Source organism: Brassica napus, chromosome C8 (genome assembly GCF_020379485.1).
Source record: "Brassica napus cultivar Da-Ae chromosome C8, Da-Ae, whole genome shotgun sequence".
Lineage (NCBI taxonomy): Eukaryota > Viridiplantae > Streptophyta > Magnoliopsida > Brassicales > Brassicaceae > Brassica > Brassica napus.
Genome location: NC_063451.1, coordinates 11,878,514 through 11,939,842, shown reverse-complemented (window position 1 = coordinate 11,939,842; position 61,329 = coordinate 11,878,514). Strand labels below are relative to the sequence as shown.

Here is a 61,329-nt window from a genome sequence, read left to right as displayed (position 1 = left end):
TTGTATTATTTTTCTAATTTTATTACATGTGAATAAGTTTAGATTCCAGTCTTAAAACATTTATGAGAATATTTAGAAAATAAATTTATGAGAACGTTTTTAAATTTTATGACATGTGAATTTGCTTAGATTCCAGTCTTAATTTTTTTTAAAATATACATCATAATTTGAAATATTAATATAATTATATTTCAGATTTGAGAAAAGTAATTTTTAATACAATATTATTATAATTATTTTATTAACTAATTAATACGGTAATGCAACATCATTATCTAAAAATAATATTTTACTTTTCAAAAAGTATTCATCTAATATGTATTGTATTGATATCAAATATTTTTTTTAATATAATAACATATCTCATAAATATATTATAATATTTAATAATCAAATTTAAAATTTGTTTTAAAAACTATAGATTAATTAAAATAGAATAATTTCCTTATTAGTGTTTTCATATTTATTTTAGTTTATTTTAACAGATTAAAATTGAAATGAAGTAATACATTTTTAAACATGTCTCGAACTAATTAAATATTGTTTATAAAATAATATAAGTGATTTAGGGTGTCTATTAAAACTATCTCGTATTTAATTAGTATATTGCATACTTAATAAAATAATCTTAAAAATTTATAAAGCTACGACATCAAATTTTACACATTTTACTATTTTATAAAATAATGTACATAGGGGAATTTTAATGTTTACCAAATTGTTGGTACCATTATTCATATTTACCTTCACTAAAGAAATATTTTTAAAAATATCTTCTTCATTAAAAGCCAAAAGACTCTTATATCCTGTTCTATATACATAATAAATAATTATTTAAATAAATTAAAAATTAATTCTATATATATATATATATATTTTCAAAAGACTCTTATATCTTATAAGTGTAATTTCTCTCTTTTTAAAAATGAAGGTAAAAGTGGTTAAACTAAACATAAAAGGGTATACGAATGTGGTATGTTTGGCAATTTTTCTCTAAATATTAGTTAATTTTAAAATTATACTTCATTAAGTAAATATATATATTTTCTAATTTTAAATATCAAAATTCCATAATTATTTTATAAATTATAATTAACTAAAAATAATTTAATATGAAACCATATTTTAAAATATGGTAATTTTTTGTTATTTGTGTGTATATATATTTTAATGTACTTTTATGATTTAAAAATTAAATAATGTATAAATACTTTAACTTTGTTTATTACTTAATTCAATATTTAGTAATGATATAAATTTATATAAAGAATATATCAATTTTATGTTGTGTATATAATTTGAAATGAAATTAAGATTAATGTATAATAATATTTAATAATAAGTACAAAATTCTTTAATTATTTAGATATTTATGTCTTAATATTCTTTCAATAATTGTATATTTATATTTGTAAAAGATATAGTAAGATTTGTCTATATTGCAATCTTAGAAAAATATTGTATATCACATTTTAGTTAATTGGTTTTAGAAATATTTAAATATTTCTGTGAATTAGTTGAATAGATAATTTTTTTTTTTGTAAAAAAAACTTCATATTAAAATGCATAAGTAATACAAATATGAGATTTTACTCATAAGTTTAGAAAAGTTTTCAACAAAAAATGGTGAATACACAACCCCCCGTATCTACGTATGAATCCTAAAACACAAGAAATTAAGAAACTGAAAGATACGAACTGTTGAATGTGGTTCTCTCGGCCACTTCGGCCTTGTTTACCCCGTGCACCAATCTTTGTCCATTCCATATCTTGAAACTTTAGACCAGTATTAACGCTGAACCTTATTGGGGTTTTAGGGTTAATAAGTGATTTAAATTAAATGAAAAGAAAATAAAATCCAAGTTATCGATCCTTAATTAGCGTGTTCGGTTACCGATTTTAATGGGGGTTTTATAGACACGTGTCAGCAGGATAGGCAAAGTTTTTTTTTTCTTCAATTTTCCTTTCTTTCTTTCTTCTCCTCTCACTTCGTGTTCTCCGTCACGAAGAGAGACGAAACCGACGAGTGATTCAAACCCATCACCGATCCTCCACACCGATCCTCCACCACCGATACTCCGTCTGGCTTCGTTATCATCTTCTCGTCTTCTCCGTGACAGAGGGCGGATCGAAACCCACCACGAAGAACGACGATTCTCTTGCTCCTCACGGCGTCTCCTCCGTCTTCTCCGTGACAGAGGGAGGATCGAAACCCACCACCGATCCAAACCCACCACGAAGGACAACGTTTCTCTCGCTCCATCACAAGAAGGTTCCAATCCCACCATAGACGACGTCTCTCTCTCTCTCTCTCTCTCTCTCTCTCTCTCTCTCTCTCTCTCTCTCTCTCTCTGTACTGAAGGCGCATCCTCCGACGATGGAAAGCCACCACGGACGACGTCTGCTTCGATCCTCACGGCGTCTCCTCCGACGAGTGTCTCGGTCCTCACTGAGATCACTTCCCAAGTAATTAACTTTCTCATTTCATTCATATTTATTAGTGTTTTAAAGATTATTTAGCTAGCGTAAGGATCAAGACTTGTCTCTGTATTTTAGCTTAGGCTCTGTATTTAGCGTAGTGTGTTGAAGTTGGATCATGTCCTAAGTTCATTGCGTTGCTCGTTTTGACAGGGTTGAGGCGATGTGAACAGGTTTACACATCCAGTTCTTGCGAGAAGCAAACACAATTTCAGATTGTCTTTGAGGTTAGTGTTCAAAACTTGAAATCATTTTCTTGCCATTTTCTTAATTGCTAGGGCCGGTTAGTAGTTAGTTTAATCAATGGTTGTGATGAATGCTGGTTAGTGAATGCTTGTTGTGATGAATGTTTCTGATAGTAGTTAGCTTAATGAATGCTATTATTTTTAATGCTTGTGATAGTTGTTAGTTTTATGAATGCTTGTTAGAGTTAGGTAATAAATAAGTTAGATATGTGTCTACTCAGCTTTACTCTTCTCAAAGAGTAAAGACAGTGAAAAGAACCGTAACAACATCTTCTTCTCTTTTCATCTATAACAACATCTTCTTCTCTTTTCTTCTATAAAAACAGGAAAACATCTTCTCTTCCTTTTCTTCATCCAACAACCTTCTCTATACTTCTTCTTTCTCACTTGTTTGACATAGTAATATGGATTCTAGTAATCCATATAGTCACACGTCCAAGTTTGTGGACCTTTTGAACTGTCAACAAGATTGTAACCTTCCCAAACCCTTTCCTTATGAAAGCGGTTCACAACTCCCTGTGTTTAGTACTCAACCAACTGAAACTGCAAGCTTCTGTGGAGACTCACGTTCAGTGCGCAAAGAAAGAAGAAAATGGCCTCCCTCTGATGATCTAGTGCTCATTAGCGCCTGGTTAAACACCAGCAAGGATGCTGTAGTCAGCAATGAGCAAAAAGCAAGTACTTTCTGGGCCGCATTGCCGATTACTTTGAAGCTAGTCCGAAGGTGGCAGGAGGTGATAAGCCAGAACCTCTTCAGTGTAAGCAAAGGTGGCAGAATCTGAATGATCTTGTTTGCAAGTTCTGTGGATCATATGCGGTCGCAACAAGACAGAAAACTAGTGGTCAGAGCGAGAGTGATGTTGTGAAACTGGCACACGAAATATTTTTCAATGATCACAAGACTAAATTTAATCTCCACCATGCTTGGGAGGAGCTCCGCTATGACCAGAAATGGTCTGAGCATGCTACTAGTAAGCTTGGTGGAAACGGTCAGAAGAGAAAGTACGAGGATGGAGCAGAAACAGCAAGCTCTCAAGCAACCATCAATCTAGACGAGCAACCTACCAAACGGCCAGCTGGTGTTAAGGCTTCGAAAGCAGCTTCTACAAAGAAACCAATCGTAGATAATGAGGCTTCATTAAAGTGTCAGACCAAGTGCTCTATTAAAGAGAAAGACTTGGCCCTGCAAGAGAGAGTTTCGAAAATGGCTCTGCTTAACAGCCTCATTTCAAAAACAGACCCACTTTCTGAAATAGAACAAGCCGTAAAGACTAAGCTTCTTACAGAGATGCTGGATAACTAGGTGTATGTGTTTAAATCGAGTTCTGTCCCTGTTATTGTGTAATGTATGTGTCATCTTCTGTTCCTGTTATGATAAAATGTTTTCGAGTTTATGTGTATGTGTTTAAATCGAGTTCTGTTCCTATTCTTGAGTGAAATGTTTTATTTATATGTGATAAGTGAAACTTGAGTGAAATGTTTTATTTATATGTGATAAGTGAAAGTTGAGTGAAATGTGTTATGTATATGTATCTTATTGCCTTTCTTCCCGTGTGCAGACAGAAAGAAGTCAGGAGACAACGGAGCCAAAATGCAAGCTGTATGTGAGTTGAAGTCAAGAGACACGAGTTGAAGTCAAGACAAAATGCAAGCTGTATGTTTGTACGTCCGTGTCATGCATTTTGTATGTTTCTGTCACGAGTTTTGTAAGTTGAAGTGAGGAGTTTTGTATGTAAGTGTCACGAGTGTCTGGTTGTGTCACTCTTCTCTCTTGCTCTATATAAAACATTGTAATGCATTTCATTGTTTTCACTCTACTCTCATCATCTAAAGTCACTCTTCTCTCTTCCTCACGAGTGTAGGTTGTGTCATAATAAATTGTTTTCACTCTACTCTCTCTTGCAAAACAGAAGTTACAAAGTCTTCTCTTCCACCACAAAGTTTTCTTGTCTTCCCCTTGATAACAAAGCCATTCTCTTTCATTGATCACAAAAAAAACAAAGTTTCTTCTCTTCTCTTTCAAGTTACAAAGTCTTCTCTTCCACCACAAAATAAAATTCTATGGCTTCATCTTCTCATAACACTTTTGAGGGAGTAGATGATTTTGATCAATATTTTGATCAATATTTTGATCAAACGTTCAAGGATTTGTGCATAAATCATGATGATCAAGAAGATACAAGGAAGAAAAGAAAAAAACGAGTCCACATTGAAAGAAATCGTGAAGAAGGCAATGTGCGTTTATGGAATGATTATTTCAGCGAAACTCCAACATATCCTCAAAATCTATTCCGACGGCAATTTAGAATGAACAAACCATTGTTCATGCGTATTGTTGATCGACTCTCCAATGAAGTTGAATTCTTTCGACAAAAGAAAGATGCTCTCGGAAGGTCTAGTCTCTCTCCACTTCAAAAGTGTACAGCAGCCATTTGTGTCTTGGCATATGGTAGTGCGGTTGATGCTGTTGACGAATACCTCCGACTTGGTGAAACTACTACTCGGTCATGTGTGGAACATTTTGTGGAAGGAATAATTTATTTATTCGGCGATGAGTACCTAAGAAGACCAACACCCGCTGATTTTCAACGTCTACTTCAAGTTGGTGAGTTCCGTGGATTTCCCGGGATGATAGGAAGCATCGATTGTATGCATTGGGAGTGGAAGAATTGTCCCACCGCTTGGAAAGGGCAATATACACGGGGTTCAGGAAAACCCACAATTGTTTTAGAGGCGGTTGCTTCGTATGATTTATGGATATGGCATGCGTTTTTTGGACCTCCAGGTACCTTAAATGATATCAATGTTTTTGAACGCTCACCTGTTTTTGATGATATAATAAAAAGTCAAGCTCCGCAAGTCACTTTCTCTGTCAATGGAAGAGAGTATCATTTGGCTTACTATCTCACCGACGGTATTTATCCGAAATGGGCAACTTTTATCCAATCTATTTCAATGCCACAACTCCCGAAAGCGGTTTTATTTGCTCAACATCAAGAAGCTGTCAGAAAAGATGTCGAGCGTGCTTTTGGAGTCTTGCAAGCTCGATTTGCCATTGTTAAAAACCCCATGCTTTTTTGGGATAAAGCCAAAATTGGGAAGATTATGAGAGCATGTATCATACTCCATAATATGATAGTAGAAGACGAACGAGATGGATATACTATATTTAATGTTTCAGAGTTCCAACAAGGAGAAGAGACCGGAAGTTCACATGTCGATCTCGATTATTCTACGGATATGCCTACAAATATCGCCAATATGTTGGGTGTTCGAACAAGAATACGTTATAGACAAATGCATCAACAACTCAAAGCTGATTTGGTTGAACATTTATGGAGTAAATTTGGACGTGACGAAGACAACAACTGAGTTCGGAATGTTTATTTCAAATTATTCTCGTTTATTTTAGTAATCCTTGTTTTTTAAAAAAAAATTTAAAAGGTATGTTTAAAATGTTATATTTTATTATGTTTTATTTAATAAATAAATTTTATCTTTAAAAAAAAAATTATTAAGAACCCCTATTTAAGAAACTACCATTGGAGCACACATTTTTCATAGTTTCTTATCTAAAGTTTTTAAGTACAAAAAGGTACAATCAATTAATTAAAAAAGCATTAAGAAACTCATTTGGGGTAATAGGGTTAAAGTTGCTCTTAGGATTGATTTTACTGGCCTTCTTGTTTTAGTTAAGTTATAACTAGTACTTTCTCCAACTATTTCTAAATCAGTGTCTTTGCCATAAACAAGCGGAATTTCCTCATTCCGTGTGGAATTTTTGATGGTTGTGACTAACAAGAGCGTAAAGATCAATTGGTTGCTCATTTTTAAAGGGGCAAAAATCTTCCAAAATGATATTTTGTGTTGGAATTTCTTCCATATTCTGTGACAAAGAGAATGCAACATTTGGTGCTAATAACATAGATAAAGTGTAATCAATCTTTGAGCAAGGGATAAAATGTTCCTCATGCGAATGTGTGAACAGACTAGCAATTGCATCATCGCAAAATGTAGTGACAGAAGACTTTTTAGGAGTCTCACATTCTAGGTGGACAAAGGGTGAATGCAAATTTGGTTCCAAATGGTCCACATGTGTACTGGAAGTGTTTTGCAACAATTGAACTATGTTTACCATTGGGATCTCTTCATTAGTAACATCAGTTTGTTTTTGTAACAGGAGCAGATCTATGTGTATTAGGAGGTAGTAAACACATCTTCTCCTTATGGCCAAGTGCTCTGTATCTTTCACAAACCCTACGAATTCAAAAATACTACACATCTACCAAATAGATATTTCCTTACTTGTCATCAAACGAAATAAGCTTCGGGAACGGTTTATCTAATGGTTTATCTAACTTAACCTCAACTAAAATATTAGCTTCTCCCATATTTTTTGGATGTATTCGAAGCTTATGCATAATCAATGGCTCTCTCAAACTGATGTCTACTCTAGAGAAGCATGAATCCGAGATATTTTAAGATTTACCCACACCGGAAATGTAGACATCTCAAGTATGTTGTAAGAGCTTACAGGACTTCAAGGGGCAGTAAGGAGGAGATGATCATTCATATACCACACATTCTGTTGAATAACCCATTTGTAAATAAAAACAACAACTTTCCTAATTTCTTACAGTCTATCTTACATACGCATCCCCATAACCTATTCAACACAATATGAATAAGACCCCATGTAACTTGGAACATCTATGGAATTGTCCTACAATGTATTCTTTCTTATTCTCAGGTCCTAGACGCAGAACTTTAGAGGTGATTGTCACTTGAATAATTTCATCCAGTCAATATGGGTGTTTTGTGGCACGGAGAAGATTTCTCAAGGACTGGTCATGCGAGCAGCCCATAGAAACCAAAGACTACCATCATCCTTGAGTGCCAGAGCGGGGATTTTTGCCATCAGCAATTGAAATGTTACTTGCATATGATACGTCAACTACCATGACCATTTACAATAGCTACACCAATTAAAGGCCAGTAGGAGGCTATTTGGATTTTTACTGCCTCTGAGACACCGAGACTTGGATTAGCAGGTCTGGGAGTGGTAGGTGGATATGTGAAGCAGAGGAAAGAAGCCATTAATTTTTTTTTGAATAATTAAGTTGTTAACAATATATTAAGATGCGTAGTTAATATAATGATGGTACAAATTTATTAATATTACACGGTGGATTAAAGTTCGATTCAAATTGTGATTATGTTTCAATGGTACATATTCTTTTGTAATATTAGTATAATAAATGTGATTTAAATATTAAAATGTCTTCTAAAAAATATTTCAATATTTTGAGTGGATTTTCAAATAATAAATTATATGCCAAAAGTGAAATAAACTCAAGGACACCACCCATTTGGTTACATTAAAAGCTAATTATCAATGCTATTTTTTGTATATTAGTGTTAACTCTTTTGTAACTAAGATATGTAATATAATTTTGACCAAAAAAATATGTAATATAATCAGGTTTAAATCAATATGAATGTAAACAGTGATATGACTCAAATTACCCCAATGAGTGACTTTACTCTCTTAGATAAGAGGTTTAGTCATAGTACTTAGAGATCGAATTCACAAGGAGCTAAGACACACAATAGATCCTAACAAGTTTATGATTAAGCTAGGCACAAAATTAAACAACAAAAAGCAGATGTGAACAATGCAGTTGTTCGGTTGATTGATTGATTTGAGGTTGTAAACAATTATGAGAAATAGCTAGATTTAGGGTATCAGGTAATTGAAATTATAGTGATATAGATCCTAAGGTTTCAATCCTAAAACACGAATTCTAATTGCAATATATTCCACTTTCTGCGTGCGAACAAATCCTATTGAACTAAGTCTATATCTCAGCAGTCTTTTGCTGATATAGTTCGAATGTCGATCGTGTGACTAGTGCCGCTCGATGTTTACCTAGTCAAGCGTTGCCGAGCTGTTCAATTGGTTCACTAGTTTATAGCAATCCTAGCTCAGGGGAATTAATTCAGGTAATAGACCATGCTTCCGCTTGCACCTAATTATCGTAAGTTCAGGGTTCTAGTTAGCTACTATAGAACACAAGCATTAATAGTAATTCCTATGAAGGAAATCTTATCACCTTAGCGTATCTATATTTTGGGCTAATCTCTCATAACCTTACTTCTAACCCTAGATCTAACAAAAGTAACTACTCAGACATGATCAAGTAAGACATGACAATAATCTGAATAAACTGCATAAATAGAATAGAGTAGAAAAACTGGAATTCCAATACAAATATTAAAGGAGTATTGGATCTTCTCTCCAAACTACTAAAAACCCTAGATATTTTTTGTTGTGTAAAGTAGAAAGTATGAAAGCGTATGTTGCCCAAAACAATGGCAGAGCACATAAATATTAGGTTAAAATCGGCCACGGGTAATCTTGTAAATAATCTGGAACTTGGGCCATAAGTCGGCTGGGAACCAAGTCGGGTTTTGCGCGCTTCGCTGTCGATCGACGATAAGAGTTGTCCGTCGATCGACGGTTGACTCTGAATGTCGACTCTAGACTGGTTCGATGGGCAGCTACGAGTTTCTTCTAGCTTTTGCTCTAAAATGTCCCAAAATCACCATATATCTCCAAAACACTCCTGAACCTATAAATACTTTAAAAAGACTCCAAAACATAATAAATAGTTCATAAAACACTATATACAATGGCTAAAATAAGTAAAATCCATGGTATATCAACTCCCCTAGACTTATTCTTTTGTTTGTCCTCAAAGAAAAACAAGAGCAGTCCTGATGAAAGAGTTTTGAAAACAGCAGGGACTCACATAATTTAAAATCGCTACTCTCTTTGTGCAGATATTAAAGGGGAAAGTGAATCATTACTAACTTTGGATGATTCAATGTACTACACTCTAGCTTAGTCACATTACCATATATCACACAACTCCAATGATAGCACCTGGCATACCTCTCTGCTGACCTCATTTCTGCATAAATTAAATGTGTAGGCTACATCTTGGGAGTATCGATCAAGGGACACGTGGAATCAACTCAAGTAACTATCTGGAACTACAGGTGACTCCTTTTCTGGTTTTCCCTCTCTCTTTTATATCTTCTCTGAATCTGATTTTTTTTATAGTATATATATTATATTATTGGGAAATGTTGTAAGCGAATAGTGGGGTCATCGATAATGTATCTACCCTTCGCTTTCAAACAATGTGTGATCATTCTACTAGAGTAGAATAATGGGGACGTAGGAAACATTCCTACCCCTCTAAACCGCAAGAAATTATTTCAATCTTTTGTAAATATTGATGCCGAAGAGAGGTGGAAGGAGAACCAGGGACAATAAGTCTAATACCTTCCAGACTTGCAAGAGGACTCTGATTCAATGTATACCAAGCCTCAAAACAAGCAAGTATAGTAGATTAAGGTTGAAAGTTAGCTTTGGTTTCTTCAGACATTCTTAGTAATTGTGGATGTGAGTAACACGTGATACACTGCAGTGTTTCCATCTAATACATCATGCAGTCAATAAATCTAGATGGTGCTAGAGAGTGATTAGAGTAGTAATTAAGTTGTAATAAGATCATAATCTCTTTCTTGACTCGATAAAATATAGTGAAACATAAATAAACTAATATCAGTAAACCTCCCCCCAGACTTAAAAAACACTGTCCTCAGTATTTATTCAGTCAAAGTTTGGTGAAAACATAAATCAAAAGTACTAATGTAACAAGGAAAACAATATACATGTCGGCTGATGTCAGTGTCGATCGACACACTGAAGTGGTGATCGATCGGTGGCGGTGGTGAAATGTCGATCGATGTCGAATGTGTCTCATCGGTCGATGCCTAGAGCAATCGTCTCTTCAGATCTTTTTTATATATTTTCAATGGGTTGCCTCCCACTAAGCGCTTTGTTATAGTCATTTAGCTTGATTTTTTTGATGTGGTTTGACTAGTAAGGAGGTAGGTGACTACTTGTTGGGAAATAAGTGTCAACATCATCTTTGGACATCTTGAACCAGGTACCAACAAAGCTTTTGATTGCTTCTTCGCTCTTGGTTATGTGGTCTTGCTGCCTCTGAATAATCTATTCAGTGTAATCCAATTTCTGTTGCAGCTCCTCCATTGTCGTGCTTATCCAAGCAATGCTGTTGTGGAGAGGGTAGAATAGTTTGTCCATTGTTTGTTGCATCTTGTCATACATCTTATCTTGGTTAGACATTGCTTTCTTCATGATCTCCATGACTTCATCTCTAATGTATCTATCATCATCTGGTGTAGGTATGGTGTAGACTTCACGCATCTGAAAAACGTCCCTCATACTGTGGTAGACTCAAATACTTCCCTCCTGATTTATCAACCATCTCCGATATTGCTTCCATATCATCTATAGAAACATTGATGATCCTTCCATCCAATGCTTGTGTGTTGCCATCTTCATCTCTATATACTCCATAGTCATCTGGATGTATGATATGGATCTTCCTTTTTGATGGGGTAGCAGTATGAACCGTGAAGCTTGGTTGGTAGTAGTCATTCTCCCAACTATTGATAGATCCTTCTGGGAAGTCGTCTATCTCATTCGCATGGTCATTGTCGATCGGTGCTTTCAAAGCTTTGTTTATCGTTCCTTCAAACCTACCATCGAGTGACAGTTCAGGTTAGGTGTCGTTCGGTGCTCCATTGTCTGATTTAATTTCAGCTCTAGGATCAGAGTAACATACCGCAATGAATCCTGGATTATCTCCAATCTCCATGTAGGACGTCTGTGGCTTGTCAACTCTCACTGGATCATAGTAGATATTAGGGTCTATGAGTGTTAGGCACAACTCGTTGATCTGCATGTTTCAAACTGCTCCTACAGTAGCCATGAAGTCTCTACCAAGTAGCAGAGAAGAATTCCAGTTGAGCTTGATATCCAGGACATGGAAGTCTACTGGAACTAGGGCATTACAAATCTGCACCTCAAGGTTTCTGATGATTCCTCCTGAGTTCCCTGAGAACAGTCTACAAAAGTGAACGAATCCTTTGAAGGCTCTATCTCCGGACCTAGATGGCTGCCATCACCTTAGGTAGAATGCTGACTGAAGAACATGTGTCGCAAAGCGCACTAGGGTAGTCAATGCCTCCTATCAAGCATGGTACTACAAACTTTCCAAGATCACTCTTCTTCTTCAATGTAATCCTATGTCTCATCTTCTCTTTGACCTGATGGAACATCCTCTCAGTGTCCTTCTCAGTCTCATTGGTTTCTCTGAAGAACATCCACAATCTATGGGTAAAGTAAGCCTCATCGAATGGATTATCCAAGGGTATCCTGAAAACCCCTTTAGTGAAGTCATCCATCTTCTTTTCAGTAGCTCCTCTCTTCAGATGCTTGGGAACCTTTTCCTTCCTCTTTCTCAAGGTTTGTCCCTCAGTAGCCCGTTCAACCACCATAGGCTCTGGTGCATTTTCAGATTGCTCAATGTTGTTGTCTATTGATGTTTTTGAAGGTTTAGATGGATTTCTGAGTGCATTTAGTCTGGCTACATCGATGCTAAGTAACCGCACTCGGTAAGTGAAAGGTGGGTGTCGATCGACGCTGGAGGACTCTTGTTGATCATTGCCTAACGTCTGGTGTCGATCAGTGGCAGATTGTTGTTGCCGATCGATGTCTTCTGTGGTGACACGGTAGGGTTGGGGTGGATGAGGGTGTCGAGCTGCGAACTCCTTGTGAGTCATGATTCTCATTGTCTCGCACGATGCAACGGATTCCATAGAAGGTGTCGATCGATGCTTGACAGGATGTGTTGGTTGGTGCTCTGATGACTCCATCAGTCGCTGCTCGTCTCTTGGTGTCGATCGACACCAGTGTGAACTTTCAAAACTCATGGAGTTCTCAACTTCAAAGTCGCCCTCTTGAAGCTTTTCTTGCTTAACCACTTGCCAGAAATCATCATCTATGATGGCACCCACATGGTGTTTTAGTGCTTCTTCTCCTTTACCCTTAACTAAAGCTTCTTGCCTCTTAACAGCTTCTCATGTCTGAACCACCTACATCTCTAACTTTTTCACATGTGTGCTCAAAGTTTCAGACTTTGTGTTCAGGTTGGTGTAGACAGCATATATCTTCCCATTGAAATCCACTGTCAGCTGCTACTTGCCCTGAAGAACTTGATCAAGTTTTTCTTCAATCCTGCTCTCTTGGGTTTCTGGTGGTGGTTTCTAGTAAGAAGAGTTTCCGTAGGGTTTGTTACTGTTGTTGTAGTTGTTGATGTAGGGTTTGTGGTACTGTGAACTCTGGTTGTAGTTTCTCTTCTGTCCATTGCCATAGGAGTTTATGTATCCACTATGATTCCCAGACCTCTGATTCTGAAAACCAGTACCACTGATGAAGTTCACATCTTCCTCGTCGTTTCTATCACTATCGACGTCTACAGCTTTTATATCTTCTACAAAACTAACATGCTTTTTGACAAGCTTATGAACGCTATCTAGCTTGGCATTGACATCGTCCAACTCCTCATTCCCAAGAGTAGTGGCTGAAATCTTCCTCTCAAAATCAATGTTTTTCGTGCTGTTGTTGGATGTCAGGTTCTCAATGAGTCTCACAGCCTCTTCTGGATTTCTAGTGTTGAAGTTTCCTTCACTAGCAGTATCCAGAGCCATCTGATATGCCAGCGAGATGCCTCTGAAGAAAGTGTTGAGTAGCTGCACTTCATTGAATCCATGGTGTGGATAATCTTTCTGATAGGACTTGAATATCATCCAAGAGCTTATAAATGACTCCATAGGCCCTTGTGTGAATGTAGCAATCGTGCTTCTGAGCTCTTCAGCACGTCCCTAATCAAAGAAATTACGCAGGAATGTGTTCTTGACTTCAATCCAGGATGTAAGTGATTATGGGGGTAACTTCTTAACCCAGTGCGAAACGTCTCCAGCTAGTGAGTACTTGAAGAGCTTGCAGATGAGATAGTCCTCAGGGATTCCATTGGCTTTAATGGCAGAAACCAAATCTTCGAACCGCTCCAGATGGTCTATAGGATGCTTATGTGGGAGACCACAATAAGGTGTTTGTTCCACATGTGTAAAGTATTGAGGCTTCTGCTCGAAATCGTTCATCTGAACAGCTAGAGGACGAATAGCAGATTTGTTAGCGTAGTATTGATCTGGACGGTTGTAGTCAACCAATGTTCTGGGTCGAGCAGCCTGCGCATCATCACCTACAACCCGAGCATCGGCTGTAGTGGCATCAGCATCATGATCAGGAATTACAACCCTTTTATCATCTAACCTCTAACCTGCTGCATTACGCAAATGACTCTCCTGGTCATGCAGGTCTCCATTCTCATCTCACACTAAAACTAGAGTCACGACCATGTCACGCAGACAGATGTCGATCGATGTTCTGGTAGAAGTGTCGATCAGCGGTAGCTCACAACTATCGGTCGACGGATTTGTGTTGTTGTCGATCGATGCGGCTCGTCTCTCTTTGCGGATCGTGTGTTCCAAAAGTGTAGGAACTGAGAATAGTAGTGATTTTTCTTTGTTGCTTTTGGTATTGCTGAACATGCACCTAAAAGAAATCAAGAAAAAAATTTATGAGAATTTTCAGTAACAATCAAAATCTATACTAATTCTAACTAATAAAATCTAATGGCAATCGAAGCTCCTCGTAAACGGCGCCAAATTTGATATCATTCAAATTATCCTAAAGAATAACTTTACTCTCTCAAATAACAGTCGTAGTACTTAGGGATCAAATCCACAAAGAGATAAAAGTTTATGATTAAGCTAGGTTTTTTGTATCATTTTATATATATTGTTTGTTGTGTTTTTATTATTTTGTATATATTTATATAATTTGCTTACAATCTAATTAATAAAGTTAAGTTGTTAAAAAGGAATAATCATTAACAGTGCTTGAGATAAAAAAATTCTGAAGTCTGAACATTTAAAAGAATCGTTGTAAACATATCGATGCAGTTTTACATATATATTAATTATACTTGGATTAGTTCGTTTTTTGACCAAAAAAGGATTAGTTTGTTTATCCCATATATATTAATTTAGAATTATTTAGAAAATTATAACTTTAAATTTGTACTAATTAAAAAGAGATACTGCTTAGTTGTCATTTAATTATGATGACAATTTAGCTTATGTGTGGCAGTTTACAAATCAATTGAAAAAAAAATGTTGGCCCAAAATACAATTACTTGAAAACTATTATTAACCCAAAATATAAAAAACATGTATTATTTTCTTAAGTAAAAGTTACAGAATTACCTAATATGATTAACATATATATGATAATTAATGATTATGACAAATAAAGATTTGATAATAATTTTTGCATACTTCCTCATTTTTATTTAATTTTATATTGCTAAAAGAAATTAAACAATCACATTAATCATATAATAAAAAATCAGATTTTTTCTTATATGTTATATTTTAAAATTTTTAAAACGGTTTTAAATTACAAAAATGTTAAATATCCCTTTGAAAATTTGTGATCAATGGCTTAATTGTTTTTGTTATAACAAGATACAAATGATCATAAAATCATATTAATATGAATTTTTATTTAATAAATATTCATATTAAATAATATATATATATATATATATATTTTAATATCGTTTAAATTAAACTATGTACCATTTCAAAATACATAAATATGTTAATTTTGAAATTTGCCTTGAAAGAATATTGAGACTTTAATATTTTAATTTTGAAATTTGCCTAAAACCGATATGAACCATCATCATTTTATTAAACTGGTCTAGAACAATTTTTAGTGATTAACTAAATGGGCAACATACATAGTAAAATGTGTTTTAGCTTAAAAATGGTTGCATACCCAAAATCAGTATGAACCATCATCATTTTCGTTTAAAATTTTGTCATAATAAAAATATAGGGTTGTGCAAAAAATCTGAATCCATAAAAACCGAACCAAGGCTGATCCAAAGAATAGTACTAAACTTTAATCAAAATTGGTTAGATATCCGAATGAGTTCAAAATTTTGGTATCTAGAGAACCGGAACCGAACCCGATCCAAACCATAATATTTTTAGGTATCCGAATACATCTGAACAAGATTTATATACTTAAATATATTAATTATTTTTAAATTTAATATCTAAAAGAATATTCACAATATATAAAACATTTTTAAGTTGTTCAAAATACTTGGAAATATATACAAATAGTGATAAGTGAATGTTTAAAATAACTAAACGATACTTATAATACCTAAAATACTTACAATATCTATTGATTTCCTATCCAAATATTTAAGATAAACCAATTTTTATGTTAAGTTTAAGTATTTTGAATACATTATTCAAATTTATATGTTATATTTAATTTTTATTTTTAGATTTTGAAAAATTTAAAGTATATATGAACTTTAGTTTTTGAAAAAAATTAAATAGGTTATTCGAATTTAAACCCGAACCAAACCCCCAAAAATACAAACCGAACTAAACCTTCAAAGATCTGAATTGAACAAAATGGTACTGGAATATCCACCTCTAATCAAATGTAAAAACGGTTATTGATAATAAAATGTATATTGTTTATAATATTTTAGCATAATATATATTTTTTTAAAATTACTATGCACGAGTTATCGTCTTGTTTACTTGATATAAAGGAATTCGACTCGTCGATAAAAAAAAAGAAGGAATTTGATTATTTTAAATCTGTAAGTCAACGCAGTAAATGCAAAATTTCTTGGCTTTTATTCATTTTGTCCAGTTTAGTTAGGAACCCCTCTCGCTCCCACCCTCCCGACGCACTTAAATTTACATAACTCAGTTTGTGTCTACTCTCTCTCTCTCTCTCTCTCACTCTCTCTCACTCTCTCTCTCTCCACCATTAGAAACGCCGTCATTCAACTCTCTCTCATTCAAAAATGATGGCAGTGGGCAGATCCGGAGGCACCGTCCTATTGCTCTGCTTCTCATTCTTCGCCTTGGTCACTGCCGAGAGTCCTTACCGATTCTTCGACTGGAATGTAACATACGGTGACATTTATCCTCTCGGTGTTCGTCAACAGGTCTTCTACATCATTAGCTCTTCTGTTAAAACGAGCAGAGTACAATATTACTTTATTTTTTAAAAGAGTATTTTCCTACTATTTCTTGTGTAAAACAACGTTATGGCTCCGTGGATCGTTTTATTGGTTGGTTGACGAAAAGTAACTTTTTTTTGTTACCCTGAAGGTTAGATCTAGTGAACTGAATCAGTCAAGAATACTAATTTTTTTTTTTAATTTTATGAAAATAGGGAATATTGATTAATGGACAATTTCCGGGACCCGACATTCACAGTGTGACAAACGACAATCTCATCATTAACGTACACAACAGCTTAGACGAGCCTTTCTTAATATCCTGGTAACGACCACACTTCATTTTTTCCGAATTACAACCTTATACTCTTCACATCCAGAAAAGGAAAAAGAAAGTTGTAGGTTATACATGTACTATATTGAACAACAGATTATACATGGAATTTACGATACAGTAATAATCCGTGAGAGCAGTTTTGCTCCACGTTTTCTTCATTTTTTTTGAGTAGCCACTTCATCTTTTTGTCATCTAAAAATTCGAGTTTTTCAACAACGTAAATAAACTGGTAGTCGCGATTTGTTAGACTTTACCCCCTCTCACTCTGTTTCGATAAGTAGTTTTAGTTAAAGTACTAACATTAAAAAAATTGTTACTTTTGAAAAAAATTACAAAGTTGCATTGATTCAATGTGAAAACTACTTATATTTTAACACAAATACAAACTACTATTTTACAGTACATCATAATTTTGTTATCAGGAAAAATCATACTATGAATGTGATTCGATAGAATTAGGATAAAGAAAAAATGGAAATAAGAGAAAAAATAAAAATTAACAGAAAAAGGAAAAAAAACGTTAGTGTAAATGTTATTATTCTAGTAAATTACTGAATAAAATTAAGTAAGTGTTTTTCTCATTAGATAGTAAATAAACTAAAAATAAAACATTAGTTTCACTTAATTAGTATGTTTTTAGTGGAATTTGAAGTAAATTAAAAATTAGAGTAAAAATAACTCTAAAAATGTTATCCAATCACATTCTATTCTATGACTACATTTATCACATTTTTTGACAAGACAAAAACAAAACAAAATTCCCTCTCATTAATGGCAGTTATCTTTGATTAATACCCGTAATAGATTTTTCGTTATCTTACAGATTGATGCCATTATGGATGGACCGTTTCCATTTAAACCCATGTCTACATTTATCGCACTCGCATGCTTTCCTATCGTAATAGCACGCTTTTCCACATATATTTATTCTAAAAATTCTATGAAAAGCACAATTTCAAAGTCAGCCTTTATTTTTTTCGCCAATTTCGAAAATTTCATGGATATCTAAAAGTAAAAATAATATATATATAGCATATATATTTGAAGAATATATATCAAAATATTTAAATTTAACATAAATATTAGTTTGGTTGAAATATAGTAACAGAATAATATTATCTTCCACATTTTGCCACCTGTCTCCCTAATTCATTAGCTGTTTAACACCCGAACATGCCCTTTCGGTGAAACTTGTCGGCTGCTTTAGAATGTCGTTGAAGTTACGTTGTCTTTAAGAAGGGCCCTACCCATTTCCACTAATTAGCCTATCTTCGTGACATCATTTTTTTTTTCTTTTTGAAGTTATATCGGTAAAGATTAAACGAATTATAGTGTTGGTAATTATGTACAAACTTTACTAAGATCAAAGCATTCCTTTTTCTTTTATTTACGACCGAAGAACTCTACGATAGAGATGAGTTATCTCTAATGTATTCTTTTATTTAAAAAAAAATATTTTTAAAAGATTATTTTTAGTTTACAATTAACACTCTTTAACTTTTAAATGTAGATAATTAACCTATTCATTATATCTTTTGGAAATCTTTCATAAAAATAAAATATTATTTAATTTAAACATTTTATTACAAAAAATATTAAACAAAAATAATGAAACAAATACTTTTCTTATAAATAATCAATTAATACATTATAAAATGAGAAATGAGATTTTTTTATCTTTAATATTTTTGAATCGACTTAAAAACTCTTAGAATCGGTTTTTGAAGCAACCAGCAATAAAATCAACAAGTTCCATATCCATCCATTTCGTTTGAACAATATTCTAACGATCTTTGTAGATCCAGAAGTAATTTACCAGAATATTAAGTTGTTTTATTATGTTTTATTAATTAATATTTAAGTTCAACTTAAATATGTTATCAATATGTGAAATTTATGTAGACTTTTTAATAATTAAACTATAATTAATTATTTTAGTTTTAAATATAAAATTTAAATATTATTTGTTTTAAAAAATTGACTTTCAAATAAAATAATAATAATATTTATTTATTTTATATATAACTGTAATAATTAAGATTATTATGTAAACAAAAAAATAATTGGGTTTTATATGTAGAAATAATATATTTCTAAATAACCATGTATTTTTAGTTATAATCACAAAAAAAAATTAAAGATCTATTGCGTAAATAAAAAATATGTCTCTATTATGGAGGAATGCTATTTTTTCCCCTAAATATAGAGGAAAAATAGCAATTTTCTATTTTAGGGGAAGAAATAGAGATGAGATAGAGTAAATATAAGGGTAAGTTGGAGATGCTCTAAGCCAAAATCATTTATAGAATTTAAATTGAAAACCATATGTTATGTAAAATTGTAATGTTATATAAAATATTGTATCTACAAATAAATTAACATGATAGTATTAGTAGATACAATATTTACTACATATATTGTAGATGTTGTTTTGCAAAGAAAAAAAAAATTAAAACGACATTCTAAAATTTTGGTTATTTGCTACATATGCTCTTATGTGTATTCGTTGCTATTTAACTGTTAAAAATGGATAAAACAGGAATGGAGTACAAAATAGGAGAAACTCTTATGTTGATGGAATGTATGGAACGACTTGTCCAATTCCACCAAGGACCAACTACACATATATTTTGCAAGTGAAAGACCAAATTGGAAGCTTCTACTACTTCCCATCCCTTGCATTTCATAAGGCAGCTGGTGGGTTCGGAGGCATCAGAATCCTTAGTCGTCCTGGAATTCCAGTTCCATTTGCTGACCCCGCAGGAGATTACACTGTCCTCATCGGAGATTGGTACAAAACTAATCACACGGTGAGTTTTGGTAAAAAACAAAAAAAACAAAATTCTTTCGCCAACAATAATATGAACCTGATCTGATTTTATAAAATTTGAATGTGTTTTACTTGTTTAACATGAACTTGACATAATAGTAATTACTAACTTTAACATTAGTTATTTAAAAAAAAAATGTGTTCTGAACAAAAAAGTCAAATATGGTGATAATAAAATTAACTTAAAGTACTTATAAAATTCATTTTTGTAAAATATAAACTTTAAAATAAAAAATATATATATAAAACCTATATAAAATTAAAAATAATAATAAGTGACTTCAAATAGCTCCAAAACATTTTTTTTATTTCCAAACTAGTTCACAATATAATCAAAGCTACTAATTTATCCTTTATAAGAAAGATAAATGATAATTACATCATTTCCTATAAATATTTAAATAAACTTTCTATTTTATGAAAGCATTCCTAAATTCAAATCAATTTTCTTTTTACAAATTATGGAAAATTTCATATATATATTGAAGAAAGTTTTTCTAATTTCTTAACTAAAGAAAAATCATTTTCTAAAATATTTTGGAAATTCTAAACGTATTTTGTTAAAAGCAAAAATTTCAAGAAAACAATTATTTTCAAAATTTTAAAACTTAATTATTTTCTATATTTAATAAATAAGTAATTAAAATTATAAATCAAAATATAATTATTTTTTACCCATTAATGAACAAAAGCTAAAATAGGTTATTTAGAAGATTTTCCCTAATAAAAATAGTAATAATACTTCCTCTGTACCATTTTAAGTGGTGTTTGAGGTTTTTACACAAAGATTAAAAAAATACAAATTTCTATGCAATTTATCTTGGTTACATAAAATTGCATTAAATAAAATCAGTCTAACCAATAAGAAAAATATGGAGTATTTTGTAATTGGTCGAAAATTTCAATTGACATTAAATTTTATCTAGAAATGTGAGAACATCACTTATTATGAAACAAAATAAAAATGCTTAAACACCACTTAAAATGGTACAGAGGGAGTAATTTATACACAAATTATCATAAATAACTAAATCCGAATTTAATTTGTACTAGGAGTTATTCGCACATGCGGACAAAATCGTGTTATAAATATTTATTATTAAAAATTACAGAATTTGTTTTTTTTTTTAAATTTACTTAGTGTTTATGCATCTTTTTATTTTTAACTTTTTACATTAATCATTCTAACTTTTAACGTGAAAGCATGATTGCGAAATAATTTTTCGCAAAAATTATTATATATATATAGATACAAGCATTTAATAGCATGAATTTACACATTTTCTCAACTTTTATTTTATAGGTTATATAATTATCACATGCGTATCCATTTCATAATCTATAATGATATATTTTGATGACCTAATCTATTATAACATATGTTATATTTTAAATGATCAAGTGCTTATACAAATAATAAAATTCTCTTAATATTTTGTATACTGCTCAGGATTTAAAGGCGCGTCTTGACAGAGGAAGGAAGTTACCATCGCCTGATGGTATTCTTATCAATGGCCGAAGCAACGGTGCTACATTAAACGTTGAGCAAGGTGTGTGGCATTTGATCTCGATTTCCTAAATTTCACTCGTTCAACACGTTTATTAATAATGTTTCAAAATCACGTTTATGCAATGTAGGAAAAACATACAGGTTGAGGATATCAAACGTTGGATTACAAAATTCTCTTAACTTCAGAATCCAAAACCACAGGATGAAGCTTGTGGAAGTCGAAGGGACACACACAATGCAAACCATGTTTTCGTCACTTGACGTTCATGTTGGCCAGTCTTACTCTATTCTCATTACTGCTGACCAATCTCCTCGTGACTACTACGTGGTTGCTTCCTCTCGGTTCACCGATAAGATCATAACAACCACCGGCATTCTCCGATACAGTGGTTCGTCAACTTCAGCTTCTGGTCCAATGCCCGGTGGTCCCACCATTCAAATTGATTGGTCCTTAAACCAAGCACGTGCCATCAGGTACTCTTCTTGGCTCTTGCATAGGCAACTAAGTGTTTTAAGCTCCCTCCATATATTGAATTGTAAAGATCTAATGGTTTTGTTTTTTTCGTAGAACCAACTTGACAGCCAGTGGACCAAGACCAAACCCACAAGGATCATATCATTATGGCCTAATACCGCTCATTAGGACTATTGTGTTTGGTAGCTCAGCGGGGCAGATAAATGGGAAGCAGAGATACGGTATCAATAGTGTGTCATTTGTGCCTGCGGATACACCTCTAAAACTTGCCGACTTCTTCAAGATAAGCGGGGTTTATAAGATCAATAGCATCTCGGACAAATCCACAGGGGGAGGTTTATACCTTGACACCTCTGTTTTGCAAGTCGATTATCGAACGTTTATCGAGATTGTATTCGAGAACAAAGAGAATATCGTTCAAAGTTATCATCTCAATGGTTACTCCTTCTGGGTTGTTGGGTACATTTATCTTCACACCTTTTTATTTGGTAGTTTCTTTTTCTTTTGACATTGTCTAAATGTGTTCTGATCCGATAACATACAGGATGGATGGTGGACAGTGGAACACAGGGAGCAGAAATGGGTACAATTTACGTGATGCAGTTTCCCGTTCAACTGTCCAAGTGAGGCAGTTTCCCATTCTTCTTGCCTCTTCTTCCTCAATCTAACACATTATTTTCTTTTCTTGTTAATCTAATTAAGAACATGACATATATATTTGGGATTCAGGTGTATCCAAAATCATGGACAGCCATTTACATTGCTTTGGACAACGTGGGAATGTGGAACCTAAGGTCCGAGTTTTGGGCAAGGCAGTATTTGGGACAACAGCTCTACTTGCGCGTCTTTACAACATCGACGTCCTTGAGAGATGAGTACCCTATCCCAAAGAACTCGCGTCTGTGTGGCCGGGCAAAAGGACGACATACTAGGCCCTTGTAAGAAAGAAGTACGACCTTACGTGAAAATCGTATCGATACAGGTTTAAGTTATGTGTTATTCTTGCTAAGACTTGCAATATTATAATGAGAGAGGATGTAGTAATAATATAGTTTGAAATGATCTCAGCTCGAGGTCTCAATTTTTTTTTCTGCTTAAACAAGGTCTCAATTGTTTGTGCTTCCAAATTCTCATTTTTATGATGATGTATTTGTTATTGATGTTCTTATTATATATCTGGATATTTCTCTTGGGTTATGTCATTTTCCTCGAGTCGGATCACAACATGCATCTCTCATTCGTATGATCGTATATTCTTTCTTGAGTAACTTCAGCAGAAAATTCAACACCCGTTATTTATAAAATACCTATTTAAGTAAATAATGCCAAATGTGGGTTGAGAGCAACGTAAACGAAGACAGTGAAGATATGAAGAAAAATGAGGATCGCATTCTAAAATTGCCTTCCATTCTAAAATTGCCTTCCATTCTAAAATTGCCTTCCAGACTAGTAGTCTTATTTGGACCCTTTAATAATTTTTTTACTTAAATCACATTTTAAAATGGATAAACTAAAAAAAACATTTAACCCTACATCTATCTAACTAATTACTTACACACAACAATATAAATTAGATCTAGACCCCCATACAATTAGAAACATGAACAGATCCACTTAAATTCTAAGTCCCTAAATACTCTTTTACTAGGTGATGACCCGCGCCATGTGCAGAGAGTGAGTAGACTAAAAAAAATTATAAATTTTAATCAATAGATATTGAATAGGTAAAAACAATAGTGAGATATTATACATAGTTTAGATTTAGGAGTTCAATCCGGTAAAACCGAACAGAATAGAAAAAATATTTTGAATTTGGTAATACCAAATATACCAAATGGATGTTATTTTAAAAAAAAAACGTGCTATATGGATATGGTTTGTCATATAAACTGATTATACTGATCAAAGCGAATAAAATGAAAATATGTTGTATAATTATATGTAAATTCTATAATATAATTAGTAACATATACATAATTTATTTATTGATATGATCTTCATACTTAAAATTTTTATTTTACTAATTTAATATTTTACTTTAAGTCAAAAGATATATTTCATCTTTATCAAATTAAAAAAAAAACTTAATTTTATTTTTTACGCTGACATATATGTACACTAATATTTTGTTAATTATATTATGGATTGCTAATTTTTCTATTTTATAGAAAATATTATTGTTACCAACTTAATATGTTTACTAATTATTTTAAATTGTAAAAGAAAAATAGTCTATTTAAAAACGAAAGTATCTTCGTGTTTTATTAAAGCCAATATCTAATTATATAAAGTAAAATTTACAAAATTATTAAGATAAATATTTTTTTTTTGAAACAAAATGTTATTAAAGACAAAATGTTATAAAAGATTATATTTATGGTATTTTGGTATAAAGCCAAATAAATCGGAAACTGGTTGTATATAAACCGAACCAAACCAAAATAGATATGATCTTAATATGGTAGCTATTTTTTATAAACTGAAATACCGATAAACCGGAAAAAACGAAGAAACCGAACCGACATCCAAATTGAACACCCCTATAATAGATTACCAGAAGTAACATTTGATATTTTTTTAGATTTAAGAATATACAGCATAAGAAAACAATTAATTTCACTGGTCTCTCCACCAGCAGCCGAATACTGCTTCCAAAGTTTTATGACTTTCACCATAATCTTCCACAAAGACTTCTTTGGCTTCAAGTCAGAGATGAAATTCATACCACTCATTTTCTTTGATAGTTTTGAAACGTTTAGGTTGTAATACCATAGATATTAGGATAGTATGATATATACACACAACTAATAAAGTTTTGACCCATGAGATTTGAAAAAAAATGAATATCCCATTGCCACAAAGGAATGTTGCAAATCCCTAATTGTACGTACATTTCCTTACAATTATAGAAAGTATTATATGCAAGGAGCCAAAATAAAAGAAGTCCATATTAAAAATGGTATTTGACTTTAACCTTAACCGTAAAGAATTATATAAATTTCCATATTTAATGTCTATCACCATTTATGTTAATTTCGTAATAAAAAATCTTGTTGCAAAAGTTAAAGAATTGAAATAAATTTAATATGTCATTCCTTTTTGATTGTGTTTTACAATCACTCGAGATTGCGTTTAATCTTTTTATATACGATATTTTGATTTTACAATATAATCAAGTTTATATTGCTCAATCCCAAAATAAATGTCACATATCCCATAAAATCAGTGTTTTTAAAACCGGATCGGCTAGCGAACCGTAAATTTTTTGGGTCATGGGTCATTGTGGTTCTACCGGGTCTGAACTGGGTTCGATCGGGTTTACTTCGATTAAACTAAATTTAATGATATTTTATAAATAATATGCATATTTTTTTTTAAAAAATAGATCATATCAAATAAAATATTTAAATGACCATAATTTGTAGAATAACTTAAAAATAACAATTAAAATCTAAAATAAATATGAAAAGCACATTTAAACTTTATTCGCAGATCTTCATCACCTTTAAAAAAATATATATACACATTAGGTAAAAGTTATATTTTGAAATACAAAATTTCAGAAATGAAAATGTTTCAATTATTTAGTCTTCAAAACAAGTGATCATGAAATAAAAATTTTAAAAAAGAGAGAAGTAGACAAAAACTATATCTTGACGTGAATATTAAACTTTGTGAATCTTGTAATTTATGAGTTGTATAGACGACAAAATAAAAAGAGGAGAGATGATACTTTATTAATCTTTGATAAATCCTATTTTTATTTTAAAAAGAAGAAAAATTAATTGTTTCATTAACAAAATTTTGTCTTATATACGAACCGGGTTTTGGCCGGTTCATTGGGTCGTCGGTTCCCGGGTTTTTGACGGTTTGATAGAGATTTTTAACTGGTTCGATTTTAGTTGGGTTTTAGCATTAACCCAACCCGGATTTTTTTCGGTTCATGGTTCAACCCGGTCCGACCGCCAGTTCGGTCCGGGTTTAAAAACACTGCATAAAATACAAAACAAATTAATCAAATTAATGTCACGTACCAATGTTTATAGAAGAACATAATTATAAATCGTGTCCCTAAAAGATGTCATGTATCATTTATGAATCGTAAAGAACATGATATTTCACTTTAAACTTAACCGGAAAGAATTATATAAATTTTCAAATTAATATCTGTCAGCATTTATGTTAATTTTATAATAAAAAAGTCTTGCTGCAGAAGTTAAGGGATTGCAAGCAATTTAATATGGAATTCGTTTTTGAATGTATTTTACAATCACTCAAAAACATGATTATCAACGATATATTATAAAAATATGAATAGCCATCGAAATTTGTTATATAGCCATCATATAATAGCTAAGACAAATACACTTAATGTATGCTAACTTCTATAAAATAATACAACATATACATCGAAGAATCCACTAATACTATACTACAAATTTGTAAAATAATGCAGTATACACATCGAAAAATACACTAATATTATGCCACACCACATTTGGGAAAGACAACCTTTCGTAGTTATTAAGAGTATTATTAATAACCGTTAGCGTACACCATAATTTTAGTAATGTAATCACGATTCATATAATATTTACAACTATCAATTGGTTTTTAATAATGAAATAAAGAATCATATTGTATATTGCATGAAAAGATCCAAATAATAAATAATGGCATTACATGTGATTAATCTAGGCAAGAAAGAGTTATTTAATAAAAGTTGTGAGAATGATTCTCATGATGACACATAAGTAATGACATTTTGGTTAATCACATATGGAGATAAGGTTAAATGTTAATAATGCTCCTCAAATAATAGGAGATTTTTGTGCAAACCTTTCATTAATTAATCAGACATACTCTTTTATTTTTGTGCAAACCTTTCCTTAATTAATCAGACGAAAAACAAAAATTTCAGAGTTTGTTTGGCAACAGAGTCAGCCTTAACATTAGCTGCTCTCGGAATAAACTTAAATGAAATAGCCTTAAACAAACAAGATAGATAACAGATGTCGTTGATTCATGATTCCTACAATTTCCAAATTTCCAAATTTCCAAATTTCCAAATTTCCAAATTTCTTGAGTGATTGTTGATCAAGTATTTGAGAACTTGGGAATCAGACAGAATGAGGATGGAATCGATTTCCTGAGAAAGGACAAAGATTATGGCTTTTCACATTGCCAAGGTTTCCGCCATAAGGGGGGACGATATAGATCCTGTGGTCGCAGAGAAGGGTGAGATAGAGCCTGCATCATCGAAGATCCATCCAAGTCCTGCACTTTTCGATGATGAGTTCCAAGCGGCATCAGTAAATAGACACAGCTGAGACGCCCGAGAGAGAGGATCCAGGCTGTTACTAGGTTGTGGTGGAGGTGGTTTTATTGAAGGTTCTTGGATCAGAATCCATTCATGAGCTTCAGTGCTAGCATTTGCAATTGTTTCTTCTGGCGGGACCTCTCTCTTCTGGAAGATGAGTTGATTCCTCGCTATCCATAGGTTCCAGATGATCCACGACAAGAGCGTTCCAGGTCCAATACCTGATAGTGGTAGAGACGGATCACTCTGACCTTTTCCAGTCCCGAGTTGGTGCTTGTGATGAGATCCGGGTTCAGTTCAGGCGCAAGAGATGCCCCTTTCCAGACCTTCTTGGCAAAAGGAAAATTAAAACGGACATGGGATATGGATTCCATCTCATTACATCTCAGGCACAGGTTAGATATTGGTATGCTTCTAATAGCAAACTGTTTTCCTTCTCGAAGGGCACCATGTAGGGAGTTCCATAGGAATACCTTGACTTTTTCTGCTGTTTTGATATTCCAGATATTGGCATTCTAGTCCAGGTTTGTCTAGTCCAGGTTTGTCAAAGGGTTCACACCTTCTTCAATGGGGCTTCTGCAGCTTCTCCATATCCTGACCTCGTGGAGTAGTCACCCGTAGAAGACTTGAGCCATACTAATTCTTCAAGGGCTCCACAAATGCTAGGCCTTATCTTTAGGATTTGGTGGTTGTGGAAAGGGATGACGAGCCCTAGCTTCTCAGGGTTCCAGTATGTGAGGATTTGGAGCATTAAGTCCGAGACTTTTAGGTGTTGGAAGGCTTTAGGAGCTGGCCTATACGGTCGAACTTGCTCCGACCATGAAAGCCAAAGATTATTCCAGATGTTTATTGATGACCGCCCACTGACCTGCCCAAAAAATACCTAAATACTCTAGATCTATTTTTTTTTTTACTTATTTTCAAAACTCATAAATTACCTTCAGAACTTTCACTTTTATCCTCTCATCCCAAATCGATTAATCAATCATCATTCTCAAATGATATTTTTCATTAAAAATTGAATTTCATTTTCAGCATACAAATTCATGACAAGGAAGAAAACTGAGTATTAGTAGTACAACTAGTACAGTTCGAACAAATATTACTAATACATCTAAAACACGTATAGCTAGTATGAATAGTACAACTAGAACGCATATAACTTGAACAGCTAGTACAATTTGAACATGTATATCTAGAATTACTGATACAATTAAAACGTGTATAACTAGTATAACTATTTCAACTAGAACATGTATAACTAGTACCACTTTACAACTAACATGATTGTAATTTTGGTTTTATTTTTCAGCGTGCCAAGGATGTTGTAGAAGATGCTTATGTGAATCAAATGAGACATGTTGTTCTAATCCCCCTTGTAATAACCCCGAGTAAGGCTGAGGAAGCAGACAAAGTCAAAGAAGACCGAATGAAAATGGTCGAGGTATGACAAAAAAAATGGCCGAAAGATGACAAAATAAGGAAATTTCAAGAATCTGCACCAGTTTGTTGTCCTTCTTCATCTACTCGATGTCTAAGCTGATCGGGACTATAGCTGCTTGAGATGCTTATCGTGCTTGGAACATTTTTGTTCGGGAAGATTCTCAACTGGTGCAACTGGAGTAACTACTGCAATAATAGTATTTGTACCTAGTGTTACCATTACTTTTAGTTCTACCAGTTATACGTATTCAACATGTTATATTAGTTGTGCATGTAAGATAACTAATCCAATTATGTTGGTTGTACTACATGTACTTCACGATTCAATTTATACAATCTATAGATTAATACAGTAAATACCTAATAGAAATAGACCAATTTGAATATTTATTTTCCCTTTCATTTAGATGAAGTTTTCTTAATTACCATGACGTAGTTGAACAAGTTATACATGTTGTACATTTCACATGAGTAATTTCAGCTATATGAGTTGTACCAGATATACTAGTTATACTTGTCAAATGAGTAATCCATGTTGTATCAGGTTGTATAAGGAGGCGAAGAAGACAATGGGGTAAACGGTAAATACCATATTGTGTTGCAATTCTGGACAATTAAACAGTGTAATGTGTTGTTAGTTTGTTCTTAAGTTGTAAATAATGCAGAGACGAAAGATGTTCTTGCAGAGAAGTAGACTTGTCCTTTTACCATGGAGATAGTGGTTGTGGCTATAGATGTGTATACATTTCAAGTAATGGCAGTTGCTGCAGAGAAGGTTGACAAGGAAGCAGCACAGAAGGCATCAGCTGAGAAAACGGATGCAATTGCGTTGAATATGCAGATGACGATTTCGAGGAAGTTGTGGATGCCCTGATCAGGCCAAAAGTGTGAAAAACTTTTACATTTGGTGAGTCTTTTTGATGTGATCTTGGCAAGCAAAAGAACTGATGCAATGATAGACCATGAATTTTACCCATTTTCAACCATGGTTTATGAATGATTTAAGATATATTATTACTATATAGAGTCTATTTAGAGTAATTACAGGTTCAGGGACTATCTGGAAGGAAATGATGTATTTGGAGCTTTTTGGAGATCTTTGGAGCTTCGCTGGAAGCAAGAGATGGTCGACGGTCACAACTCACTATCGACCAACAGATACCACCAAATATCGATCGATGTCGAGTCCCTCGTATCGATCGATTATGAAGCCATCCGAGAATTAATGACAAATTAGAAGATTTCAAGTTTCATAAAAGTCTCAATAATTACATCACTAGTCCCTAACCGCCTGTTAGGCTATTTATTAGGGTTTTGTATTATTTTAGAGTAGACTTGCCTAGAGACCTTTAGACCTAGTTTGGAGGAGGCAAGAAGCCACCATTGAAAGAGGAGAGCTTAGTTGGAGAGATAGATCATCTACTGCAAAACAGAGAATATCTTGAACTCCTTTCTGTTTACTTTTACTATTATTTATCTAAGTATTATTCAGACCATCATAACTATTTGTTTCATGAATATGTCTGAGTAGTCCTTACTGTTAGATTTAGGTTTCTCAAATAGGTTGATAAATGTAATACTGATACAACAATTGTTAGGATGTTTAGAAATATAGTTCAATCATCTAGTTATGCTTAAAGCTAAGTTTAGGATTGATCACCTTTTAAACTTAGATCTTAGGATTAATTGGGATCAAGCCATTGATTGACCCAATACCTGAAAATAACTAGTATGATCTAACTGACTAGATACAGACGAGAGTTGGTCTAGTGAGTTAGAGAATACAAATCAAACCCGTCCGTAAAGCTTTCTGGAAAAAGTATCGATCGACACAACGATAGCCCTGTCGATCTATATTTTGAAAGGTGTATCGATCGATATCCACAAAGAATTATCGATCGATATCCACAAAGAATTATCGATCGACACTTTCTCGCGACCAAGATAAAGAGAGTTGAGGTCCGAGATCCAGATTAGATAATCAAACAGATTATACCTTAGTTTGAATTCAAGAACAATTAATATTAATAACCTCCTAATTTCCCAAATTAAGTATAATTTATCATACCTGAGATTATACCTGAATCTAGCTACTTCACCCAACTGTTAACAACCTCAAAACAAATCAATCGAGCAATAAACTTGCTCACCAATCCATTTACTGCTTTTAAAACTTATAAACCATTTAATCTATATTTATTTCAAGATCATAATCTATTGTGTAATCCTAGAGTCTCGGTGGATTCGATCCCTAAGTACTACATCTGAACCTCTTATTTGATAGAGTAATTCACTCCTTAGGGTAATTTGAGTGATATCAAATTTGGCGCCGTTGCCGGGGACTCTTTCTATTACCACTACATTACATTTAGAATTTAATCTAGATTTTGTTACTAAATTTGCTAAAAGTTTTCTCTCTTTTCCTGCTGACACAAGAGCTGCAAGATGGAAAACATGGATTTTGGCCGGACATCGATCGACGAAGCGATAGAAATATCGATCGACAAAGCGAGAGCAATATCGATCGACAAGTCGACGGGAATATCGGTCAACGACGCAGATCAAACATCGATCGACAACACCCCGCCGGAAGCAGGTAAGTATTCTCTTACCGATGATGCTAATGAAAGAGTAGTCCTAGGAAAACCTAAAGGTCATCTAAGCAACGCAAATAACAGGGGACTAAAATCCCTGTTCAAATTAAATCTATCTCAGAAAGAGATAATGAATGGAAATTGCCTTTACAAGACTACCTAAACCCTGGAAGGACCTATTCCAATAGGTCCGCAATTAGACTACCAAAAGATAATACCAAGAAATTCGGGATCAGTCCCGAATACTTAATTATGGTACGTCAAAACCCTTTCCGTGGGACCGTCTCAGAGCGACCGCACGATCACATCGAGTATCTAGAAGAATTGATGAATGATGAATACAATCTTTGTAAACTCTTTCCTTTTTCCTTAGAAGGCGACGCCAGAAAATGGCTAGACCAAATACCAACAGGAACTCTGACCTGTTGGAAGGAGATAAGAAGTGATTTTATAAATCAGTTCTTCGATGAGGCGCACTACTGGGATGTAAGGAAGAAAATCTCCACATTCCTTCAGGGTCCACGAGAATCATTCAGAAACGCATGGGAGAGATTCAAGAGCTACCAACTTGAATGCCCCCACCATGGCTATTCAGAGCCGCAACTCATTAATACCTTTTACAGAGGTATTAACCTTCATTACCAGATCAAGCTTGACACAGCCAGTGAAGGGAACTTCAGTACGAGGAACCCTGTAGAAGCGAAGCGTTTGATCAAGAATATAGCTACGGGTAGATCCTACGAAATGATGGACGTAGAGTTAGGAAGGAAATCTGACCCAGTTGATGAGTCACCTTTACTCGAAATTGAAGAACATCCAGACTCGCCTCATCCTGCTCTTGAGGGACGGAACCAATTTGGGATTTACCAAATTGATGATGACACCCTATCTGAACTAGAGCAGAAAATAGATTTCCTAGATAGCCAAACCTTGAAAAATAATTACCCTAACCCTGATAGCTTTACCCAAAATTACGATGCTACTGTTGGATCACGCCAAGGCAGAGCGAGATCTAGGCTAAACCAAGCTTTCACGGGAAATCGCAATTTGGCCACTAACCTGAACTGAAAGATAGACTTAATCTTCAGTGACCTGACGAGGAAGTTCGACGCTTTAAGTGAACACATTAAGAGATTGGACAGTCAGGTCGCGGAAAACGCAACCTCTATCAAAAGAGAGACATGACGTCTCCCTGGGTGGAAAACGCAACCTCTATCAAAAAAGAGTTAATGCCGTATTATTGAGAAGCGGAAAATGCCTCATCTCGAGGGCAATAGAAATCAACAACATAGAGAAACATGCAGTAGTTGAGGAAACCGGTGAAAGTAGGTCGCGCCCTATAATCCTCGATGATCCCAGTACTGAGTCAGAAATACCTCGAGAAAAAGAGCGGCCCAACTCTGAGGAAGAGGCCATCGACCTCGAGGAAGAAGAAGGAGAAATGGAAGAGGATGCCGAAATCGATCGACAAGGAAGAACAAACGTCGATCGACAAACCACAGAGAATATCGATCGACACTCTGGAAACAATGTCGATCGACTCCCGACTCCTGCTGAACCAGCAGTAGAAAGAGTGTATAGGACTCTACCACCTTTCCCTCCTAACAAGACACAAACTAAACGAGAGATAGACAAAGTGATCTGCAAGAAAGCATTCGATAAGATCACGTTGGAAACGCCACTGAGTGATGCGATAAAAGTATCACCTTCAATAAAAAAGTATGTAAAAGATATGGTATCCAACAGCTTTCCAGCCACTGAGCGCAGCGTCATGATGGTTTCAGAGGAAGTAAGTGCAATTATCCAAGGCGAGATCCCGATCAAGAGACCCGATCCGGGCAGTTTTGTTTTGGATTGCAATATATGGAACATAAATTTTCCTCGATCCCTTTGTGACCTAGGTTCCAGCGTGAACCTCATGCCACACTCTGTCGCAATATCCGTAGGATATGACAAGTTCAAACCTACCAAAATAACTTTGGTTCTGGCCGATAGATCCGTTAGATTACTCGAGGGAGTGCTTGACGATGTGCCAATAAGGATTAACGGCTGTCACGTCCTAACGGATTTTGTAGTACTGAAATACCAAAATGAACCAAAGGATCCCCTTATTTTGGGTAGACCATTCCTAGCCACTGCAGGTGCAATAATCGATGTCAAAGAGGGTAGGATATGTCTGAACATTGGAAACCTTCCGATGACTTTCGACATGGACAACCTGATGAGACGACCCTTGATCGATAAACAGACTTCCTACGTGGACGACATCTATGAATTTGCTGAAGAATCTTTCATAAACTCATGCTCAGACGACCCTTTGGAGAAAGTGCTCACAACTAGTGAAGAGGAAACTTTCAGTGTCGATAGCAGAGCTGAGGAATACACACGATTAATGGACGCAAGCATGGAAATTGCAAGCGTCAATGACATAGATGATGATGCTTTGGAAATCAACGTCGATCGATATTTATTAAAAGCTGTCGATCGATAACCATCCGCCTCGAAGGAATGGGATCCCAAAAAGGGACCAAAGATTGAGTTAAAACAGCTGCCCGTTGGACTCAAATATGCCTTTCTCTATAAATATTTATACCCAGTAATCGTGAACGCCAACCTCACTAACGGAGAACTTGCGCTGTTATTAAATAAACTACGCAAGTACCAGAAGGCCCTCGGGTACTCTCTCGAAGACATTCCTGGCATTTCTCCAAATCTGTGCATGCACCGGATTCACCTAGAAGACGGTTCGAAATCGTCAGTGGAACACCAAAGGCGACTAAACCCAAAATTGAAAGAAGTTGTTAAAAAGGAAATAATCAAACTTTTGGATGCCGGAGTCATTTACCCGATTTCGGATAGCAATTGGGTTAGCCCCGTGCATGTTGTACCAAAAAAGGGCGGAATCACTGTGGTTAAGAATGACAATGACGAACTCATTCCCAGGCGAACCGTCACTGGACATCGAATGTGTATTGATTATAGAAAGCTAAACGCTGCTACAGAAAAGATCACTTCCCTTTACCTTTCATTGATCAAATGTTGGAAAGATTGGCAAATCACCAATACTACTGTTTTCTTGACGGATACTCTAGATTTTTCTAAATCCCTATACATCCTGACGATCAAGAAAAGACAACCTTTACATGCCCTTACGGAACATTTGCATACCGCAGAATGCCATTCAGTCTTTGTAATGCCCCTGCTACCTTCCAACGGTGCATGATGTCGATTTTTACTGATATGATATAAGACTTCATGGACGATTTCTCAGTATATGGATCCAGTTTCAAAAACTGTCTCGATAACCTATGTAAAGTTTTGGCAAGATGCGAAGAAAAGAATCTCGTTTTAAATTGGGAAAAATGCCACTTTATGGTTAACGATGGAATCGTACTAGGACAAAAAGTGTCTGCTGCTGGTATAGAAGTAGATCGGGAAAAGATCGAGGTAATGACCGGCATGCCGGCTCCCACAAACATAAAAGATGTGAGGAGTTTTCCCGGACATACAGGAGGTTCATACAAGATTTTAGCAAAATCGCTAGACCTCTCACCTTCCTCCTCTATAAAGAAGTTAAATTCACTTCACAACAGAGTGCGTAAAGTCTTTTGAGGAAATAAAGAAAGGCTTGATAACTGCCCCCATCGTACAAGCACCAGACTGGAATCTTCCTTTCGAAATCATGTGCGATGCGAGCGATTTCGCTGTAGGAGCAATTCTGGGCCAAAGGAAAGACAAAAAGCTACATGCAGTTTATTATGCCAGTCGAAATCTCGACGAAGCACAAAGAAATTACGCAATAACAGAAAAAGAACTGCTAGCCATGGTTTATGCGTTCGAAAAATTTCGTCAATACTTGGTCGGTTCGCGAGTCATCGTCCATACTGACCATGCTGCAATTAAATACTTAATGCAAAAAAAAGACGCAAAACCACGACTCCTGCGATGGATCCTTCTACTTCAAGAATTTGATATCGAGATAAAAGATAAAAGAGGAGTAGAAAACGGAGTTGCTGATCATCTTTCCCGGATAAGAATAGAAAGCGATGTCCCTATCGATGATTTCTTACCAACTGAAAACGTTTACCAAACGGAATCATTTATCGGGAATGTATGTCTCACTTCTGAGGACCTGTCGATCGACGATAACGATCCAATGTCGATCGATTATGACAGTACCAGGTCGATCGACAACGACGATTGTATATCGATCGACACTTTAAATATTCTGAGGGAAGATACTAATCCCAAAACTCTCACCTTCGATATAAAGGTTAACGTCACACACAACAAGCCGTGCCCTGACCGTGATTCCCCTGTGGATGAAAGTCTGCATCGAGGAGTGCATGTAGTCGGACAAGGTTCAAAGGACAGACCTTGGTACGCTGATATAGTAAACTATTTAGCTGCCGACATAGAACCCGAAGAGTTGAGAGGATACACAAGAAATAAATTTCTAAGAGAAGTTAGGAGATATCACTGGGACGAACTATATCTCTACAAACACTGCTCTGACGGGATGTATAGACGTTGCGTCGCAGATACTGAAATACATGATATTATATTCCGATGCCATGGATCCGATTATGCTGGGCATTTTGCAACCTTTAAAACGGTATCAAAAATCCTTCTAGCAGGATTCTGGTAGCCAACCATGTTTCGCGATGCTCATGCATTCATAGCACAATGCGACAGATGCCAACGAAGGGAAAAAAATAAGTAAAAGACACAAAATGGAACCGGAATTTATTCAAGAAGTAGAAGTCTTTGACTGTTGGGGGATAGATTTTATGGGACCTTTCCCTTCTTAGTACGGAAATAAATACATCCTAATCGCTGTTGACAATGTGTCAAAGTTGGTTGAAGCGCTAGCTTCCCCAACGAACGACGCATCCGTAGTTATTAAGCTTTTCAAAAGCATTATCATCCTGAGATTCGGAATACCACGAATAGTCATAAGTGACGGTGGTTCCCATTTCATCAACAAAGTTTTTGAAGGACTACTCCATAAGAACGGAGTACACCATAGAGTTGCTACATCCTACCACCCGCAGACGAGTGGGCAGGTAGAAGTCTCAAATCGACAGATCAAAGAAATCATAGAAAAGACCGTGGGCACATCCAGAAAAGATTGGTCTCTGAAATTGGACAATGCACTCTGGGCCTACCGGACTGCCTTCAAAACCCCTTTAGGAACCACCCCGTTTCATCTGTTATATGGAAAATCATGTCACTTACCAGTTGAGCTGGAACACAAAGCAGCTTGGGCCATTAAATTATTAAATTTCGACATCAAACTATCTGACGAAAAAGGCTCATACAGCTTAACGAACTGGACGAGATTAGACATTTAGCCTATGAGAGTTCAAAGATATACAAAGAGAAAATGAAAGCGTATCATGATAAAAAGATCATTTCCCGACGCTTCGAACCAAATGATCAAGTACTATTGTATAACTCTCGGCTCACGCTGTTTCCCAGAAAACTCCGATCTCGTTGGTCTGGTCCTTTTACTGTTGCGAATGCCAATCCTTATGCAGCCATTACGCCTACAAATAATAAAGGAGAAGAATTCACGGTAAATGGTCAACGAGTAAAGCATTATTGGGCTAAACCGCCAAATATCAAGCCCATTGACTTAGGTCCCCTTCCCAATACTTAGAAAATTCGAATATCGAGTCAAGCTAAGGACTTAATATAAACGCTGAATGGGAGGCAACCCATTATTTTGAAATTTTAGAATTTTTAGAGTTTTTAAGATATATAAAAAATAAAAAATTAAAATTAATTAATTATCGGAAAACAAAGCCTCTGTCGATCGACAACGACATCTCGTCATCGATCGACATAAAATGGAAAGACACGGGCTCACTTAAGTCGACACTTAAGTCGACATTCACATAAACCCGAAAACCCTACGAAAACATTCCCATCTCTTTTCTCTCTAGTTTTTCACCCAAATCCGACGATTCCTGCACTCAATCCACTCGAATTTCAATCATTTCTCTGTTTAAATCACTTAACTCACGCATCATCATGGTATGAACACAATATTTTCTAAATTTTTGTTCTTCCTAGCGTTGAAATAGAAATCAGATTTGAACTGAGATTTTAGAGTTTAGATCGATCGATCTATGTTTGAGGAACAATATAATCGATCGATTTAGTGGTTTTTATGTAACATGCAAATCGAATTGCTTAATTGGGTTTTTGCAGGTTTTCACGCATGAGATATCGATCGATAACTATCTGTTTTATCGATCGATTTTCTAAAGTTCATGTCGATCGACATCGAGACACCTCTGTCGATCGATAACGACAACTTAACCGTCGAACTTTGCTAATTTATTCTTGTTTGTGAACTTCGTTTCAGGCTGACGAAAGGAGAACAAAGAGGAGATTCGACACCAACAGCCCAGCTCCTATCCGTGACAGAGACCCTTGGCCAAGACAGCCCGAGGATGGACCTATCCCACTCTTTGACCACTTCGTGGACACGCGCAAAGCGGCGAAGAGCTCAGAATGCCGCAACCGTGCGATCGAGAATGCCTAGGACGACTGCGACAACATATTCTACAACGCGTGGCTGCAGGTTTCCATAGAACCAACGCAGTTCGTCGACCCAGACGTGGTCCGAGCATTGGGCATCCGATCGGACCTCGAGGACTTGTTCGTTGAGTTGGGTATGGAAAACTTTGCTACCCACCCACAGGTCCTCTACCCGGAGCTGGTCTGTCAGTTCATGGCCACCGTGAACGTCTACTACATCCACGAGAGAGCAAAGAAGGCTAGCGAGGGTGTCCTGACTTTCTTCATCAGCGGCATTCGCTACATAGTCCCTCTCTTGACTCTCTGCATTATCTACGGGTTCGAGACCGAGCGCCAGCACGCCACCGTACCCGACTTCCCAGGGATAGGGACATTTTGGAGCCACTTTGCTACCGGCTTCTTCGACCCCGCCAAGACCGTTCAGACGGACATTGGTCACCCGACTCTACGTTACTTCATGAAGGCCCTTGCCAACACCCTGTTGTGCAAGATGGAACCTAGTAAGGTTCGGGTCCAGGAGCTCACTCTGGTTTACTATGCGGTGAGGAGTTTGGTTCACGTGGAGGCCATTCAGGAGCCCGAGGACGACGCATGGCCCAACCTTGGAGCCTTATTTGCTGAGCATCTGACCAAGCTCAAGATGAAGCCTTTCCAGTCAAAGGGAAAGAAGAGAGAGACGGTTGGGAGCATACTTACTCCGATCTTCGTCCATTGCGGAGTCCCTCTAGACGACGCTGATATGGACGACCGGATCGTCTACATGGATGCAGCGCACCTCACGAGCGCACAGTGGCTCAAAGACGACCGCGACTGGTGTTTCAGGGATGAGGACGGCGTACACTTGGTGAGACTCCCACTTCAGTCACTTACGGACTTCTCCCATGGCCTTAGCAGCATTCAGTTCCGACCTGACCCTCGCCGAGTCCGAGCCCCAGCAGCCCAACCGCGCCGCTACACGGTCCAGCACCCTGCAGGAGCCCAGCCGCATCAGCCCGAGGACGCACTACCGCCTTTCCCTCCCATGCCAGACATGTCTACACATCCCGAGGGAGACTTCCAGCGCGTCGTAGTCGATGTTCTCACTGCCATATGGGCTAGAGTGTCGAGATGTCGCTGTTCGAGCAGGAGCAGTGTGCGAGCCAGCTCACCGTCAGCAGTAGGACCGTCCCGTCAGCGCAGAGGCACCCCCAGCGACGAGACCACTGATGAGGACTAGTCCTCATATTTCTATCCCTATATACTTATGTTTTCCTTTATTTTTAAACTCTTAGGATTTACTTTCGAACTTATTATTCTATGTTATGACTTGAGTTTATCTATTTTGCTAATCTTGCATGTGTTTGGATTGTCTAACAGAGCTAACCTAGCTGACTGATGCTAATTCTATGATGAGTTAGACACATGGATACGTTGCAGCTAGCGCAAACGTTTTCTGTCTCTGCGCTGTCGATCGATAACGAGACGGTTACGTCGATCGACAGAGATGCGCTGATATCGATCGATTATGTGGTGTACATATCGATCGATCCTCGAGACAGAGGGTAACACATTCTTTTCTCTTGTCTAACATCTAACCAATATTTATTATTTTCTAACCAACCAATCTTAGACTGATTATCACTGGGGATAGTGAAATTTAAGTCTGGGGAAGGTATTTACTGATATCAGTTTGCTACATGATTTCTAAAAAAAAAAATCTGTATTTTTAAAGAAAAATATTTTATTGAGTCAAGAAGGGAATAATGATCTTATTAGATTTTTGCTTGTTATCTAACCACTCTTTTAGCACCATTTTAAACTTTCTGATTGCACATAGTACTAAAGTGGATCAACCTGTCAACTGACCACACTTGCTGAGATTGTTTGAAGGAACCAAAGCTGACCTCTAACACTAAACTTGACACAACTGCTTGTCTTGGGGCTTGATATACATGGAATCGGATTCTTCAAACACGTTTTAACTGTATATTTATTTCGACCCTAGATTAATATGTAAAAAAACATATTATTTAAAAAATTATTTATTAGGCATTAGTTAGGTGGAATCCGAACAGGACTTGGTGGCTATAACCATTAAGGCTTGCTTCATAAGGAATCCAACAAAAAGAATTCGAACGGGACTTGGTGGCGGCATTCATCAAGGTTCGATTCATATGAATTCTTGGATATAGGTCAAAAAGAAGTGAACAGGACTTAGTGGCAACAACCATTAAGGCTTGATTCATAGAAGCCTGTCCAATCTTGGTCAATGAACCTGCAATAAGCAGACTTTGACTAAAGAGATAAATTAGAAGAGAGAAAAGATAGAAACTAACTTTTACCTGCAGATCCAGATACTTGTTTGAGAATCCTTGCATTCTGTTATTGATACTCCCAAGGTAAAGCTTAAACTTTTATTTATGCAAAGAAATGAGGTTGGTAGAGGGTAATGTCAGACAAGATTTGTTTAAGTTGCTGGCTAGATGAACTTGGTTGCTAAGCTAGGATATAGTATAAAGTGCTTTTGTGATTAGGACATTTTAGATATGGATTGCAAAATTGTAGAGGTGATGATTCTGAGTTTTAGATCATGTGAGTTCCTGATGTTTTCAAACCTCTCTCAGAGAGACTGCTCTGTTGTGCTTTGCTTGAGGACAAGCAAAAGAGTAAGTCTGGGGGAGTTGATAGACCATGGATTTTACCCATTTTCAACCATGGTTTATGAATGTTTTAAGATATATTATTACGATATAGAGCCTATTTAGAGTAATTACAGGTTCATGGACTATCTGGAAGGAAATGATGTATTTGGAGCTTTTTGGAGATCTTTGGAGCTTCGCTGGAAGCAAGAGATGGTCGACGGTCGCAACTCACTATCGACCGACAGATACCACCAAATATCGATCGATGTCGAGTCCCTCGTATCGATCGATTATGAAGCCATCCGAGAATTAATGACAAATTAGAAGATTTCAAGTTTCATAAAAGTCTCAATAATTACATCACTAGTCCCTAACCGCCTGTTAGGCTATTTATTAGGGTTTTGTATTATTTTAGAGTAGACTTGCCTAGAGACCTTTAGACCTAGTTTGGAGGAGGCAAAAAGCCACCATTGAAAGAGGAGAGCTTAGTTGGAGAGATAGATCATCTACTGCAAAACAGAGAAGATCTTGAACTCCTTTGTTTTCATATTCTGTTTACTTTTACTATTATTTATCTAAGTATTATTCAGACCATCATAACTATGTGTTTCATGAATATGTCTGAGTAGTCCTTACTATTAGATTTAGGTTTCTCAAATAGGTTGATAAATGTAATACTGATACAACAATTGTTAGGATGTTTAGAAATATAGTTCAATCATCTAGTTATGCTTAAAGCTAAGTTTAGGATTGATCACCCTTTAAACTTAGATCTTAGGATTAATTGGGATCAAGCCATTGCTTGACCCAATACCTGAAAATAACTAGTATGATCTAACTGACTAGATACAGACGAAAGTTGGTCTAGTAAGTTAGAGAATACAAATCAAACCCGTCCGTAAAGCTTTCTGGAAAAAGTATCGATCGACACAATGATAGCCCTGTCGATCGATATTTTGAAAGGTGTATCGATCGATATCCACAAAGAATTATCGATCGATATCCACAAAGAATTATCGATCGTCACTTTCTCGCGACCAAGATAAAGAGAGTTGAGGTCCGAGATCCAGATTAGATAATCAAACAGATTATACCTTAGTTTGAATTCAAGAACAATTAATATTAATAACCTCCTAATTTCCCAAATTAAGTATAATTTATCATACCTGAGATTATACCAGAATCTAGCTACTTCACCCAAATGTTAACAACCTCAAAACAAATCAATCGAGCAATAAACTTGCTCACCAATCCATTTACTGCTTTTAAAACTTATAAACCATTTAATCTAGATTTATTTCAAGACTATAATCTATTGTGTAATCCTAGAGTCTCTTTGTATTCGATCCCTAAGTACTACATCCGAACCTCTTATTTGAGAGAGTAATTCACTACTTAAGGTAATTTGAGCGATATCATGCAACTAAGGAGATAGAACAGCTTGTACCAAAATTTAAGGAAGTCAAAGAATGCGACTCGGTGGATGCTATAGAATGGATGCAATCCAGTGGATACGATTCTATGGATGCAACTGAGTGGATGCAACCCCGTAGATGCCATTCTGACGATTTAAACGTACCACTTGGTCCGATGACTAGGTCTAAGCAAGCAAGGTTCCAGCAAGCTCCTCACCAACTCCTACACACTATCCAGGGCAGTCTAGAGTGTGCTGATCCAACCACACTGGTTGTGATTCAAGCCGCCTAGCTCATTCATCAAGAGAGGTGTTGTGACTTGCACTATTTTCCTTGGTTTGGTTTTGTGCCACTGGGTTTTCCAAACAAGGTTTTTAATAAGGCTTGGACACAACACTACACATGAGCCTCTTGATGAAACCATGCCCATTTCTTGTCCCATTTTCGTCCATGAAGAAGGATCCATAAGTCTATCTTTTAAATTTGAACTTTAGTCTTTATTTTCATTAACTATGTTGTGTTTCCAAAAAGCTGTGCATGTACAGTCTTCTTCTCTATATATTATGGACGAAATTCCTCAATAAAATCATCAAACTCTTTTCTTTTCAAAGCATTCTCTGAATCTTGTTTGATCACATCTTGTCTAGTGTAATTCGGATCTTCGATCCTTACATTACAAGTAAATCCGATAGTCTGAGAGCCAATTCCGCAACTCTTAGAAGTATCATCTCAATCCACTGCTTATGTCACTATCACAATCGATGGAGAGCAATCAGGGACGTGATCAATATATCCAGGATCACTTCACTTTTTTTTTTCCAAAGTAACTTGTGTGTTGAATTTCTTAGACTTGTGTGTGGCTTTCCAAACTTGTGTGTTTTCTTTTTAAACTTGTGTGGAGTTATGTAGATTTCACTACAAGAAAACCTACGATCACTAGGAACATTTTTGAGGAAATGGTCGTCGTAGAGATTTAACTAGAAGTGTATGTGGAAAGAAAATTCCGTCGTAAAGTAGAAGTAAATTTATGGGAAAATATTTTTGTCGTAAAAGACATGTAATGTTACGATGACAACGTCGCACACAAAGATTCATCGTAACTCCGTTGTAAAATATGGAGTATTTTATGACGATTTACTTTACATTTTTTTAACGACGAATGTACGAGTAAAAGTGAAGTATTCAGTGAAAACATGTTTTTAGTGGGCTATATCCAACTTGTTTCATCGTAAAGTAGTTGTTATACCTGAGTAAAAGATTTGTAAATGTTTTCGTTGTAAATCTGTTGTTAAATTCTTACCTACCAAAGAAGAAAATTTCCTATATATATCATTCTCTTGAACATTAAAGACACAAAAAAAAACCTAAAAACTTGTAGGAAAAAAAAATATTTGGCGATGGCGATATATATGAGTTACAAAGTAGGATATATACACACAAAGGTTTTGATGGAAGAGTTACAAAGGAATTTCTCAATGGTCTGGAGATTCATGTTCCATGTCGATCGTACACCGATCATGTATGAAAGCGGTAAGATGTTTTGTCCATGTCGGAAGTGCAAGAATACAAAAAATGCATGTAGTAAGACTGTAAGAAACCAATTAGTAAATAGAGGCTTTTTTGTGCAACAATAAATTTATGTTCTACACCACATTACTATATTTGGTTTCAACATGGAGAGGGTTATGGTGAAAATTAAGCTAGTAGTAGTAATAGTAATTTTAAGGATGCTAGTAATAATGATTAAGAACTAATTCATTTGCATAACGAAAATGAAGAGAAGATGGTAGATCATGACATGGTTCGCCATATGGTTATAGATGATTTTTTGGAAACTACTATAACAATAGGCCTCCTAACTGTCATGTTTCAAATATTGCGTGACTTTGTGTTTTAGCTAATGATGTAATGTGTCATGCTAGACTAGGCCATCCTCACTCTCATGCTTTGAGTTTACTGTTGTCTAGTATCTTTTTTAAGAATAAATTATTGTGAAGCATGTTTTTATGGAAAAAATTGGAAGTCAGGTTTCATTAAATTAGGGGTGTTCAAACCGGATTTCGGTTCGGTTTTGGTTGGGTTTATTCGATATTTTGGTTTATAAGAAATAGCTTTCATATTAAAACCATATCTACTTTAGTTTGGTTCCGTTTATATACCGTCGATCTTCGGTTTATTCAATTTTATACCAAAAACCCATAAATATATTTATCTTTTATAACAATTTGTGAATTTTACTTTATATGATTAGATATCTGTTTTAATAAAATATGAAGATATTTCAGTTTTTAATTTGACCATTTTTTCTTTTCTTTTTCTACTATTTAAAATAATTAGTAAACTTACTAAATTAATGATAATAATTTTTATAAATAAAAATAAGAAAATTAGTAAATCATAATATTATTAAATAACTAAATTTTAGCACACATATTTTTAAACAAAAAACAAAAAATTATGTTTTCTTGAATTTGATAAAAATGAAAAAAATCAGCTTAATATAAAATATCAAATTACTAAATCAACATTTTAAGTATGAAGATCATATCAATAAAATTAAATTATATATATATATATATATATATATATATATATATATTATGCTATATTATTTAAATAAAAAATATGAAAAATACCCTAGGATAGCACTAAAAAAATTTCTGTCACAAATATAGACTTTAAGCATCAAAATGACCAAAATATTTCATTAAAGAGGTAAATATACACTTATACTCTTAGGGTTAACTAATCCAAACTTTAGGGTTTAGAGTTAAGGGGTGGAAATTTGAGATTGAGATTTAAAATTTTATAAAATAAAAAATAAATATTAAAAATTTAAAAATAAAAATTTTAAAAATAGTTTCAAAAAGTATTTTCGAATTACAAAAAGAAAATTTGAAAAAAAATAAAAATAAAAATTCGAATTTTTTTTTTTATAAAAAAGTTCAAATTTGAAAACATATAATCTAAAACTATAAATAAAAATTATTATTTTTTTAATTTTTTAATTTTTTTTTTTAATTTTTTAATTTTTTTTTTAATTTTTTAATTTTTTTTTAAATATATCTAGGGTATTAGGGTCCTTTTACCTATTAAATGAAACGTTTTGGTCATTTTCCTCCTTGTGGTCTATTTTTGTGATGAAAACTTGAAAATGGTCTATTTAGGAGAATTGCCCTAAAAATATACTACTATATCTTAATTAATTGTTTATTTCGGGTTGATCGGTTTATATACTAAACCATATCCATATACCGCGGTTTCTTTAAATAACATCCATTTGGTATATACGGTATTAAGCTATCTGATCATCCTAACCTAAAGCGATCTGCAAAAAGGACAACGGAGTTGGATGAGTAATCTAGTATTACTCAGTGAGTTGGCGGCCTCTACCCACAACCTAGACTCTAACCCAGACAACCCAAAATAACAAACAATCTAGCCCTTGCATGAAATAAAAGCTAGGGCTAAGCAAACCGTTACTAAGTTAGACTTGGCCTTCTGCCATGATTTAGCTTCAAGTAACGGGAATCTCCATTAAAACAAGTCAACAACCAATCCCTAGTTAACCATATATATGCATGATTTATGTACTCATGTAGTGTTAGAAACTTAGACTATACAAGTATCTTTAGCCGATAGACCAACAATCAAACAAGAACATGATCGGCCAACCAATGATACCACATAGCTTTAATATCAACCTCCCTTCACAAGCAATCACTCAAACACATACAGGCCAACGTCAAGCCTACAATAACCAATACACACCAAGCCTAATCAGGTACCTAAACCAGACTTAGGAATTAATGTCAGAACCTGCAAACAAATCAATCAACAACCACAACCACAACAATAATAAGATACTAACTACCAACGACTCGATCTAACTCGTAACACTGTATATCGGTGCTACATTAACTTGAGGGTTACATAACCCCCTATGGCGCACAAACACAACGCAACACTCTAACTCGGGAAATGGTGACTTCGTGTTCCTCCTCATCATCCTCGGCAATATCCTATCTCCTTATCACAAAGACTAGGAGAAGGAACTTTCAACCGAACGCGGCCCACAGTACAGTCGGGTCACCGCACGACAGCCCCAGTACAGTTGGGCCACTGCCGGTTGTTACACGACGATCGCGGCCCACAGTACGGTCGGGTCACCACGAGACAGCCCCAGTACAGTCGGGTCACTGCCGGTCACTACCTCGCCCGTGTGACCACTCAGCCATGGGCCCTGACCTCGTCTCTCTGAGTGTTCTCGATCCAGCGAATAAGGGGTTTCCTTGAACCTGCTGGGTACGAGGTTGAGGAAACACTAATCAACCCCTAAACATACCTAGCAAGGTGGGCTACACACAAGCTATATGGCATCACACTCTAACTCTACGACAATAACAACAATATCATCAATAAACACCTCAACCAGTTAGTCACTCCCTTACCAAGAGATGCCTAACCTCAGTCAAGAAGATTAATTAAACGAGGCAAGCATTTAATTAAATATACTCAAGCAATCTACTCAATCAAACCGTTACCCAGCTAGTTCGGCCTCCTGCTACGACACTTTCTTTAAAGATAACGGGAACCTGCACTCAACCATATCAACACGCAAGAATATAAATCATGATGCATCCTAGTCTTAATCAGGTTATTATCTCAGTCTTAATTCCATTTCATCTCAGCTTAGTCCTTGCTAAACTGAGTCCGGTTTAATAAATAACCCTAAGGACTCTCTCATGCAACAACGTGAGCATTCTACTCTATATGCGACTCGATCATCCCTAAGTTCCAAGTGGAACTCACAAAACTACCCTAAATTCCAAGTGGAATTTACACAAAACAAACTCAGAGTGTTCTAGGCGAGAAGAGACTGGTTGATCGGAGAGGACTTGGCCAAATCCCAAGGGACGACTTGACCGGACGGGACTGGACTGATTTTGACTTGGACAGAACCTTGGCTTCACCATGACGAAACTGACAGGCCTCGACAGACTGATCTGGACTCGGACAGAACCTCCTTTAGCTTCTGGACAGTTCTTCGGACTTCCCGACGGAGCATCTAGCAGAACTCTGACTGATCTGAACCCATGGAACTGAACTAATCTTGGACAGAACCTCCACTTGATTGTAGGAGAATATGACTGGCTTGGACGGATTGAATTTGACAGCGCTTCCGCATCACAATCGTAGAGAATCATCGATTGGAGAACTGGCGTTCTCGGTCTTCAGAATCGACTACACTCTAAGTCGACCAATTTGTTTCTCTCTCTCTTTCTCTCTGGCCACGTTGACTTGATTCCCATCTGGTCTGATCTTAATTTGATTGAACTTCAGTTGGACAGAACCTTCCCTAGGCGCTGACTCGAAATCAGTAGAGAACTGACCTCGAAAACTCTCTAAAACTCTCTAAAACTCTCGAAATAGTTTGGAAACTGTTGCTTTCTTTTTCTACTTTTCTCTCACGTTTGGAAACTGTTGCTTTCTTGGTTTGGACAGGTCTGGATGTGTTGAAACTGAATGAAGATTGTGCCTATTTATAGAATACAGCAACCAATCAGCTTCAGGTTGGTGGCAGCCCGTGTGTCGCTTCGCATGGCTCCGGACACATGCGCGGAGGCACCTCGTGCTCCACATGGCTGGCGGCATGTCCAGAACACATGCAGAACGCCACCACTCCTCCCAGATGTCAGGTTGCATGATTAGAACTCATGCAAGGAGCCACAGCAGCACACACATGTCGATCAGCATGCTTCGGTTGCATGCGCGGAGACACTTCGTGCTTCTACATGTCAGGCTGCATGTACAGCTTCCATGCACAGTGACACCTCGAGCTTCTGGAGACACTCAGCTTGTTAGATGGTTGACACCACGTTCTGAACCCATGCAACGAGCCACCTCGAGCTTCTCGGTCCATTGGCCTGATTTCGGTCATTCCGACAAATTTCTGATCCGCGATTAACCCCAAATATTTTTCTGCTCCCGTTCAGATGAGTTTAATATTTTTAATAAACTCCAATCTGAAGTCTGACCTTTGCGGTAAATATTTCCCGATCCTTCGGCTTCATCGAAAACTTCCATAATATCGAAATTAAGATTTTCGTCCGATTTTGGGTTTTCCCTTCGTGCTTCGATCCCGTCGTGCTTGCTTCCCGTCCTGCTTCCAATGTCTTCGAAATAATATTCTGCTGATACAAAGTTTTGCTGAAAACTTCGTGCTTTAGAAATGTCATTCTTCGAAAACGTCGAGCTACTAAACTGTCGTGCTTCCAAAAATGTTATGCTTCCAAAACATTCGTCTGATCAATCTAAGACATCTTCTAACTATGGTCGAGCAACTTATTCGACTCATAGTTCACTCACTATCACGTCTCGCCCACCTCGTACCTCAAAACTTCTCGATCGATCCTTATCGCCCGCGACTCGACCACCACAAAGATACTCGACCATTCTTTTTTTTTTTAATGGGTTTCTACATTCTCCCCCCCCTCTTAATAGAATTCGTCCTCGAATTCTTAGTTTCGCAATTGCTCATCTTCACAACATTCCCCACTCGTCTCCATAAACTCTTTACTCTGTCCACCACGTTTCTTTGAGTGTCCTCCTCAAGGTTTCCACAATCGTCTTCATATCTTTTCACTTGAATGATGACTGAGTCGTCCTCTTTCTCTTATTCTACCATAATACACTCTTTGCCCATGATACTCTCTTGTCCTTTCGATAGATATCATCCTTGTCCAGATTCCTCAAATCCTTCTCGATCTTCCTTTTCCCAAATACGGATGAAAACCTTTTCCATGACGTCTTGTTCCTCACCATTTTTCTAGTCCATACCACTGTCCAGTCCCTCTCTACCTATCTCTCCTCTTTCACTTCGGGTTTGGGTTTGGCCTTGAACTCCCTCCACTTTAAGGTTTTCATCCCTTAAATTTCCGATCAACGAACACACTTACTCGCTGCAACTCAAAAGAACACTTCACATGCAAGTTAGTAGACAACTAACCAATAATCTACTAACCCAACAAATACTAACAACAACCTAGCGATGCTTAACCAAACAACCTAGCAATGCTAACCAGCAACCTAACAGTTCTAACCAAGCAACCTAGCAATTCTAGCTTCCACTATCTCAATCCTAATTCCTAAAACCACAAATTCTATCGCTGGACGTGAACGGTTTCCCTAATGCCTTTTGTGACTCTTTTTGATTCGATAAATATTTAAAACCGATTAAATCATGAGTTCCGGAAGCATGGACGAAACCATGCTCTGATACCACCTCTGTAACACCCCCTAACCATCCTAGACATAGGTCGACCCACCGGCCAACAATCAAACAAGAAAATGACCGACGGAGGACCTACATCAAGGGTTGGAGATGAAAGGCCAACCGGCCAGCCAACAATCAAACAAGAACATGACTGACCGTCCAACCCAACACCATGGTCCGGAAGCGCTACGTGTCGGGCTAGGGACGATCCGGTCAGAGTCACAAAATTTACTCCACGGCCTAGACTGTGGGAACCAGAATTCACACCGTCGATTTTAATGCATAAGTATGGAGGAAAACCAAGAAAACCCGATTTTCCCTGAAGGTCCGAATTCTCTGCGTAATCACTTTCAGAGCATAAAAAGATAGATAGCAAGATAAAGATAAATAGTCGATCGGAGGCATTTATTAATGAAATAGTCTGAATACAGGACTTCTCCGAGAGGAGTAGAGATATGCTAACTAGACAAAAGAAGAACAGAAAGGCGGCAAAACGTTCTAAGCCTTGCCTTGCTAGTCTAACCACCTAAGTTCTAAGTTCCCTAAGCTAGCAGGAGTTCTCTAAGTTTTAATTCTTGGATCCCATTTCTTCTGCTCCAGCTCTCCTTATATAGTTGTTTTCGTTCGGTGGCCCATTTACTCCTTTGCCTTTGGGCCCAAGTTTATCTCTTTTGGGAATATTCCATTTTTAGTCGATCTTTGTAGTTATCCTCGAATCTTGATATTTATCTTCGGAAACTTAACGTTTATCCTACTTCCGCGAGTTAGGATAAACTGTCATAACTCCCATTGGGCTCGGGTCCCTTCTAAATCGTTGATTGGCCTCTAGACACGTTTAGATCCTCTCGGGCCGTTTTTAGGCCTTCGGGATTTTCTACGAGTCGGCTATCCCTTCCTCGTATGCGCTGTCGATCTCAGCCGAAGGAAACAAGTCTCTGAGCGATGCTGCACCACTCGTAGGAACGGATACGGTACCTGTGCAAGTACCAGAGGTCTTGGCCCAACCTTCGGGCTCTTCCACTACCCCGGTCCCGATTCCTGAGAAAGGACAAGTAATGGAGTCGATGCCTCCGCCTTTGGACAGGAAAGAGATCGTCCTAGGGCTTCCTACGCCTAGTGCCGCTCCGCTGCCCAAAGGTCGCAAAAGGAATGGCACCGCAACTGAGACCGCTAAGAAGAGGAGATGTTCCAAAGGTGCGGAAGGAGAGCCTTCGGGGCCTTTACCGCAATATCGTGCCAAGGTTCGTTTTCAAAAAACAAATTTTCTTATAGGATACTTTGTTCTTCAATTATTCTGACTCTTATTTCGTTCGCAGTTCATATCGTTGATCGACGGGATAATTAGCGACTGTGGTTCGGAGGTGGAGGGTTTGACAGAGGGCCTAGCAGAGTCGCGGGAGGCGTTGAAACGAATTGAGGCCACGCTGAAATCTACTGAGGCCGCTAACGCTGCTGAGACTTTGCAGCTGGAGCTTCAGGTCAGCGGTCTCGAGCGGGATCTCAGAAAGTCGGCGAGTGCATTGGTTAGGATGAAGAAAGAGAAAAAAGCAAAGGCTTTCGAAGTCCGTCATCTTCAGTGCCAAATCCAGAGTCAAGAGGAACCGATGACTCATGAGCCAGCGGGGACCATTGTCCCGCGGGACGAGTTTCATGCCCGCCTAACGAGGATGGCTGTTCTGTTTGATTCCCTCATGGCAGTCTGTAAGAAGGATCTGGCCCTGGCAGGCATTGAGGGAGGTCTAGGTGAGATCCAGCTACTCAAAGGCGAAGCGGTTCCGACTCTGGACTCTGAAGAGGCCAGGCTATTGTCTCACAAGGAGGAACTGATGGCCTCCGAAGGTGACTTTGATTCGATCCTCTCTCTCCTAAAATCTGAATGCACCCTCACGCCGTGTTTGGAAGAGACCGAAGGGCAAGGCCGTGCGGCCGAAGAAGGCGAGGGCGATGCAGTCAAGAGAGGTGACGGTGAAGTGGCTGAGGGAGGTGATGGCGATGCGGTCCCGAGCTCCGATGAGGTTGAGGATGAAGGCGGTGCTCCGAGGAGTGCCTAGGGTAACAATCCTTTCGGGGATTTTCTTTGTTTTGTTTTGGCCTATTCATGAGGCCATAATTTGTATGTTCCAGGACTGCCCGTTGGTGGCTTCGAATCCGTGCCCTTGTTAGGGCTTTTTGTAAGATGCTTGGCTCAATCTATAAAACTTTTCGGTTGTTGTAAATCGAGAGAACTTCTGTTTTTCGAAGTTAGAGGGCGAGGGTGTGAGTTGTCGTCTCATTCCCCCCCGGATGATCACCATATCCATCGTTTGTTGAGTACGCGAGTTTACGTGGTTTTCTGCTTTATGCGAAGGCTCGTGAAAACGTACAGATTTAAGTGAAGAGACAAGTTTTGGGATCTCATATCAGGGTGTTGATATTATGCCTTTGGGATGTCAAGATCCAGCAAGGCTGGGTTTAGGGCAAGACCTAGGTTTACTCTTAGACTGAAGCTATGCGATGACAAGTCGGCTTTCGTTTTGCCTGTTTGCGATTTTAACATTATTCGTACCGATATAAAGTCCGCGAATTGTTATCGGCTTATACGACTTGTCTTGATACGAATCGAGCTACCTCCAAAGGCCGTTCGGAGATGCTGACCAAAATTTCGGATTTCTTGTATAGCGCGCTATGTTATCCTTGTCGGATGTAAGAGAGCCTATCCTTTCGAGGGCGGCTGATGTCTGTTTAGGACGTTAGGGTTCGTTTGTTGTGATCAGCAACAAAGAAATGATGCCAGTTTAAAGGCATTTTACCGTTAGAGGTGTACTAAGTTTGTTTTGGAAATGAGAACGTCGTTTCTGTAGATGTCGAAAAAAATCGTAACTTTAAGCGTGTAGCGACCTCTGGCAGAGCCGAAAGTTGACCTTTTCTTTTGTGCCGCATTTGTTCGCGGGTTTTTCCGAAGGATGCCTCTTTTACGAGCGTTCGGGGATTTTGTCGGATTTAGTGTGATAACTAATCGATTTTGCTTAGGCGCTTTGAGTGAGTCTTAGATTGCCACTTTAGCCGTTAGGTGAATAGCGGGATTGGCGACCGTAAGGTTGTGTTTTTCCGTAAAAAAATTCGAAAAAGGTCGGGCTTTTTGAAAGTCGTGGGAGTATACGAGTATACGTACCCACTCCCCCCCCCTTTTTTAAGATGGGGGGATAGCTGAACTCGCTTGGCGAGCTGCCTACGTACCCTTTTTTCGGGGATCAAGCCATCTCGTAGTTCTTAGTTCCCACGTTGCGATTAGTGGTAGTATTTTTTAAGATGCATCGCGTTCCAGGTTCTTTGGATCTTGACGTCTTGCATGTTCGCGATTTGGTACGATCCTGGTCGGACAACCTTTATGACCTTGTATGGTCCTTCCCAGTTTGCTCCCAGTTTTCCTGCGTTACGTTCGGCAGTGTTTTGGAAGACTTTGCGCAGAACCAGATCACCTTCCTTGAACCTTCGGTGGCGAACGTTTGAATTGTAGTATTTCACGGCAGCGTGCTGGTAGTTCTGGATTCTTATGAGAGCTTGGTCTCGTCGCTCGTTAATGAGATCGAGTTCGTCCAGCAGCATTGCATTGTTGAGATCTTCTCGTTCGGGGAGGAATCTTCTCCGCACTCCGGGAAATTTTACTTCCGCTGGGATCATGCATTCCGTCCCGTAAACGAGGGCGAAGGGAGTTTCTCCCGTGGCCCGTCTTGGGGTTGTACGATGTGACGAAAGAACTCCTTCAAGCTCATCTGCCCATCGTCCCTTTTTGGCTTCTAAGCGCTTTTTTAACCCCTCAAGGACTGGTTTGTTAATGGTCTCTGCCTGGCTGTTACATTGTGGATATCTAGGAGTTGACTTGTTCAGCCGTATCTTCCACTTCTCCCAGAACGGTTCAAATCGGGTAGAGATGAACTGAGATCCGTTGTCTGTTACGATTTCGTAAGGGACCCCGTGCCTAGTGATAATGTTCTTCCATACGAAGCTCTCGACTTGTACGTCTTTGATACTTGCGTAGGATTCTACTTTTACCCACTTCGAAAAGAAATCCGTAAGGACCAAAAGGAAGCGTTTCTTTTTTGAATTGTGTAAAGGTCCGACGATATCCATGGACCATCGCATAAAGGGATACGGAGATGTAATGGACGAGAGGACCTCCGCAGGTTGATGGATGGTGGGCGCTTGCCTTTGGTATTTTTCGCATTTCTTTGATCATAGTTGGCCAGTAATAACCGTGGCATTTTATTTTGACTGCGAGTGACCTTCCACCGGAGTGGTTTCCGCACGATCCGGAATGGACCTCTTCCATCACTTTTCTCGCTTTTTCTCCCTCGGCGCAGGTCATGAGTGGGCCAGAGATTCTCCATTTGTAGATTTCTCCCTCTACCGTTACATATCGTGCGGCTTGGGTTTTAATTTTGCGTGCCGCCCATTTCTCGGCGGGCAGCGTTCCGTCGACTATGTAGGCTCGGATCGGCTCTAGCCATGGGCTGTCACAACTGTATTCCAGCTGATCCATCTTTCCTTTTGGTGGATCTTCGATTTCCTCCGCATCTTCGATTTGTCCCCAAATCAGGTTGGCGATCACCGGCGGTCCGATGCTCGGATGTTCAATGAATTCCACGGGGATTACCCGTTTTAGTCCTGGATCCGAGCTTGACGCGAGCGCGGCCAAGGCATCTGCCTGGGTGTTTTCCGAGCGAGGAATTCTGGTGAGGGCGAAGTGGTTGAAGCCTTGGGCCAGGTCCTGGATGAGTTTTAGATATGCGTCCATTCTTTCGTCCCTTGCCTCGTATTCTCCGCTGTATTAATTTGCGACTAACTGAGAATCGCAGTAAGCGTGGATGTTGCAAATCTTCAGCCCATGGGCTAGTCGTAATCCTGCAATGAGTGCTTCATATTCAGCCTCGTTGTTTGATGCATGTAATTCTAACCGAAACGACTGCTCCAAGATTTCCCCGGTGGGCGACGTGAGCCGAATCCCAATTCCGGATCCTTGTTTGGACGATGATCCATCGACGTGAAGAACCCAAGTTGAATCTGGTTCCGTGTTTGTCATATCCCCCGTGGGCAATTCTACTAAGAAATCCGCCAGCACCTAAGATTTTGCGCAGGTTCTTGGGCGGTACTCGACATCGTGCTCGCTCAGTTCGATTGCCCATTTCGCGAGCCGTCCTGACTGACTCGGACTGTGCAGAATCGTGCGCAGGGAAAGGTGGTGAGAATCACTATGGTATGAGCTTGGAAATATGGCCTGAGCTTTCTCGCCGATGTTACAACAACGAATGCTAGTTTTTCCATCAAGGGGTACCACGTCTCAGCGTTCAGCAAGGTTTTACTTATGTAAAAGATTGGTTTTTGTTCACCACGTTCTTCTCTGATCAAAACGCCACTTACTACTGTTGCGGAGACCGCGATGTATAAGAATAGAGGTTCTCCCTCTACTGGTTTTGCAAGAACAGGAGGAGTGGCCAGGTAACGCTTCAGCTGTTGGAAAGCCTTTTCGCACTCTTCCGACCATTCGAACTTTTTGTTCCCTTTCAACGTGTCGTAGAAAGGCAGGCACTTGTCCGTCGAACGTGAGATGAAACGGTTTAAAGCTGCGACCCTTCCGGGTAGCGTTTGGACTCCTCGTTTTGTCTTTGGTGAGACCATTTCTATCAGTGCGTTTATCTATTTGGGGTTGGCCTCGATCCCGCGACACGTGACCAGATAACCCAGAAACTTTCCTGATGCGACTGCGAACCTACATTTTGCCGGGTTTAGTTTCATGTTATGTAGGTTCAGCCTTGCGAAGCACACTTCCAAGTGGGATACGTGGTCGTGTTTGTCAAGGGATTTTACGAGCATGTCATCGATGTACACTTCCATAGTCTTTCCGAGCTGTTCGGAGAACATTCGATTGACAAGTCGCTGGTAAGTAGCACCCGCATTCTTGAGACCGAAAGGCATTGCCTTGTAGAAATACGTTCCACGGTCGGTGATGAATGCGGTCTTCTTGCGATCGTCGGGATTCATCATGATTTGATTGTACCCGGAGAAGGCATCCATGAATGATAAAAGCTCATTCCCTGCTGTTGATTCGACCAGTCGGTCAATGTGCGGAAGTGGGAAGCAATCTTTTGGACAGGCCTTGTTGAGATCGGTGAAGTCGACGCATACTCGCCATTTGCCGTTTTTCTTTTTGACCACGACGGGATTGGCGAGCCAATCCGTGTATCTGACTTCTGTTATTGACCCTACTTTGAGGAGTTTCTCAACTTCTTCGTTTACCGCGGTAGCACGCTCTGGTCCTAGTTTCTGTCTTTTTTGTTTTACGGGTTTGTAGGTCGGGTCAATGTTGAGTTCGTGACATGTTATGCCGATGTCGATTCCTGGCATATCCTCCGCTGCCCAAGCGAACGTATCGAGGTTCTTTTTAAGACAAGCCATGAGCTCTGTTCTTAATGGTTCGCAGAGGTTGGCTCCGATCTCGACGCATCGTTCTGGGCGGGATTCGTCGAGACAGACCGAGATTACCGGTTTGCAAGTTGGTTCGCGCTTCCCTTCTAGGGCTTCGACCCTCTGTGACTGCCAGAAGACTTCCGAGTCTTGTTCTTGGGCGCCCTCGTCGAGAGTCAGCTTTCTTTTCTTCTTGTGGGAAGCTTCAATTGCAAAGTTCTTTCTTTTTAACTCAGCGGCGAAACATACTTGTGACATCGTGCGGTCTCCTTGAATTGTTTCGACTCCTGAGGGGTCGGAAATTTAAGGCATAGGTGGAATGTCGATGGGATCGCTCTCATGGAATTCAGCCATGGAGTTCCAATGATTACATTGTACGATGTTGGGCGATCGACGACCAAGAATTCCGTGATTTTTACGATGCTCCCAGCTTTAACCAAGAGGTTGATTGAGCCGAGGGTCATAGTAGCGTCTCCTGAGAGTCCGAAAATTGGACTGGGACCTTCCGTGATGGCGCACAGGTCGATTTCCATTCTCTCCAGGGTGCTTTTATAGATAATGTTGGCCGAGCATCTGGTGTCGACCAACACTCTTGCTACGTCGATGTCCTGGATGGTCAGTTCGATGACAAGGAGATCGTTGTGAGGTTTGACCTGGTCGGACGTTGCTCTGTCCTTGAAAGAGACGACATCGTGAGCTACTGGAGCGCACATCTTGTATCTTTAATCGTTTGTGATTTTTGAGTTAGAGAATTCGACACCCCCTCCTTCTAGCGCCAAACTGTGGGAACCAGAATTCACACCGTCGATTTTAATGAATAAGTATGGAGGAAAACCAAGAAAACCCGATTTTCCCTGAAGGTCCGAATTCTCTGCGTAATCACTTTCAGAGCGTAAGAAAATAGATAGCAAGATAAAGATAAATAGTCGCTCAGAGGCGTTTATTAATGAAATAGTATGAATACATGACTTCTCCGAGAGGAGTAGAGATATGCTAACTAGACAAAAGTAGAACAGAAAGGAGGCAAAATGTTCTAAGCCTTGCCTTGCTAGTCTAACCACCTAAGTTCTAAGTTCCCTAAGCTAGCAGGAGTTCTCTAAGTCTAAATTCTCGGATCCCTTTTCTTCTGCTCCAGCTCTCCTTATATAGTTGTTTTAGGTCGGTGGCCCATTTACTCCTTTTCCTTTGGGCCCAAGTTTATCTCTTTTGGGAATATTCCATTTTTCGTCGATCTTTCTAGTTATCCTCGAATCTTGATATTTATCTTCGGAAACTTAACGTTTATCCTACTTCCGCGAGTTAGGATAAACCGTCATAACTACCATTGGGCTCGGGTCCCTTCTAAATCGTAGATTGGCTTCTAGACACGTTTAGATCCTCTTGGGCCGTTTTTAAGCCTTCGGGCTTTTCTACGATTTTAGTCGTAAATCTTCGAGAGTAACTCCGATCGAGATGACACGAGAGGTATATGATCCAAAAGTCGGATATCACAACTATACGGAGGACACGAGAGTCGAAACGAGTCAGACTGGCCGGGATTGGATCGTCCTAGCCCTAGGGCGTGGTGAACCGAGAGCGTATCGTCCTCGCCCATGGGCGAGGTGACCGTGGTTCTGGTCGTCCTCGCCCATGGACGAGGTGACCTTGGTGATGGTCGTCCTCGCCCACGGGCGAGGTGACCGTGGTGCTGGTCGTCCTAGCCCATGGGCGAGGTGACCTTGGTGATGGTCGTTCTCGCCCATGGGCGAGCTGACCGTGGTGCTGGTCGTCCTCACCCATGGGCGAGGTGACCGTGGTGCTGGTTTTCCTCGCCCATGGGCGAGGTGACCTTGGTGATGGTCGTCCTCGCCCATGGGCGAGGCGGACAAGTGAGAACGGTCCAGTTCTCGGGTCTAGACCTGTCTCTTTTCATACCGATCTTTCCGGAGAACCTCGTCCATAAGTATTTGTATTCTTCCGATCTTTCTTCCGAGAAGTCTTTCGTGAAGAATTTGCTAAAATGATAATCTTAGCCGTTGATTTCGAGATAACCGTTTTTGACCCCAACATAGACCAGTTCATCCACAAAATCGTCCTGCTGCATCAAGGCACAATGCTTTGCAACCCGTACCTAGAGTTAGCGTTTTCCATTAGATCGAGGCCTAAGGCTTTTCAACCCGTACTACGACCTAACGTTTTGTTAGACCAGAATAGTCAAATATCAGAGTACTCATGAAGCGCATATAAAATAATTACTTTTATTGATTTAGGAAATATTCATACAATGAATAATTCAAGACTGGGCCCGGCCTAATGCCAAATCGAGTCAACATAACACAATTCACAATACCGTTTACAAAAGGCATGAAAATCTACACCGGCGGTCCTAACGTCCAACACCGAGCTATCCGATTATCTTTACCTAAAGCTACCTGCAAAAAGGACAACGGAGTTGGATGAGTAATCTGCTATTACTCAGTGAGCTGGCTGCCTCTACCCGCAACCTATACTTTAACCCAGACAACCCAAAATAACAATCAATCTAGCCCTAACATGCAATAAAAGATAAGGCTAAGCAAACCGTTACTAAGTTAGACTTGGCCTCCTGCAATGATCTAGCTTCAAGTAACGGGAACCTGCATTAAAACAAATCAACAACCAATCCCTAGTTAACCATATATACGCCTGAGTTCTTTACTCATGTAGTGTTAGACACTTAGACTATACAAGTATCATTAGCCGATCGACCAACAATCAAACAAGAACATGATCGGCCTACCAATGATACTGCATAGCTTTAATATCCACCACCCTTCACAAGCAATCACTCAAACACATACAGGCCAACGTCAGGCCTACAATAACCAAATACACACCAAGCCTAATCCGGTACCTAAACCAGACTTAGGACTTAATGTCAGAACCTGCAAACAAATCAATCATCAACCACAACCACATCAATAATAAAATACTAACTACCAACGATTCGATCTAACTAGTAACACCGAATATCGGTGCTACATTAACTTGAGGGTTCCATAACCCCCTACGGCACACTAACACAACGCAACACTCTAACCCGGGAAATGGTGACTTCGTGTTCCTCCTCATCATCCTCGGCAATATCCTATCTCCTTATCAAAAAGATTAGGAGAGGGAACTTTCAACCGAACGCGGCCCACAGTACAGTCGGGTCACCGCGCGACCGCCCCAGTACAGTCGGGCCACTGCCGGTTGTTACACGACGATCGCGGCCCACAGTACGGCCGGGTCACCACGAGAAAGCCCCAGTACAGTCGGGTCACTGCAGGTCACTACCTCGTTCGTGTAACCACTCAGCCATGGGCCATGACCCCGTCTCTCTGAGTGTTCTCGATCCAGCGAATAAGGGGTTTCCTTGAACCTGCTGGGTACGAGGTTGAGGAAACATTAATCAACCCCTAAACATACCTAGCAAGGTGGGCTACACACAAGCTATATGGCATCACACTCCAACTCTATAACGCTAACAACAATATCATCACTAAACAACTCAACCAGTTAGTCACTCCCTTACCAAGAGATGCCTAACCTCAGTCAACAAGATTAATTAAACGAGGCAAGCATTTAATTAAATCTACTCAAGCAATCTACCCAATCAAACCGTTACCCAGATAGTTCGGCCTCCTGCTACGACACTATCTTTAAAGATAACGGGAACATGCAAAACCATATCAACACCCAAGAATATAAATCATGATGCATCCTAGTCCTAATCAGGTTATTATCTCAGTCTTAATTCCATTTCATCTCAGCTTAGCCCTTGCTAAACTGAGTCCGGTTTAATAAATAACCCTAAGGACTCCATCATGCAACAGCGTGAGCATTCTACTCTATATGCGACTCGATCATCCCTAAGTTCCAAGTGGAACTCACAAAACTACCCTAAATTCCAAGTGGAATTCACACAAAACCAACTCAGAGTGTTCTAGGCGAGAAGCGGCTGGTTGATCGGAGAGGACTTCGCTAAAACCCAAGGGACGACTTGACTGGACTGGACTGGACTGATTTTGACTTGGACAGAACCTTGGCTTCACCATGACGAAACTGACAGGCCTCGACAGACTGATCTGGACTCGGACAGAACCTCCTTTAGCTTCTGGACAGTTCTTAGGACTTCCCAGCGGAGCATTGAGCAAAAATTCGACTGATCTGAACCCATGGAACTGAACTAATCTTGGACAGCACCTCCACTTTATTGTAGGAGAATATGACTGGCTTGGACGGATTGAATTGGACAGAGTTTCCGCGTCACAATCGTAGAGAATCATCGATTGGACGGAACTGGCCTTCTCGGTCTTCAGAATCGACTACACTCTAAGTCGACCACTTTGTTTCTCTCTCTCTTTCTCTCTGGCCACGTTGACTTGATTACCATCTGAGCTGATCTTCATTTGATTGAACTTCAGTTGGACAGAACCTTCCCTAGGCGCTGATTCGAAATCAGTAGAGAACTGACCTCGAAAACTTTCTAAAACTCTCGAAATAGTTCGGAAACTGTTGCTTTCTTTTTCTACTTTTCTCTCACATTTTTAACTTGGTTTGAACAGGTCTGGATGTGTTGAAACTGAAGGGAGGTATTGCATATTTATAGAATACAGCAACCAATCAGCTTCAGGTTGGTGGCAGCCCGTGTGTCGCTTCGCATGGCTCCGGACGCATGCGCGGCGGAACCTCGTGCTCCACATGGCTGGCTGCATGTCCAGAACACATACAGGAGGCCTCCACTCCTCCCAGATGTCAGACTGCATGACTAGAACTCATGCAAGACGCCACAATAGCACACACATGTCGATCAGCATGCTTCAGTTGCATGCGCGGAGACACTTCGTGCTTGGTCGATCCACCTCGTGCTTCTACATGTCAAGCTGCATGTACAGCTTCCATGCACGGCTACACCTCGAGCTTCTGGAGACACTGAGCTTGTTAGATGGTTGACACCACGTTCTGAACCCATGCAACGAGCCACCTCGAGCTTCTCGGCCCATTGGCCTGATTTCTGTCCTTCCAGCAAATTTCTGATCCGCGATTAACCCTGAATATTTTTCTGCTCCCGTTCAGATGAGTTTAATATTTTTAATAAACTCCAATCTGAAGTCTGACCTTGGTGGTAAATATTTCCCGATCCTTCGGCTTCATCGAAGACTTCCATAATACAGAAATTAGGGTTTTCGTCCAATTTCGGGTTTTCCCGTCGTGCTTGCTTCCCGTCCTGCTTCCAATATCTTCGAAATAATATTCCGCTGATACGAAGTTTCGCGGAATACTTCGTGCTGAAGAAACGTCATTCTTCCAAAACGTCGAGCTTCTAAACCGTCGTGCTTCCAAAAATGGTCTTCTTCCAAAACATCCGTCTGATCAATCTAAGACATCTTCTAACTATGGTCGAGCCACTTATTCGACTCATAGTTCACTCACGATCACTTCTCGCCCTGAGGTATCGAAGTACATCGTGTAGGGATTCATAGTTCATGCTGCTCTTTTTGGGAACTAAGGCTTTGAAGGGCTTCATGTTTTGATCTAGGACCCTTAGATTTATTCTTGTGAACCTAGAGGTTCATAGTAACTTGTGCTCTGACACAGGAGGATCAGTAGATATTCTCTATAAAAACCCTGAGGTTATGAGAATTCCTTTTTCTTGCCAAGAGGTGAATCCTTATCTTGCTGTCTCGAACCTGGAGGCTGTATTGACTTAGTGCGGTATCGCACTC

At 38.0% G+C, this 61,329-nt stretch overlaps 4 protein-coding genes and 1 non-coding gene across 5 annotated transcripts; 3 read left to right on the top strand and 2 right to left on the bottom strand.

The window, feature by feature from the left end:
• The first annotated feature begins 3,127 nt into the window (after nt 1-3,127).
• LOC111201687 (glutathione S-transferase T2-like) lies at nt 3,128-4,026 on the top strand. The gene is made up of 2 exons (XM_048766737.1): nt 3,128-3,481; nt 3,523-4,026. The coding sequence occupies exons 1-2, from the start codon at nt 3,128-3,130 to the stop codon at nt 4,024-4,026; spliced, it is 858 nt and encodes a 285-aa protein (XP_048622694.1).
• A 12,449-nt stretch (nt 4,027-16,475) lies between these two features.
• LOC106372080 (L-ascorbate oxidase homolog) lies at nt 16,476-23,138 on the top strand. The gene is made up of 8 exons (XM_013812208.3): nt 16,476-16,774; nt 17,005-17,114; nt 19,666-19,936; nt 21,407-21,506; nt 21,595-21,940; nt 22,035-22,400; nt 22,486-22,564; nt 22,671-23,138. The coding sequence occupies exons 1-8, from the start codon at nt 16,631-16,633 to the stop codon at nt 22,881-22,883; spliced, it is 1,629 nt and encodes a 542-aa protein (XP_013667662.2). The 5' UTR covers nt 16,476-16,630; the 3' UTR covers nt 22,884-23,138.
• An 8,643-nt stretch (nt 23,139-31,781) lies between these two features.
• Nucleotides 31,782-31,888, bottom strand: LOC125592183. Its single transcript, XR_007328030.1, has one exon. It is a non-coding gene; the product is annotated as a small nucleolar RNA R71 (small nucleolar RNA).
• An 851-nt stretch (nt 31,889-32,739) lies between these two features.
• LOC106369868 lies at nt 32,740-33,789 on the top strand. The gene has a single exon (XM_013809969.2). The coding sequence runs from the start codon at nt 32,740-32,742 to the stop codon at nt 33,787-33,789; it is 1,050 nt and encodes a 349-aa protein (XP_013665423.2).
• Nucleotides 33,790-52,426: 18,637 nt separating this feature from the next.
• On the bottom strand, nt 52,427-53,933 carry LOC125591858. Its single transcript, XM_048766736.1, has 2 exons — nt 53,292-53,933; nt 52,427-53,194 (listed from the first exon to the last, which is right to left on the bottom strand). The coding sequence occupies exons 1-2, from the start codon at nt 53,931-53,933 to the stop codon at nt 52,427-52,429; spliced, it is 1,410 nt and encodes a 469-aa protein (XP_048622693.1).
• Between the last annotated feature and the right edge of the window lie 7,396 nt (nt 53,934-61,329).

Excerpts from the sequence above, each read along its gene's own strand:
- LOC106369868 (XM_013809969.2), top strand. The coding sequence starts at position 32,740 with ATGGAAGAGGATGCCGAAATCGATCGACAAGGAAGAACAAACGTCGAT.
- LOC111201687 (XM_048766737.1), top strand. The coding sequence starts at position 3,128 with ATGGATTCTAGTAATCCATATAGTCACACGTCCAAGTTTGTGGACCTT. Across the intron at positions 3,482-3,522 it reads TAAGCCAGAACCTCTTCAGT|TTCTGTGGATCATATGCGGT; the intron begins GTAAGCAAAGGT and ends CTTGTTTGCAAG.
- LOC106372080 (XM_013812208.3), top strand. The coding sequence starts at position 16,631 with ATGATGGCAGTGGGCAGATCCGGAGGCACCGTCCTATTGCTCTGCTTC. Across the intron at positions 19,937-21,406 it reads GGTACAAAACTAATCACACG|GATTTAAAGGCGCGTCTTGA; the intron begins GTGAGTTTTGGT and ends TATACTGCTCAG. Across the intron at positions 22,401-22,485 it reads TACTCCTTCTGGGTTGTTGG|GATGGATGGTGGACAGTGGA; the intron begins GTACATTTATCT and ends GATAACATACAG.
- LOC125591858 (XM_048766736.1), bottom strand. The coding sequence starts at position 53,933 with ATGGACGCATATCTAAAACTCATCCAGGACCTGGCCCAAGGCTTCAAC. Across the intron at positions 53,195-53,291 it reads CTCTCGTCCATTACATCTCC|TGGGTAAAAGTAGAATCCTA; the intron begins GTATCCCTTTAT and ends TTCTTTTCGAAG.